Below are 72,089 nucleotides of genomic sequence, written 5' to 3'. Positions count from 1 at the left end.
TTCAGACAGGGAGCAGCGCGAGGAGCATTCACCAGACTCTCCTTCCTTCGTTTGTCCCTTCCGCCTGCAGTCCTGACTCGGGATTGTTTCTTTTGTGTGTGTTTGTTTTTCATCTTAGATGGTTTACCAAATCTCCATTTTCATTTACAAGGAAATGGAGATGTAAAAATTATGTTCCAAGAAAGCTCCCTGTGAGTGGAAGCTGTTGATAAGAATTCTGAGCCAGCGGATCACAAGTCCTGCAGGACTGAACTTTCTGGAGCATCTCGGCTCCGACAGAGATGCTACGGAATCCAGGAAGCATTAGAAGAGGACTATATTTTTCACAGCACTTACCGATTCCCCAGACCATCTCCACCCTGACTGTTGTATGTAAAGCTTAGTCTTTCACTGTTTCCTAATTCCAAACATTTGGCTCAATGTCCATGCTTCTCTGGGGGAGAGTTTCTTCTGTTTTAAAAATAAATTTGATCGGCATCTAAGGATTTGATGGGATCTTTTTCTCCTTCATTGACTGGGGTGTGTTATGCAGGCATATATCCTTAACTGAGATTTAATTTCAAGCTTTTTATAAATTTATCTTGTCACATTCAAAGCCCTGTGTAGAAGTGATGAAGAAATAAAACTTGTATGACAGTTATGCAAAAATAAAATGCTGTACCTACTGTCACCAATAACATTAATGGCAAATGATACAACAACAAATAGCATTAATAGCATTATATGATTATTAAAACAAAACCCAAGTTATGCCATTACTCATTTTATAGGTGTTTACTTAGATATTTTAATGTATTAATCAGAATCAAATCCAGATATTTCCTCTCATGCATTTGGATTTGAGCTACATTGGTCCACTTCAAGTGTTAGAGAAATTCAAATGAATTAGCACTCTAAACACATGTTTGAGAAAATTATTTCTATGGTTAGCAATAAAGAAACTAAATTTGTAACACAGACTTAAATTCTGTCACCGAGTTTCAGCTTCTGGTCTTATTAGCAAAGAAAATCTCCATTCAGAACTTGTATTTATACCAAAATATATTCTTTTACATGGTTTGCATAATTAAGTCACCACATTTTAGCAAGGCAGGAAGAGACACTGCAAACCATACTATTTTGTAACCTGATTGTCATCTCCCTGCATGTACATTGAAATACACGTAGACTCATACTGTACCTGTTAAATCAATCCGGAGAGCTAGCTTTCCTGTTTACTGATATTAAAATTCATGCATGTTAGTACCCTCCATAGTGCTTTTTAAAAAATTTATGAAAAATGATATTTTTCTCACTTGGACAAAGGTTAAGTCCCAAAGCTGTTGCTCCTAACGTCTATTCTTTTTATGTGAAAAATGCAGTGCCTCCTTAGTGGAGAATTAAGTGAAGGAATAGTGTATTTAATAAATCAGTTGGCAGAAAGAACATTTGAAGCAGACATGCACATCAGAGTTATTTCTGGTGAGTCGGTGGTGACACGTCTGAAAACCTCACGAAAGGATGAGGAAGGTTAAGTTTTGAGTTGTAACCATTAGCCCTGGAAAAAGAGCTTGACTGAGCATTGAGAGTCCCTTTCTCAGTAACCTGCTTTCGTGATTTGGATTTTATGATGTTTAGAGTTCAGTTACATTTTACATTAGATTTGCAATGAAAAAAAGCATCTACTCACCCATTGCACGCCCATGTCTTATGCATTAAAATATGAAAACTTCAAAACTTCAAAGGCAAGACTCTCGGTAGTTTCCAAAAATAAAATAATCTGTAAGGCTTTGAGGCAAGGCAGCTTCAATATTTCAGTAAAACACTAGCTATGGACACAGAACATAAGCAGTTTCCCTACAGTAAAAGACGATGAAAATGCTATCGTATTTCCTTGCATACGTTATCTGAACATCTACTGGGCAAAGCATCCTTTAGCACAAGACTTCGTCACCGCCACCATGTATACTGTAGGCAGTATGATGGAAGTGTATGCCTGTCTTCTTAATCCTGGGCTCGAAAGGGATCCATGCTCTCTCCTAAGTAAATTAGCACAGAAAATTGATTACTCCCCTCTCTGTGCTATCTTCTTTCCTCACACATGGCTCGCTTTGCTCATTTTACCTCTCCATGGCCCATATTTCAAATCCTACAAAAAAAGGGACTGGGACCCAAACTCAGCCAGTGATGCAGGCACAGTGTTCAGAATTATATCACTGTCATAATTTAGCGGTTGGTTCACCTCTGGACATAATAACCACTAGGGAACTGCAAGAGTCCAGCTCCACAGGCTTTGCTGAACAGCAACATGCCCCCAAAGCACCAAGCACACTCGATCATATAAAATCAAGCCGTGCCATGCAGGTGAACCAGTCCAGTTGGCAAAAAATGATTCTAATACCAATCATATAAAATTATCTTTGAAATTATTTCTCCAAAGGAAAAATCAACCTCTGTGAGTTGACGTAAAGACCATGATATAAAACCAAGAAAAAAAAGATAGAAAAGGAAACAAGAAAGAACCCTAGGCATTGACAGACGTTCTGTCTGTGGCCTGTCTCCTGAACCCTCCTCGAATCTGCATCGGAAGGCAGCCTGACCTGCAGCCCATCTCCAGCAACATCAGGGATGGGAGATCTCTCCTGCCAAAGATCTCACCCCCGACTCCACAGAAGACCCCCTCAGGCTCTGGAAACTTTTTCTCACAGGACAACTTGAGCGAGTCTATGAGTTCATGCTCAAAGTGAATTTGCTAATTTCCTCTCTGTGCAAAGACCAGGGTATTTATTTCTCTTACGTAATTTCCAGGGAGTCCGTGACATGACCCGACTTCTATTCTGTTGGCCGACTCAGGGACCTTACCATCAAACAGTCACCGTTGGTGAGAACAACCAAGGACTGATATATGACTGCAGGGGAACTTAACAATTCCTGGAAGGAAAAGGGTTAAGAGCCAGTAAAAACAGCATAAATTTACACATAACCTAGTGCGATTACACTTTGATTCTCTTCCTTGCAAGGAACGACAACAATGCAACCTCCATAATTAACGCTTCTGGTCTAAAAAACCTTCTCCCCAAAGGACACATTCCACCCACTGCAGATGGTCTCAACAACCTTCTGGCTAGAAAGGTCCTCTACACAGAGAGATGCACTTGCTGGTGGCTTCCTTTCCAAGGGACCTGAAAGGTTAGTGACAGCATGGGAGAATAATCTCAACTCTTGGGCCGAAGGGAACAGCCGTGTGCGATTGGTTTGTGATGGTTTGATTCCAGCTGACAGGTTCTAGAATTATAACTGCTTTGTCCCAAACTCGCTAAGAAGGGGGATGGCTTGAATTGCCTGAGGATTTGGCTCCAGAAAAAATTATGAGCAGATAAAAGCTAATGCACTGGCTTAAAAGTTACCAAAAAAAAAAAAAAACAAAGAAAAAGAAATAAAGAAATAAAAGAGAACTGGCCCTGATACCATTGCCTCTCGTCAAGTGACTAAGCATCGTGCTTTGCCTTCTTTCTACAAAATACAGGAAAAAGATTGTCTAAGTGAGGGAAAACTAGAGGTTGTGGATTTGTTTTCCTGTAAAAATGACATCAAATGCTCTGAAGGGTGAATGAGGCACATGGCTCAGTCCTCTCTGTCCTCACCTAGCAATGGAGGCCTCCCTCAATAACCAAGCTAGTTGCAAATTGAGCTCTCAGGAGGGGGGTCATTTGGGCCATGACAAAGGGGAAGAATGGCCTAGCAGCTTCTCTCTTCCATGCTCAGATCCCTTCACAGACCCACAGTCCCCCTTTCCATTTTTTCTCTGTTTCCTTTCTCTTCTAGGAATTTTCCATCAGTTGAAGAGCAAGGACATCAGTTGTCACACTGATGGGAGAAACTGCACTTTTGCCCTTGGCCATGGATGCCCTGGGGTGGCTGTGTCTTTGCCTGCAGACCCCACCAGTGCCAGAGGGGCATGCCACAGCTGCTTTGGCAGTGCCCCACCAATGCTGTCCTGTTCTTTTCTTCCCCCAACCTCCCCACAGGTTCCTCAAGGAAAACCTCGTAATGCTTCCTGTCCGTGGAGCTCAAATACCTAGATCACAAGACACCTAAAGGAGCTGGTCCTGGGGCCTTTTGAATACTATTGATTGTATTAGAAGTTCTGATGAAGAACAGAACTAAAACAGAAAAGGCAGCAACCTGGGCGGTGGGGGGAAACAATTAGAGGTGGCATCACTGAGCAATTTTTGTTCAAAAATCAATTCTTAAAAAAACTGACTTCTTTGTGGGAAGAAACTTCCCTGATACCAGATACAGCCAACTCTGAAATGAGTGCTCCCAAATGTACCCCCTCTCCTTTCGTTCATGAAAAACAATAGAGGACTGAGCCTTCGTGATGGGAAAGTATCTGCATGAAGGAAATGACCCAGAACAGAGATAGATGCTTTGTAGGCGAATATCCTTGTCATACAAGACCCATCGGAAAGAAAACCTTCGTCTAAAACCTGGGCCTTTGGGATGTTTTGAGTCAAGGACGTCACATTCCCTATGGCGCTAGGTCTGCAGACTACAGTGAGCTGAGAACATTTTTCCATTTTTAAATGGTAGGATCTAGAGAGGATCGATGAAGAGTAATATTTTGTGACACTGGATCGTTTTACAAAGTTCTAATTTCTGTGTTTATCAATGAGTTGCACCAGATGAGAGTCATGCTCACTTGTTTGCAGATGGTCTCTGACTGTCGTCTGTGCTGCATGACACAGCTGAGTGGGTGGGAAAGGGACCGCCCACAGCCCTCGAAACCTAACACAGGTCCTATCTGGCCCTTCGCTGGAAAAGTTTGCCGACCGCTGGCCCAGAGTCATGCTACGGAACGTGAAGCCAAATTGAATACAAAGGGTGTGAATGCTATTCCTCATCTCTGATTCTAGTAGGGGGCAGACAGCAAATGTGCTTCCAGAGAGAGCACCTAGCCGTTCAGACCATGGGGCAGTCTGTGGGCACATGTTCAGAACTGCCTCTCGGAGTCAATTAAATGGAAACACAAAAGGGTGGGGCATCAAATAGAGAGATGGGTGGGATTTCAAAAATAATAAATGATTGTATTTCATGAAAAGTTCTAGGAAGAAAATCATCAAGCATTTAAAAAGAAATAAATCCAGCTCATTCATTTCGGGGGAATTTTTAGTTTAAGAATCTAATGAAATGAAAAAGGTGATATTAATGACTTCAAACAATATAGGACTTCCCCGAATCCTCTCTATTTAGTATTAAGACTTTTTATTTAAAATTGGACTTTAGTAATCTTTAGGGTTAAATATTCATCAAAAGTCCACGGATGAATTAATTCTCTACTTTTAACCTGTTTTTCATTTTACAAGCGTGGAAGAGAGAATGGAACAAGCTCTTCCTCCAGGTTCCCCCCGCTATTTCCCGTGAGTTCTTTGGCCGAACTAGAATGGCAGTGCTTTACCTGGTTTTATTGGACCTCTCCACAGTCTGATCTACTAGAAATAAAGGCAATATAATCCATTTCAAAACCTCTGCATAGAGGTACGTTCTCTGGGAGTCATGTGATTTAAAGGATTATAATAGAATTGTAGTTTGGTGAGTCATGACCTTAGTCCTCCGTGCCCTGGGTTGGTCTCAGACTACGGCATTTAATGTGACATCATCGTATTCTTTCTTCTGTTTGTTTTGCCTGTTATTTTAATCTGATGATCTCTGAAGGTTGATGTAAAGGTGGTGTTGCTAATTACTACTATTATTATCATTGTAGTTTTCAGTACAGGGAATGCTAACCTGAAGACCACTACTTTCTTCATGGCCAATAATGAATTGCACAAGAATTTAAAAGCAAGGATGTTCTGTCTTTTCAACACAATGTTCTTTTTTGGTGTGGGTTTATCTTTTTTTTAATTTTTATTTGTTGTTCAAGTACAGTTTTCTGTCTTTTAATCCCAGTCCAGCCCACCCCCCCAGTGCTCCCCAATCCCTCCCATTTCCACCCCCTTAGTTGTCGTCCATGTGTCCTTTATACTAGTTCCTATAAACCCTTCTCCTTTTCCCCCTGGAATTCCCTCCCCTCTCCCCTCTGGTCACAATGTTCTCATAGGAGTAGAGTTCCTTCATTTAGGCTCCTGGAAAAATGAAGTATACTGGCAGCTATCCTTGTAAATAATCAGAAAATAAGAAAATAGTGCATTTGATACTTTCAAGAGTGTTCCCTTTGTGAGAATTTGTAAATAAGCACACTGACGAGTTTTTGTCAACTTCTCTCTTGCTTGTTTGTTATAATAGTCAACAAAAATCAGCAATTTACTGTAGCTATCTGATGAATAGCAACTTTATCACAAACTAAATATAAACGTATTTCCTATTCAAATATTACTATTGAATCTACAATTAGAAGCACACCCTATACATTGAATTAGAGCTGGTATGCATCATTATTCATTAGCCAATAAAGCAATGCATAGCCTGATGTACAAGCAAACACAGCTTTCCAAATGTTTCATTTATTCACTGAAAAACCCATTACCAGACTTCAGCCATCAGTCTCTGTCTTTATAACACTTCCGATGAAAATGGAACCTGTTCAGCTTTTATGTTCTGATAGGTTGATTAACTAGCCCTATTAGGTTTTAAAATTACCTACATGCTCGCTAATAGTGTGTTTTTAAAGTACAAAAAGTAAATTTTAAGAAACTTTGTTTTAAAAGGATACCGAAAAACATCCCCCAAACCAAGGCGGCACCAAATTCAGTGAGCTCTGTCCGCTCAGACCAGCGACTGCAGAGTGTGGAGGTGGAGGGTGGGCTGGCGTGGACCAGAGAGACCCATTTTGCCTGACATTGTACATGAATGTGTGTGGGTGGGGGGAATCAAATCCATGAAGAGGAAAAAAAATAATGTAAACTTTCATGAGGGCCAGCGAACGTTTGATTGAGAATTTCGTTTCTCAGTGAACCCACTGTTCTAGAACAATTTCAGTTTAAAACAAACTCATGTTTCTCTAGCTCATAGAACTCGGCACTTAGCCCCTCCCACTGTGCTTTAGTAGGATAGACAAAAAAAAAAAAAAAACTTGACCCATGGGCGAGGATACACCAACACATTGGACACATTTGCCTTCAACAGCTGTAATGTACGACCAGCTAGAGAGAGAGACGAGACGGAGAGCTGGCATATCATAGAATCAGAGGTTCGGTTTGGTTTGGTTTGGTTCTTTCTCTGTGGTATACTTTTGTGATAGGTGTTCTTCTTGAGCCCAAAACGGTGACCTAGCCCTTTGCTTCCAGACCCTCTCGATTAGTGTTTCAACGGCAGGTACATTTAGCTTTTTCGTTTAGTGGATGCGCAAGTGCAGGTGCCACTCACACACAGAAGATGTTGATTTGAAAAGCTGGATTTTTTTTTTGAAACTGACACATTGTTGCGAATTAAACTTCATGACAAATGTCCTAGAGGAAGAAAAGCACAAGCCACGCTGGGAGCTGATGCTGCTTTAAACATGTGATCACAGACTTCGGAGGGGACTTTGGGACCGCCTACCAGCCCGGTTATATTCTCCAAGTCCATTCACTCTCCTGGTCACTGAGATGAGTGTTGGACCTTTCCTACCTCCACTGAAACCTGATACCCTTTACTCTGAGCTGGATCCTCGATTCTCCTTACAGTGGGAAAACAAACGCAGAGAGACCATCTGCAGCCTCAGCAGCCCACCCCCACCCCCAGGCAACCTGGGGCCTCAACATGAAGTCCAAGTCCATGTCTCTACCTGCACGAACTGTCTCTCCTCCAGTACCTGCAGCTACGATGTCACCCCCCTCCCTAGTACACTAGATGCCACATCCCTTCTCAACTATTCCAGGACTATACTTCTTTAATTATCCCCTCTCTCCTACAGCGTCTATTTTTTCCTCTCTATGGGATCATTCCCATCTGTTCACAAGCATGCTCAACTACCTCCCACTTACACAAGAGAAAGAAAAAATACAAAGAAAGAAATAAAATGAAAGGACAGCATCCCTCGACCCCGTATCTCCCTCCGGCTATTATTACTTCCTGTCGCTTCTCGCCTTTCCATCGAAACTTTCCAAAAGCTGCCACTACTTCCCACCTCTCCTTCTCCTTCTGACCTTTCTGGGTCAGCGTTTGCCCCAGGCATTTGTTCCAGAGGCTTTTCTGCGAGTCCCACAGTCAACTGTGTTCTCACCCAGCTCGCAGGGCCTCCAAGCCTCCCTTGAAGGTCAGTGACTTCTTGGATTGCTTCCTTTACTTGGCTGTTGAGGAGCCTCTCTTCTCTGTCTTATCTTATTATACCTTGCAGACAGCTTGCTCCTTCTTGTCCACCTGTAATGAGCTTCCTAATGCTTCAGCCTCACCTTGTGGCAGGGCCCCTGGCTCGGGCACCGTTTTTATGCCTCATTCAGCTCCTGGAAAATTTCGTGCAAACCTGCACCAGTCCAGGCAGCTATACGTACATGGGACTTCCAGACCTGCCCTCAGGTCCAACTTCTCTGGAATTCCAAACTCACAGACACAACTTCCTACTTTCCCTCCCACGTGATTATTCACTAAACATCGGAGAGACACCTTGGAGAACATGGAACTCTTCATTTTTGCTGCTCCCCTAGACCCTCAAAGTCTTCCCTGTTTCAGGGTCTTTGTACTGGCTTAGAACTCTCTGCCCCAGGCAGCCACGTGGTTTACTTACTCTGGTGTAGCTTCAGGGTATTGTCTTCTAACATCCTGTGCAGATGTTCCCTCCAGGGAATGGCCTTCCCTGGCCACCCTGCCTGACACAGCACCCATGGATCTTAGCACGAGTATACTCCCTTTCTCCTTTTTCAGGGAACTTAGCTGTGTCTGTCATTAAATTCGGTGTTTGTCTCCTTGCTTTCTCTCTCTCCTCCTACACTGTAAGTCCAAGAGAGCAAGATTATCTTTTAAAAAATTTAGTTCATTATTGCCTACAGAATGCCTATGACCGACCACACACAAAGTAAGTGCTCGGTATATGAATACATGAATTAATGGATTTTAGAAAAAACGCAACTGAAACTCTTATTTCACTGAATGTATTAATTCTAGTCTTGGCCAACAAACAGCCAGGCAAGGACGGAAGAAAGGACTAGTCAGAAAAATAAAGCCGTGGCTTAGAATGAGATTTACTGTTCATTGCAACAAACTCTGGGTAAAGATGACAAGTGATAGACATGGATTCGTGTATGGGGTCTGCTTTTTAACAACTTGATGATAGGCAAATGGTTTCTGATTCTTAGCATTGTATCGATAAAGTGGTTAGAAGAGGTACATGGGAGATTTTTCTGTTTGAAATTTTATGAGCTTCGTCTTTAACTTATAGTGACATGATTCCTCTCAGTGAGACCATATTGGAACATCTTATGAGAACATCTTATGATAAATATTAAGAATGAATACCTTTCGAAGACAATAAAAATGAAGATGGGTATCACGTATTGGCCACTGACTCTGAGCTAAGTATTATCTTAAGAACTCTCACTTGCAATGTGTCCTTGAATTGTGACGACCTTAGGAGAGAAGCACTTTTACCCCCATTTAACAGATAAGCAAACAGGCTTAGACGTTGGGAGTAGTTGCCCAAGCTGCACCGCGAGACACCCCCAGAGCTAGGGTCCCAGCCTACACCCGTGGGCTGCCTAGATTTCCATCTAAATCAAATTGGAGAGAGAGTCTAATGGAGAGAGACCCAAAGAGAAAGACAGAGGAACGGTTGTTCTACAGAAAATGAGGGTAAGTGATAGAAAGAGACTGAGGGAGACAGAGAAATGGTCAGATACAAAGACAACGAAGCAGAGACCAGGAAACAGATGGAGAGACTCCGAACCAACTGCAGCATGGAAGCACCTTGGTGAGAATTCATTAAATTCTCTCCTTCTCCACGCCCTCCTTATGCGGGGATTGTTGGAACCCCATTTTTCTCCCTAAGATCTTCGTCCCTGGTTAAGACTCCACCCTTGATCAAACAAGCCCCGGTAATACAAAACAGGGGCCATTAACATTCCTGAATGTGTTACCAAATATACTATTTAGTCCCCAGCGGAAGGAACACTGCGGGAAGGTGGCCAATCCTATCTTTCTCTGTTCCTCACATCTGGATGCTGACACAAGTGGAATTTGGAAAACAGAAAAGTCCTTTAGACAAGCCTCGCGACCCTTCGAAACGCATAGGAATTCTGAGATTGCCCTGCACACACTGACCAAGCAAATCTCTGCTTATGATAAAGCCATGCTCATTGAGCTGTGCCTGTAGATGCATTCATGCAATTATTCTAATGCAGTCATTGATGCCTAAACGGATACCTAAACTCTGGCTGCTTTCCCTTGCTATACATAGATTGCTGGATTCTTTATTAGATCTCAATGGACAGGGTCCAGACCACCGTGTCCATATTCGTCGGCAGAGAACGGCCCCCCAAGTGAACTCCGATGTCATCTTCTAAATACATGCTCCACGTGGAGGGCGCAAAGGAGAAGTCTGCTCCACGAAGTCCCCACTTAGACCANTAAACGGATACCTAAACTCTGGCTGCTTTCCCTTGCTATACATAGATTGCTGGATTCTTTATTAGATCTCAATGGACAGGGTCCAGACCACCGTGTCCATATTCGTCGGCAGAGAACGGCCACCCAAGTGAACTCCGATGTCATCTTCTAAATACATGCTCCACGTGGAGGGCGCAAAGGAGAAGTCTGCTCCACGAAGTCCCCACTTAGACCAACGGCACTTGCTGCTGTGCGGTGCGAGCAGTTTTCTGACTTGGGTAGTGCCGATTATATTGCATTCAGAGGCCTTATTGGCAATGTGATTCCCAAACAACATCCCATAGAAGTGGAGGGGAAATGAAAACGTAATGATTTACTTTACATGGGGGAAAAAAAAAAACTTGTGTTCCCTTGTGACCACAAGGTGGCACAATGGTGACCAAGAATCCTCAACCTCCTGATGGAATCACAATTACCAGAGGCTTTTACATAATTGCTACTATTAACAGTTGTTGTTATTATCCTTATGGTATTTCAAAAAGCCAACATATCACCCTGGCCTTTGGTGAAAACGATAAAGTGCTTTCATTTCTTTTTCATCTCTTCCCTCTGCTGGCCAAATCGTTACTATTTTGCTTTCACCCAATTCCCCATCCCAGGAACGACAAGCAGGTGTGCACATTCCTCATTTTACGTATTGTCCGAAGCTGTGAAACAAAGAGTAATAACTTGTATACTGCGTTATATTTCTGGGAAAAGATAGAAACTATACAAAGTATTGTTTGATGGATCTGATGTTGCTCAGATCCACAACAATTTCCTGACTATTCTCACACTTACCCGTAATGTAAGAATAGAAACAGCCACTCTGGGAATTTGGAGTTATAGGAAAGCTTCGGATTTGCCATCTACCGAGTGCTGTCCCCCTGCTGGGCCCCACGGCAGACCTGTTGAGGGGTGGCCCAAACGTCCCAATGTGCTGTCCAGTGATTCATGACTGTTCGGTGTTGAGAACAGACTATGTCTCTCATGCTTGGGGGGCTAGGAGACCACTCGTGTCTGGGAATGTGGGTGCTGCTGTCGTAGTCAGGTATACTTATTTGGAAGGGATAAAAAAGTAGTCACTTCTCCCAAAATGGAAATAAAACACAGGCTGGCCAAGCACACTTGTTCAGGTCACTCACTGCACAAGTCACCCTCCTGAAGATGCACCTTTAATGGTAGAACAAAGGATTGGCACCACCCTTGACTAAAAAACATTTTCCTCCAACTTCCATAGATTGATTATTAATTTCATAATACTTTCTTAATTGTTGCCTGAGGATATTTTTATTGATTTTCGAGAGGGAAGGAGAGAGGAAAAGCACCAATGTAAGAGAGAAACATTGATCAGTTGTCTCCCATACACATCCCACATGGGGTCAAATCTGCAACCCAGGTATGTACCCTGACCAAGAATCGAACCTGCAACATTTTGGTATGTGGGACGATGCTCCAACCAACTGAGCTGGCATTTATAAAATTTAATAGCATATCCGATGTCCTTTGTTAGTTGGTCATAAATTTAGGTCACCCTCATCAGAATTTCAGTGCTCTACTTTAGTTACTACATTTTTCACGCCACCACCTGCTTCCTGCCTTTGTCATTACAAAAGCAGTATTTCATCTTTTTAAAAAATCAGACCTGCGTCACTTTTAATTCTCCTGTTTAAAATTGGCCTGATTTTAGAAAAGGACAGTAACATAGAACTGAAAACTAAGTTGAGCAAATATTATCACTTTAACTGAATGGTCGACTTATTATCATAGAAAGTATAAAATGTACATCGCAGTTAGTTATACATTGAAGAAGAATTTTTTAAGCAGAAAATAACATGAAATTATAACTCACCTGCTAAATTCAGAGAGTACCATAATCATGAGACTAGAAAAGACTGCAGTCCATTACATATGCTAATGAAAATAATATAAAAGGCCAACAAGAAACAAATAAAAAAAGAATCAGGGCTAAAAGTTGAATGAGGGAAAATCATTACATTTTGTGGCTGCAGGGAATCACAGAGCAATTTAAAGCAACATCCACATCATGCCGTATTTTAAACAGTAGGCCAGAGAAGTTGAGTAGCCCCCCAAGTCCCCCAGCTCCTTCATGACAGTGCTGGGGACAGAATCCATGACGCTTGGGAGCAGGAAGAGAATACACTTAGAGAACTAACCTCAGACGTCCAGGGGAAAACATGGGTACTTAGGAAAAAAATAATTTTGTGATAATTAGCAGAGCAATACCGTCCTGCAGCTAATAATGCTTTTGCTTTCAGATTCCTCTGAAACATGCAATGCATGTTTAGTGATACATGTTTAGTGATACATAGAGGAAAAACATGGAATATTTGTTTATCATGCAACTCATATGCACCTGATAGGTATGTGTGTGGAGATATATATATATATATATATATATATATATATATATATATCTCCACACACATACACAGCTTGCCCTCCATATCCACAGCTTCCACTTATGGGGATTCAATCACTCGTGGACCAAAGATACTCAGAAGAAGGTGTGTCGCCCTGCAGCTGATGTGTACTCTGTCGTCAGGCCTCTGGTGGTGGCTGTGTCTGAGCATGTACAGGCTTCTTTCTCATCATTATTTTCTGAACAATACATTGTAACAGCTGCCTACATAGCATTTACATTATATGAGGCATTAGAGGTCATCTAGAGATCATTTAAAGTACATGGGAGGACATGCATAGGTTACATACAAACACTCTACCATTTTCTATCAGGGACGTGAGCGTCCTCAGATTTTGGTGTCCCGGGGGTGGAGGCGGGGGTCCTGGAACCAATCCCTCATGGATACCAATGGAGGATTGTATGCAGACACAAGTGTGGGGTGTGGGTATCTTGGGATAGCCCACAAGGTAAACATTATCGCCATTTATATTCATAAAGCAACTGAGGCTCAGTGACAGTAACAAAATCGCCCAAGTTCACGTAGCTGCCAAAGGGTACGCCTCCATTTGAATTTACTTGTGTCTGATTTGAAGTGCATGATCCCCCTCCTACTGTGCATCATACATCAGAGAGAAAGAATTGTTCCTCTCCCATCCGGATGGGTTTGATACCCTTCTGGGACATGGAGGGGGTAGACCTGAGTCTTCCGGGGGGGTTGCAGGAACACCATAGACCAACAAGCGCACCCAGGCGCAACTACCAGCCAGCTAGCCTGTGTGGGTTGTGATGGGCCACGGTCAGCTAATGAGCCTGCTCCTCCCAGGACCCCTCCAATTTGCCAGAACATGTTCAGAAGGTTACACAGAACGAATGGTGTTATGACATAAAGTAGTTCAGTACTTTCTGAAATAGCTTGAACTGAATGCCCAGTAGGTAGTTGACAAGGGGGGGGGGTCTCCTACATGACATGCAATCTAATTCTGCTTGGTCTGGCATTATTCCCTCAGCCTCCCGTGCATCTGAGTACAGTAGTATTTTTGTCCTCAAAGCACCATTTTGCTGAATCCTGATGCCTTGTGCAACGGAGAGGAAGTGCGCTTTATATCATCCAACGTGCTTCCGGTAAGACAGTGCACAAATCATTTATGTTTGGGTGGTAATCATTTGTATTCCTTCTACTAAATGAGTTCTTTTCAATATGCCCCCTTTTTGGCTTCGGTCAATATTGAAAGTTATGGAATGTAAATTAATGGCCAAAACTCTTCAAAGGGATGCGGACTTCATTGCTGGTGTAACACCTTCCACTTTATCAGGCCTCATGTGTGTCTGGTACTGTTCTGAGCACTTTGCAAATGTCCTCTCACTTAATCCTTCCAACAACATGTGTGTGGAACGGTACTGTTATTCCCCACACTTCACAGGTGAGAAAACTGGAGCACAGAGAGGTTAAGTAAATTGCCCAGAGTCACACAGGAGGAAAAGAGTAGAAATAGGACCCAAGTCTGGGCAGTCTGCTTACTAAGCCTTCTGCTCCCATGATAATGGCCGCATACAACAAGAAAAACCACAGAGGTGGGAACCGAGCATTGGAAACATCAGCGAAGTTACTCCGGGCTGCACAATGAATGAGATGAGCAGCTGTGGTCCACCTGGTCTATGGGACTATCTCAGGTTGGGCTGTTTTCCTTGCAGGTCATGCCCTCAAGAATGGACCACATCCGTCCATGTAGTACAAGGAGAGCCCTGCTCCTCGCGGTGTTTGCTGGTTCCCTGAGGCCGGCCCTGCCACAGGACTACATGTTCCAGCTCCTGAGGTGAGAGGCCGGGCACAGGCCCCACCGTGCCATTAGCACTGCCCTGGAAAAAAGGCGAACCTCTTCCTTCTGAATTCAATACTTTTTGTGTACATTTGAAATGAGACTATCCTCATTGCTCTTAACAACTCTTTTCCACATTTTTTTCCTTGCCTACACTCTAGCCTGTCTAAATAATTAATGATAAATTAACAGTTCAGTTCAAAAACCACTTCTAGAAAATAACAGGCTTTTATTTCATAATGGGTCGTGAAATGAGTGCTTTTTCCCAATTAAAAATTGCAGAATAAAAACATCTCAACCTCAGGCAGCATCAGAATTACTTCTTTTTCATGCAGATTCAAAGCCCTGGGTTCCTCAGCAGTCCTTCCACGGCTGCATCTCTTTGGGCACTTAGCTCCCCTGAGCTGGAGGGATCCTCCTATGTACAATGAACTCTGATTAAATAAGCTACTGTCTGAAAACATCTTTGGTTCTGGAATTGCCTAGCTCTGTTTTGACCTTGGCCCCCAGGGCTAGCTGGCCTCCCCTCACCAGGCCAACTGGTATCAGATAGAATCCACAGGCAGCACAAGAAATAGTTGATCTGAAACATGTGCTTCTAATTCAAATAAAGAGCCTTTACCCATGGTGCACCGCGCATGTGATCCAAGTATTTTAAGTGGAAATTTGAAGGTTTCTGATAACGTTCTGTGAAGAAGTTTTCACAGGGTCTGAACCTCTTGGGGCTCTTTCTGTCTCAAGTTCAAGTTACTTAGATAGTGATTAAAGATGTTTTATAGGCCCCTGTGGTAAATTATAGCATAGAGGAAAAAAAAGAATTCTCTGGCTGTGTGTAGCAAGACTTAATCTATCTGTTTGGGTTTTCATCCTCCTGGCTCGCTGAAAACATTACATGATGAACCTGTTTCTTCGTGGCCCACCGGGGCGCCCGGGTTCCCACGGACAGACGGTCTGACTTCAGTGATTACCCAGCTCAGGTTACCGTGTCCTGTTTACTTAGAAGCCCCTCCATCTCCGTCCAGCTGCTTCTTCTTGGGATGACAGACTGGAGGTCCAACATTCTTTTACTTTGCAGCAGGACCCAATGGGTCCAAATAGCAAAGGGCAATAGTTTATTTACTTTCGCATTTCCCTTGTTAGGTACTCAGCAACTAGGAGACTGATGAACTTGGAAACACGTAGCCATGTCGATTAAGTCTCCGAACGCTACCCTAACGAGCCCCAACATTCCTGAGGAAAGGGGCACCGGGTGACACGAAAGGACAAGATGCCGTTCGTCCCCAGCCAAATGTCATGACCCAACAACAGAGTCATCAGAGGACTGCATGGAGTTGGTTTGTCAGCTGGGCACAGGGCGAGAACTTGAGGATTGACTGGGACTTAACGTCTTTCTTCCTGAAGAAAAGCTGCAAAGCAGTGCGGACCAGGCCTGGTTTCCTGGCAACACTAGGATTTTGCCTCTCCGGGAAAGGGCCCCTGTGGGAGGCCTCGCTTGCTCTCTGCCCACAGATGTGTCTGAACCCGGCCTCCACGACAGGCTTTCGTTTTCAAAGACCTCAAATCCAGGAGAACCTTTGCAGAGAACTTGCCAAGCGCCTCCCCACTGTTTCCCTCTGTGTGTCGGAATGACCCCCACCGACATTCTGTGTGTGGGGGGCCCAAAGTTACTTTCTCCAGCAAATGGGTCATGCTGCTCCTTTAAAAATGAAAGTGAGAGACAGAGGCCACACCAAATTTAGATTTGAGGCAGGGCTCCGTGACTTACAGGGGACCAAGGGTCATCTCTAGAAGTTCACAAGCAAAGTTTATTTAGACGCACAGGCAGGCACACACACACACACACACACACACACAAGGGCTTGCAGAACATTCAGAGCAGAAGGATCAATGCTTATCGTCAGGGGAGCTAACAGCCTGCTTTAAACGGAGAATTTGGTCTCCAATCTTTTAAATAGGTGCAGCCCTGAGAATCTACTCTGCACAAATCCTGGCCAGCTCAGAAGTAATGAAATACAAATATCTCCAGAAAGGATAGATTTCTCGGTAGATGTTTATACAATTGGCCTCCCTGGGGGTGGGAAACACAGTCCCAGCAGAGTTCTGCTTTGTAGCCTGAGTCTCGGTGGATTTCAGGTCCCCAGCCCCAGTGGCAGTCTTATTAAAACCCGGAGTGTCACTCTGGGAAAGGGAAGGAAGGAGCTACAGGGCAGCAGGCCAGGCAGTCCTTTTATCAAGGTCACTCAGCTGGTGCTGCCTGAGAGGGATTTCCAGGCCGAAGTAATTCTTTTGTGTTTGACAGTCATAGTGGCATTTCCTCAACTTCCCAGAAACGATGTGGTTTCCACAGAGACCCCGTCCATCAAATGTCAGGTACGAGTTGGCCCTAATGTGAACATCACCTTTTCCTCGCCGGCCTTTGACCCCCACAGAATTGCCTTTAGTCCCTGCCTCACTGTGTCCAGGAGAAACTGCGTCCACATTCGGGCCCGCAGAAGAAGTCTGGAGCTGCGCAATCTCAGGGGGCACCCTGTTCTCCTTTTCCAGCCTCCCTTGGAAGGCACGTTCTCATTCCCAGTCTCACATGAGTCCCATAGAAGCTGCAACTACCAAGTGTGAAGTTCAAAAGGATGGATGCAGGGAGTAAAGGGCGCATACCACTAAGTCAGCCATTCTGAAAGGTCATGTCCAGAGGTCTCTGCTGACACCTCATGGGCCAGAGCCATGTCACGGAACCGTCAAACACGCCCAACCCCACTGCTGCGAGGAAGACTGAAAAGCATAGTTGACTCTTTTCAACCTGGGCACATTGCAGTCCCAGTTGGGACGTTGTTAGAAGGCACACAGAATGAGATATTTAATGGCCTGAAAATTAAAAATATGCCCCCCACTGTTCTGCCGCGAGGATTAAGGACCCCATAGAGCTGGATGAATAGGGTGGTGGTCTGTGAAACAGCACTTCTTCCTCTCTGCTCCCTCCTGGGGCCTGTGCACAGGCTGCAGCACAGAGAGAAGCCAAAGCCGCGGTGCCACAGTTGGTCTGCCATCAAAGTTCACGGAATAATTTCATCTTCAGGGAGAAATCAAGAAAAACTAGTCGACCTACTTCTCATCACTGACACGGCGTTTGAAGCTAGAAAGGCCATTTTGCACAGCACCTGCTCGCCGTGCTGACAGAGCACTTGATTGCAATTCAGATACAGCTGTTGAACAAGCTGTCCCCGACCCAGGAGGGCGGCTGGTAGTCCTGCCTGCGTCCTCATTCTGTGGGAAAAGGATGTCATCGCCGTGCACTGCACCCGCTGCCAACCTCAGCGGCAGAGCTCACACCACCTGGAACGCAGGCACACGTGCACACTTTCTGTGTTATTTGGGGGATCTTTATTATCGAGTAACTCTTTGGGGTGTCAAAGCATGTTATAAACTCTAAACAGAAAATTTGAGATAAATGATACATGGAATGCCAAGTTCACATTCTGTTCTGGGTGAGAGAATTTGACGACGGAATGTATTTATTGAACATTCATGTCTCTATTGCAATGCTCACACAGCAAGGTCTCGGGGTAGACAGAGTCCAGGAAGCAAAGGAAAGTGAAACAACACTAGTAGATGGTAGTAGGCAAAAGAGTGCATTATTTGTCTCTCCAACATTAAGCTTCAAGACAGTTTTGCAGCTTGTGGCCTGAACAAATCTCTCATCCGTGAAAAAACAGAAATAAAAAAGTTGCACGTGTTCAGTTACAAAGTAACTTTGTTGCTCACAGGCAAAAGAAAGAATGAGGGGAAGGAAGGAAGGGAGGAAGAGAAGAGGAAGGAAAAAAAGGAAAAAAGAGAAAAACATTTCACATACCTATGTATTTACTAGTATTGGTCATCTTGGAGTATGTAATTTAGTTCAATGTACTTGTGTGCTTTAATTTAGACAGAAAGAGAGAGGAAGATTTCAAAAAGCCAGAANACATTAAGCTTCAAGACAGTTTTGCAGCTTGTGGCCTGAACAAATCTCTCATCCGTGAAAAAACAGAAATAAAAAAGTTGCACGTGTTCAGTTACAAAGTAACTTTGTTGCTCACAGGCAAAAGAAAGAATGAGGGGAAGGAAGGAAGGGAGGAAGAGAAGAGGAAGGAAAAAAAGGAAAAAAGAGAAAAACATTTCACATACCTATGTATTTACTAGTATTGGTCATCTTGGAGTATGTAACTTAGTTCAATGTACTTGTGTGCTTTAATTTAGACAGAAAGAGAGAGGAAGATTTCAAAAAGCCTGAACTAGGTGTGTTTATGTATTTAAATAAAATAAATAAAATCTATGGCATATATTGATTGCCAACTCAACAACAATGTTAAAACATACAGATGATTCTGAATGTAGCTAATAACTCCAACTTACAAAGCAAAGTGACTCCTCATCAGAGGTGACTGAATCTACATTTAAAGTACTCATGATTAGCATCTTCTAACATGGAAATGAAATACAGACAGGTGCCCCGTGTCTTCAAATTTAAGCAATTTGATAATTCTCAGCTTCTCCATTTAATAATGTGCATTAAATTCTTCTAATTATATTTTATAAAATCTTCCATTTAAATGATTGTTCTAAATTCCATAGAAAAATTTCTTAAAATCCACAGGTCAAGGTATTTGTGTTTTGTAAAGTGACCAAGACAAGCAGCATCACACCCGCTTCAAGGTGCAAATACATACCTTTCCCCTCGCCTCCCCCGACCCGCTGAGAAAACAAAGGCTCCATCCCTCAGGGAGCCAGTTCAAACTGCTGCACTTTAGGACAGTGCGTGCCTTTCTCCCCGAGGGGGTCCCAGGATGTTCCTGGCTGCTGCCCCCTCCCTGCCCCATCTCCACCATCCTGTTCCCTCACCTTGTCCTTGGGGAAGGCGGGAGGTGGGCATAAAGTGCCCGCTGTCAGAAACCCTACCAAGGGCGGGGGGGCCTTATTTCTGCCCTTCCTGGTTGGGGCTGACCAAGGCCCCTGAGAGAAATCCTGCTCTAAGTAGTACCACCACCTTTTCTTCTGCCTCCTGGGCTGGAGGGAAAACGGCTCCTGGCACTCGCTGACCACGACCTGGGCAAGTGGCTGTGCACAAGCCATCCGAATGGGTGGCACTGTCTATTTCCCACAGTCACTAACTCTTCCTGCTGATGCCAAGGCACCATGAGGGCACACAGAGGGACTCAGACGGAAAAATCGATGTCCCACTTCAACATCTCAACAGCACAACCTACTAAATGCATGCGTTGCATGGATTTGGATGATACCATCTTGGTTAGATGATATGATTTCTTTATAGGAAGCCACTCATTACACTGCCAATTTTGATACATTAAAATTATTGATGCTGATTGCCTATTCTGTTTTTTATGTATTCTAGCATCCTACCTTTCCTCCCCATTATTGAATATTACACCTGCAATTCAAGATGCAGGTCTATGGAATAATAAAAGGAGGTGAAATTCATGAGTCAATCAGACTCTCATGAATCGTACTAGTGGCAACCCTAATACAAAATTTGCCAGCAAAAAAAAAAAAAAAGGAAAGTGTAAATGATGGGTCCTATGTAATTTTTAGATTATCTTTCATCCAGTTTTACCTGTTCTTCTGACTCCCCATCAGCATCAAACAGAACCGCAACATTCTTTTATGGCCCTTTTTATAACTAAAACTTGCCTTAAGGTAATGACTAGATAGTAAGACGATTAAGTGCAATTACAGCGTGTGACTACATTTGGGATTCTACAGAGATTCTGTTCAAAGTCAGGAGAGCTTTCTGATAAGGTGCTTCCTTACACTCATCCATGGCACAAGCGGTGGTCTCCTCTGGGCCCTCACAGCTGTTGACAATGGCAACTGCACTGAATGACCTTCTCCTGACCTTGGATTCGGACACGCCGCCAGACCCTCGGACTGGGGGGGCCTTTTCCATGTCGTGGAGCTGCTGGTCTTTCCAGTCCAGCTGTTTGGCACTGCAAAAGGGCGCGTAGACCTCCGCGCTGCCCTCGAACTGTAAGCAGTTCACTTTGTAGTACTTCCTCTTCACTTCCAGGACGTCGTTGAACCTGTGGCCCCAGAGAATTTCCCGGGGAACGTAGGAACTCCTGGATTGGTGGGAAGTCCCCGTGGAGTCCCCGGTGTAGATAAATGTCACCAAAATCTCGAAGTTATCTCTGGCCACTGCTTTCCGGTCAAGGGCATACAGAGGGCTCTCGTGGTCAATTTCATGAACGATGGTCACGGGCGTGACGAGGATGATCTGGTCGTTGACCAGCTTCAGGTCCTTGAACGCCATGGTCATGCGCCCTTCGCTGTCTTCCGAGTAGCGGAGGAGCTGGGCGCGGACGGTGCCCTCCACCACGTGGTTGGGTCGGAAGTCCCCGATGCGCCACATGAGGCAGAGCTTCCCGTCCCTCATGCCCACGAGCGCGAAGTAGCTGAAGCGGATGGTCTGGGCTCGCTTGCGCGCCGTTGCCATCTTGGCCAGCGCGGCCCCGATGATGAAGGTGTTGATGATGCAGCCGAGGATGGACTGCAGGATCACCATGAGCACGGCCACCGAGCACTCCTCCGTGACGCAGCGGTTCCCGTAGCCGATGGTGGTTTGGGTCTCCAGGGAGAACAGAAAGGCCCCGGTGAAAGAATGGACGTTGTCGACGCAAGGTGTGATGTCTGGATTGTTCAGCAGGTCTCCGTGATGAAAGGCTATGAGCCAAAAGATCGAGCCAAATATCAGCCAGGAGAGAATGTAGGACAAGGAGAATATCACGAACATGTGGCGCCACTTGGTATCCACGAGGGTGGTGAAAATGTCCACCACGTAGCTCCCCCACTCTCCGAAAATGTGCTTGAAGTACACGTTGCAGCTGCCGTCCTTGTGCAACAGGCGTCTGCGCGCTCGCCGCTTCTCCGCGATGAGGTGCTCTGGGGGGTACCCCGGGTATTTGGGGTCCACGTTCACGATCGGGTAGCTGCTGCCGTAGTAGCTCATTCTTGCCTGCGCCCCGCGGGCATCCAGCTGACTCCGGTAACCGAAATAGGTCTCTGCGCCTTGCTGTCTGTTGGTTTGGGTTTCCAGTTAAAACCTGGGGGGGGGGGGGGGGAAGAAAATTAAACTCACTTTAACTCTGGCTTTCATTTCCATATTAATAGCAATTTGCCGATTGTGAAGCAATTTTATGCCATTTGAAATAGCTGACTTCATTGGAATGACAGAGGCTCTGGGTATTGATTACTCATTTCAGCTGAGGGTTCAACGCAGTCATTATGGGAACAAAATATGAATTAGGGAAAATAACATTTTTATAAATGCATGAGGCTTGAGTAAACACTATGATTATCCCAAATGAAGCATCACTACTGTTTCTGAACTGATCTTAAAAAATTACCTTTTTTTTTGTAGACTCTTCTGGCATGAGAGCATTTATAAAACAAACAAAAAATATAATATAAAAAGGCAGAATAGAATTCAGATATTTATCTAGCAGTCTTATAACCTTTCTGTTTAAATAAAATGATTTCCCTTAAAAGAAGGAGGCATTGCAGAGTTTCTGTCCTCGTGTGGAAATGTAACCTACACACGGGGTGCTCTAACGCCTCACCTTTAGCACCTGCCTCTTCCTCTCTCCTCCACGGAAATCCTTCTTCCTTGTGTACGTCCCAGGGCTGAGCAGAGCCGACTGGATCACTATTTCAGATTCAACTCCTTTACCCCAGCTCTACCTTTAGTCTTGAGAGGAAAAAAATCTCTTTCTTAACCCCAGAGGAGTTAAAACCACTCCCAGTTAGGCTCAGTAAGGTGTAAAATTGCTTGTGCCTTTGTCTCATAACATCCATCTTTTCTTTCTTTCTTTTTTTTTTTTTTTTGGCACTGGAAGCTCTTCTCTGTCCTTCTGAATAGAAGCTCCACAATTTGCCAAACTTGCTAATCTTATTGCCCTCTTAAAGGGAGCACACTTCCAATGGACCCCTCCCTCCTGCTTTTCAGTTATGTCCCTGATGTTTCCGCAGCCATCCCAAGGCAAAGCCATCTTTGTCCCTCCAAATTCAGTCTTTAAAAAAAATTAAGGCAGAACACACAGTTCTTAATGCCTTTAGCATTTCATGGTCTAGTCTCAAGTCTGAGAGCAAGTTTTTAAAAATCAGTTCTAAACGATCTTTAGTTACTTCTATGCAAAATTAAGAATTCACTGCAGCCCAGTATTAATGGTTCTGTCATTATTCGAGTATGTTTTCCACACGGTCTACCTGCGCTGGGTGAGGGGAGGGAGTATGAGAAGAACGTGACACTTCAGAGGATCTGCGACTCTGCAGCACTGGACGATGAAATCCAGTAATTACTATTCCTGACCGTTGAGATGCCCCCCGCCCCCCCACTTGAAACTAACCAAGGAAATTGATCACTAAACACTTATCCAGCCTGCCTTCTAGCTGCAAAAGAGAGGAAACAGTTAACTTCCCTCCAGTCAGAGGCATCGTTTTTCCTCCTCTCCAGGGATCAGGCCCACGTTACAATCAACACTTTGTTTGGTGGACCACTGTGTGAGGATGGACACTCGGCCAGAAAATCCCACAGGGCACGGAGGAGTTTCTCTCCAGCTCCCTGCCGGGGCCAGGTCGCCCACCCTCCTCCAGATCTGCTTTTGAGTAGTTGCCCTCTCCTCTGTCAGCCCTTCATCGTGTTTTGGGGTGACAATCATATAAATTCAGGACGTGACCCAAGGCTGAGCAAATGCCTACTGGAATGTTGAGAAGCAGATATTTCCACCAACTTTGTCCACCACATACAGCATCCCCTGTGGGCTCCAGGCTGATTTCCTGTCTCCACTCTCTCACCTGGTCGTTGGGGGCAGGAGAATGGAGCCAATTATAATCAGAGACCCATATGATTTGAAACTCCCAAGCGCATTTGGAGATAGGATTGTTTTCTTACTGAACGCTTCCAACCCGGTTCCTTAAAGGGACCTGCGCTGACCGTGGGAGTGCGAGAACGAGAAAAGCACAGTTCATAAATCAAGAGCTACTGTGTGACTGTGATCTTTCCTGCTGCCAACAGAAAAACGATTTTTATTTGAAATGGCATTTGGTTGGCATCATTTTCAATTCCGGCGGTGCCAACAACTTTTATAAATAAGCCAGTTTAAACACACCTGCATTCGTGTGCTAATTGGCAAATGAATCTGAAGATTAAGACAAGCAACAAGTGAGCAAATTTGAGGATGTGGAAAGTTTCTGAATCACGTAACAACTTCAAGGATACAAGTTTCGGCTGTGAGAATTCTGCCCCAGATGGACCACGTCCGCTGTTGCGGTTCATTCCTGGGGTCGTTCCTCTTCCCTTTCCAGAGAGCAGTTTTGAGATTTTGGTTAGGTGCCTGCACTTTATTCATCTATTCTTAGCTTTTCCAACCATATAAAGGATGCCTTTTCAAAAAGGCTGCCATTTTGAAGCTAAATGGGAGATTAAAAGCAAATAATTTTCATCAGTCTTAACCATTTTTCAGGCTGCCTAAAGAGAGAAGTTGTTTCTGGAGGCCCTTTTGCCAAAATGGCTGGACAAAATGACGATGTACTGATCTGTTTCATATATCACATTCATTAGAACAGGCAGCCAATTGTTTTCCATTAAATAGTAGCAGATAAGACTTGTTGATTGATTGGCAGTCTATAATATTTGTGTTTCTTAGGATTAAAACTGGCTTTCAAAGTTCCTTAAAGCTTCCATAATCACCTTGTCACCATCCATTGCATCATGGTAAAGCGCTTGCGACATTCTCACTGCTCCATTTCTTTTCTGCATTTTGTGCTCCTCGCTCTCCAGAAACAGGGTGGCTGTTGCATTGGTTGTAAAATTCTTTTTAAAAAATGGAAGTTTGATCACTGTGATTTCCAAATTGTGGAGTTTAAAGTTCAAAAGTAAGTGCTAAATCGGGTAAGGCCCCCCTTCTGCACCAGGTTCAAACTGTTTCTCCGGGTGATTAATGGCAAAGGTAGAAAAAGGACTGCAATTTCTTGGCTGTGACATGGAGTTCTTTTCTCCGTGAGGCCGGGGCAAGAGACAGAGCGCAGTCAGGAGGCTGGGGGTTCCTGGAAGGCCACGGAAGCTCAAGATGATTTGCAAAGACACTTAGGAAGCGCTTCAGCAACATGACCTCATTCACTGCTGCCCATGGGGACAGAGGAACTTAAAGGGGACTGTCAAGCCCATCCTGACAGTGACTTTACTCAGAAGTTCTTCCTTCTATTAAGTTCAGACATTTAAAAAAAATCCCTTAATGTACTTTGACTGGTGAGATTGGAAATGTGTCCTCAGTTTCCTAGATCTTTGTATGACTTCAAGGAGAAGCCTTTACTGATTCAGTACATTTCAAATATGCTATACACATGACAGGGGGCATTTTCACCAAAACAGTAACGCCCCATGGATCTGTCTCCGACTCTCGACGCACAAAAGGGCCTCCGTTGCACTCACCAGTTTGAAAGCAATGTCTCTGCCATTTTGCCCCAGTTTCTCAAATTCAGCTACTTACCAAGCAGACTACTTGTGTGGATAATTCTTCAAGCTTAAGCTTTTCATTAGCCTGCTGAGGGCACAACGTAAAAGTTAAGACTCTATCATCCTCTGTCACTTTGATAATAAAATTTGATCTTGTCTCTAGACCTACTTAATATAAATACCATCATAGTAACCACCAAAAATGGCCTCAAGTATCTTTGGTAAATTCATTTTATGAATGCCAACAGCCTTCCAGATTAACCAGTATCTTTTATAATGCAAATGACTTATGTGAAGTCATCACTTGTAGTCAAGTTACTTGCCTGCCGACTATTAGGTCAGATAAATTGTAAGGGGAAGTGAGAGTTGATGGGGTAGAGAGCAGAAAAGATGGCCTAAATCCATGCGCAGGTCACTGTCCTTGAGAACAGGCTGGGTGAAGCTTTGTAGTACGTGGGGAGGGGCACTTGAGGGTCAGAAAGAAGGCATGGCCAGGTGGCATAAAGGGGTGGGCTCTGGTCGCTGAGTGGGGGGAAAAGGGGGTGTTAATGAGATGCAACAGAATCCAAACAAGTTAGGTTATTTTACGCAAAACTGGTCCCACCGCTTGTTGCCTTGGAATTATACTAGAGCCTTATCTCTGGAATCCTCCAGAGACCTTCAGACACACTTGGGTGGAGCCCGCCACTCGGCCGAGAACACCCACCTCACCCCGTGCCTGCTGTCCGGCCTTCTCCGAGTACTCTCAGTCTCCCGAAATGCACGCAGTCTCTCCTTGGCAGAGGAACCCATGGAGTTCTCATGCGTCCTTCCCAGCTACTGTCATCCCCAGAGCAGGCTTGGATTTTACCTTTTTCCTGATACGACCTGATCATTTCTCCTTCTCAGTCAACTTCAGAAAGTTTCATGCCACTTAATGGTAAGGAGGGACGTGTACTACGTTACGAGCGAACAACTGGACTGGCAGCTGGTGCTGGGGAGGGGACGCAGAGGCCCTAAGTTGCTAGGAACTTTATCTGGAGACCCTTTTAGGAGCCAGCTGTTCCTGAAGTAATAGCTCCATCCCAGTCGTGAACCCTGCCTCACCCCAAATGACAACACTGTTTTATAAAGGAGGAGAAATATGGAGGCTGCGCTGATGTTTCTTCATTTTCCAGATGTCGACATAGTACCAAAGTAACGTGAGTTATGACACTAAATTGTTCTCATTCAGACATTAAGTGACCTTAATAAGAAATAGTCTAAAATGAAATGATTTTTTTGTTGTTGTTTTTGTTTTGTACAGAACCCAAGCATTGGGAAGCAGACTCCAGGTCTGGGTGGGTCCTCACGCTCCTGAGCAGCTCCTGTGTCAGGTGGCTTGTCCCTGCTCCTCAGTGCCTTCCTCCATGAAACGGGGATGACACCTACAACGCTGAGGTGCTGGGAGGCTGAAAAAGAAACCCAGTGGGAAGCCATCTCTTGATGTGCTGAGTGTGTAGTCGTTACTCAGTAAATATTCCTCAAATGAGGGTCCCATGAGGACTCAGTTTCCCCCTCTGTAAAATATCACAGCGTCTGTTTAAACCCTCTCAAAGAGCTTTCCACTTGCATGACAGCAAGGCAGAAACTGCGTGGTGTCAAATAGATATTTTTGTTTAAGTTCAGGGGTGGCATCCCTGTTTCCTGCCACTAAGCCACCGGGCTACTTCTCTGTCCTTCCACCCCTTCCCCTAACCCCCAGGGATGGGGCCATTTTCCTTTCCTTTTCACAGTTGTTAACAAGTAAGAGATCCCCTATTCCTTGTTCCCAGCATGCAGGCATGCCCTGCACACACATACGCTTTCAACTTAGTTTGAGAATTTTACTGCAGAAATACTAATAATTGTATTGCTATTTACTCTGAGCACCCAGCCCAAAAGGAGCAAGACTGACACTTGGCAGATTTGAGAAGTTAAAGAAATTCACAAGGTAATTATTGTGGGTGGAAAAATGGACCTATAGAAAGTAACATCACAGGGCCATCTGATCATAAATTCCTAACTGGGCAGGTCATGGTGAGCAGTCATGTGCTGGGCCCAAAATGTTTTGGTAAAAGGTCTATCTTTGCCGTAAGCCAGCCCTGTCTACTGTTCTTGTGCATCTGGGTTAACACACCTGTGCAGTGCCAGAAGTAATGGCCCTGGGAGGGGGTATGAACCCTAAAAAGTGTACGTGATCTTGTTAACTGTTAACCATCCTGTAACCTAATGTCTGCCTTGCTTTCTCCCACTTCCATGTAAATTCCCTCCTTAATTTCAAATGAAGAAAAGAAGCTGCATACTGTTGTTATTCTCTGGAGCGTTTGAATCTGGCTCCCCTGCCTACATCATCAGTTTGGCTCAAATAAACTCATAAAAACGTTTGAACATTTCTTACGTCCACATCATTGTGCTTATTCTTTGTCTTAAAAGCTATGTGCATGTTGTACTAAGATGGCTCTGAAGGTTTCTCTTATCTTGAAAATCAGCCTGCCCATCTGTCTTGGAAGCACGCCAGCCCCAGCTGCCGAGCATTTACCTGGCGCTGAATCTGGGCTGGGGAAGAAGCTAACTGCCATGAGACCTCAGGTCCCTTTAAGAGACCTCAGGTCCCTTTAAGAGACCAGAGCTCAATTTCCCTTTGTTGTGTAAGGAAAGCACTCCCCCTCCCCTCCCTGAAGGCTTCTAAAAATCATCCAGTGGAGAATTTATGACTGATTGTTTACTTGTTTGGTTTTTGTTCATGTTTAAAAATGGAGCTTCTGTTGTGTGCCAGGCCCACCTGTCTTTAGGATTCAGTGAGCAGAGTCCCACCTGGATGGAATTTGCATTGGAGAGTTGGACACCAATCCACATGAAAACACTAAAATGAGATCATGGCTGCTCACAGCAAGGGCCGAGGTTTCTCCTGAATGACGTAGTGATGTGGACAAGGGCCGGAGCGGGGATGAGGGTGCCACCTAACACAGGCGGTCAGGGGAAGTTCGGCCCAGGACCCGAGACCGTCAAGCCCAGCCTCCACTTTTCTTGGCTCCAGCCTTGGGTGAACACTCAGCCCTGGCCTGGTTCTCTGTCCTGTTTGTTTGTGGGAGGCACAGTCACTAGCTGGTTGTTAAGGCGCTCGCTATTTATAGGTGTGATTTGGCTGCTCCGTCCTTTGTTCTAAGCTAATTTTAAGGCCTGGTTCTCCCAAGAACCTATCATTACAGGAACTCATCTGCATTTTATCACTGAATTCAGCCTCTCCTGATCAGGTGAAAACCTGGTTTTCCCTGGTTTACATAGAACAGCCTTCTAACTCCTTTCTTGCCACTTTAATCCAGAGTGATTATTTTAACCTGAAATGTACATAAGCCTCCTACTACCCTGAGGAGCAGGCCAGACCCCACCTGGTCCTATAGTCCCATGATTAAAGGGTCGGAATGCGGAAATCAAAACCTCGGATCTTAGCTGTACAGTATCAGCATCCTAGCAATATCTTTAAGCTTCTCTGTATTTATTTAAAACATAGGGGCAATAGTTGACATCTTAGAAGCTTTCTGTGAGGAATAAATGAATAATATAAAAGAGTACAAAGGCTGGCACCCCGAGAGCTCTCATTATGCGTAGTCTTCCTTTAAGTCTCAATTTGAATAAATGCTTCTGTTCTGTTTCTGCCTAGTCTGGGAGAGATGGATGTCCGAGCCACAGCCTGTAAGACTGATAGGACTTAATTAAATAAGAAGGAAAAGGTTTCCCAGGCAGGGGAACAGCGCTTGCAAAGGCTCTGTGACTCACAGAGGCAGAGAATGTTTTCCAAAGATCTGAAACTGAGGCAGAGGGTGGGCGTGGGGGAGCCAAACCTGGAAAAGGAGATAAAGGCAGAACGCAAAGGACCTACAGGAAGAGTTACAGACTTGGGTCTCTCTCCCAAGAACAGGGAAAGCAATGGGAGGATCCTAACCAAGGGCACAGCATGATATGCTTTGCATTTTTAAAAGATCACTCCGACTGTCCAGTGGGAAGTTGGCTGGAGAAATTTAAAGCAGGCTTGGTAGAGATAGATAATCCAGGAAGGTATTTCAGTGACCAGGTAAGAGGTGATAATGGCTGGGATTAGGATGATGCCAGTGGAGGTGGCAGAAGCCTCCTGTAACTACAGTGTTTCTTCACCCTGCATCTGGAGCAGGGTCACGTGAGCTTAGAGTGGCCAATAAGAACTTCAGAAACAAGGCTTTGCCTCTTGAGGACGTGGCACTGAGTTCTGGACCCTATCATTCCATGCACCTACAAGGACTCAAGAGGCCAGTGGTGCAGTGGTACAGCTAAGTCTCCCCCAAGAAGGATACAAGTTACAGCTCCTAGAGAGACAGTCCTTAGATAAAATTTTGCTTTGCCTCTTATCTGTGCTCAAATCAGGTTCTTTCTCTTCATACTTCCTTTGAGGCTATAAGCTACCTGGTATCTTTTCAATAATATTTTCTTCTGCGTGTGTTAACAAAGGCTAGTGGTTTGTTTTTTGGTGGTTTTTTTTTGCTTGAAACAGAGAAAATGAAGTTAAAGTTCAGTTTAATATGGATGAGTATGGTCTCATCATTCTCCTTTACTCCTATCGCGAGAACTCGGAGCAAGCCCTGGTGGTTGAGCTTCATTCCCATCAGGCATCATCACAGTTAGAACCCCCACGGCTTCAGTGGACCAGGTCTTCAAAGGACCATGGCTTCCCGAAAGAGCTCTTTCTGCCCCTGCTGTACTTGAATCTATTGTTTTAAAAAATAAAATCAAACTACGTTGCTCCCCTGCTTAAAACACCCAGTATCTTCCCACTGCAGTTAGAGTGAATTGCATGATCTATATTTTATACAGATCGCATGCATCTGACCTCTGCCCATCTCTGGAAGTCATCTCCTGCTATTTTCACTGTTCACTGTATCTGCCTTTTCCACCAACACAGGGGTCAGAAAACTATAGCCCAAGGGCCAAATCTGGCCGGCTGTTTTTGTAAGTAAATGTCATTGGAACACACGCAGACCACTGTGTATCTACTGCCTACGGCCACTCACTGTCCAGCTACACTGCAGACTTGAGGAACTGCACAGAGACTATGGGATCCACAAAGCCCAGCACGTTCACTATCTGCATCTTGAGAGAGAGAGTTTGCTACATTCCACTCTAACATATAAGGAGGTTCTTGCCCCAGGTCCTTTGCATTTTCTATCTGCAAAGCTTCTTATTATCACTGAAGTACTTTCTTTCATGTCATCTTTTAAAAGAGGGCATGACTGATGAGGATGTAAACTAAAACCTTGCACGCCATAGTTTTAGGTCTCATTAACATGTTTTATTCATTTTTTAGAAGATTTTATTTCTTTTTTTTTTTAGAGAGATGGAAGGGGAGAGAGAAAGAAAGAAACGTCAATGTGTAGAAGAAACATTGTTCAGTTACCTCTCACACGTGCCCCAACCAGGCAGCTGGCCTGCAACCCAGGCATGTGCCCTGACCGGGAATCAAACCAGCAACCTTTCCCTTCCCGGAACGATGCCCAACCCGCTGAGCCACACTGGTTAGGGCAACGTGCTTTATTCATTTTAAAACACTTACCACTACCGACTGAATTGCTTATTTTTTGGCTGGATTGCCCATGGACCAGATTGTAAGCTCCATGACACAAAGTCCCCTGGTCTTATTTACCTCTGTGTCCCCACCAGCTATAGACGTGTGTGGCAGGTAGGCACTCGTTGATTATACTTCAAAGGAACGAATGAATGAGTCATCAGACAATACAGACGGAGCAGTTCAATACTTTCAGGGGACTTCAGTCCTACTAAGAGCATGAGCACTGCTGGAACTGTCAAAACACCTGTGCTTTGTCAAACACAGTCATTCAAACACCAGTTCCCAGTCCTTCCAGTTACCGCACCTCGCCCTGTCCAAGCAGCCCGTTCATATGTAGCTTTTATTCATTTATTTATTACAGAAAACTGCTTGTAACTCTGCTGCAGAACTCTCTGGAAATCTGAAAAAAAGTGCTTAGCACTAAAAAGTGTTTCATAAAATTTGTTAAAGCAGTGATTAAATTATGGGAAATGGGGTTCTCCTTATACTACTGCAGGTTGTCATACTTTTATTTTAAAGATTCAGTCAACTACGATACACATCAATTTAATTTGAACTACTTCTGGAGGTGAGTTGGTTCTTTGTGAAAACGGTCCATGAATTGGGTACAGCCTCGGATCCACCACTTCTTGTCTGTGCAATTCGCCCTGAGGAAATGGTCACAGATGAGCACGGAGCCATGGCTAATTTGTAGGGCTATTTGTAGTAGCAAATACTGGCTGTGGCCTAGCTATCAATACATGTGCAATTGTTTCATGTCACTACTCAGTACTTTTAATGAAGTCACTAAAAGCAATAAAGTAAAAAAATGACAGGAAAAACAAAAACGCTGTTCGATGGAAAAACAAAATGGGACTATATAACAGCATGCACAATATACATTTTTAAGTTTTAATATGTTTAAGCATGGAGAAAAGACACAGTGACATAGAAAATGTCAATTGTGGCCTTCTCTCTTTGGCCTGATCATTTTTCTCCTCCTTTTATTTTCTGTTTGCCTATTTATGTTTTCTGAAATTTTACAATGAACATGCATTACTTTTCCAAAAAAGAAAAAACAGGTATTTTCAGCCACGGCTGTTGAAGCGGACTGATTCTCTGGCTGCATAAAGGAAAAGCAACCCAATAGCCATCGAAGAGCATTTATTAGAGCATTTAAAAGGCAACTATAAATAGCCCAGAGAGGCAGACAGTCTTACAGACGTTTCAAGTCAGACATGGATGCTGTAATTTTTGCTGGAACAATTCACAGAAACAAATATAGTGACATTTAATTCATCTAAGTAAAACCAGATCTCATTTAAAACAAGGAAGGGGGGTTAGAGGGAGCAGGGTCAGATGTGGCCACTGGAGACCAATTGGAGAAATCACGAAAGCAGCTGGGAACAGATCGGAGCCCACAGAGCAGGGTTAAAATTAACCAGGCATCACATGCAGCTCTCCCCCCTCAGCGCCCCCTCCTCCCTTCCCTGTCCCAAACACATTAAACTGTTAATACCGTCCTTTCTTGACTTGGTACACCAAAGTCTGTTTTAGGAATCTTTTTTTTATCTTAATATTTTTTGATAACTTTGGGAAGAAAATGTTTTAAATTGTGTTATTTTGCAACATTGATGCTGTAAGGTCTATGTTAATAGATTTTAATTTTTTTAAGAATATGTTTGCTGATTTTAGTGGAAGAAGAAGGGAAAGAGAGAGAGAGAGAGATGTAAGAGAGAAACATCGATCAGTTGCCTCCCATACGCACCCCAACTGGGACTGAACCCACAACCCTGACATGTGCCTTAACGGGGAATCACCCCTCAGTCCTCTGGTGTACAGAATGATGCTCCAACCAACCGAGCCACACTGACCAGGGGGTTAATAGACTTTCAAGACCCAAGGAAATGGTTCTTTGAAATGGATACATTTGAGGAGGGCAATTAGATATTCATGATGTACACTTGCCTAAGTAGCTGGCCCTAGCCAGTTCTTAATAAGTCATAGTCATGAGCTTCAAAACTTTATTTGGATACCCCTATAAGCAGTATAGTATGTTAGTGTTTTTCAGAGCGCAATCTACTAACAGCCTGCTTCTGAAATCTTGGGGTGGGGGGTATGTTACACCTGCAGATCCTTGGATGTCACCCCAAGCATTCTGACTGCCTGCCCCAACCCAGTCGATTCTTATATATCATGAAGGTCTTCTGCTTTAAAGTTTCCAGAATCGAGACACTGGGTCAGACAGACATGAGCCTAAATTGAGATGCTTGCTTGATTACTAGTAAGACTAACTGCACGTCTGCATAAATTAATCTCTCTGAGCCTCCAATTGCCCATCTGAAAAATGCGGACCCTAGGATTGCATGGGAGGGTTAAATGAAGCTGTGTTTCCAAACCCCCTCTCATCCTATCTTGTGTTTAATACACATGCAATTGCTATGCTCGTAGCTATGACGACAGTTCATTCAAATGTAGATCCAAGCGAGGGAAGAGGGAGAGAGAGAGAGAGAATCTGCCAGTTTTCTTCACCACGAATTACTGATTGCCAATTTCCCAGACCCTTCTAGCCCTGGTTGTCATGACATTACCTTCAGGGAGACACCACAGAGCTGCCCAGGAAAACCACAGGGACCATGAAGAACAGAGTCATTTTGTACTAGTCACGCACTTCGCTCTCTAGAGCGGTCGGTTGCCTATGACCGACCTCTAGTAGCTCCCATATAGTTTGATTCGAATCAAACTGTCCATTCCAAAATCACTGTAATGTATGGCAAGCATATGTGGTGTGGCTTTTGACCTTCTCCAAGTTCGGTATTTATGATATTCCAACAGCAAACTAAGCCCTATCTTGCGACTTTTCCATTTCGTGAGAACTACCTGCAAACTGTCCTCTCTGACAGTTTGCAGAGAGTCTATTTATTAGTCTGTTCAATCCACTGGGAATCACTGAACTCACAGATGTGATTTGCTAGTAGACCAGGAACCCCCTGCACAGTGTCTACAACTTCTTTAACCTTTAAATGATTGAGTTTCTGTGTGAGCTGTCAAAACAAAAACTCGGGACAGCTCTATTACAGAGGAAAATAAGGCAACTGTTCTTGGCTGTTATCTTATTTCTCCTTTTCCCTTGGGGATACAGATAAATTGAGAAGGCCTCAAAATACAGGACAAAAGATCTCCCTAGGAAGATCCAGACAGACAGCCCACGGAGACAATACCTTAAGCAGGGCACTGCTTATCAGGTGAGATCAGCTTTCTATTAGCCTGCGCCGGTCCAAGGGCACTTGGCACTAAACCATTGCCTTTGACTGCAGACTATAACTGGATGGGACTTGTGCGTTTAATACTCAGGAGTTTCCATACATTTCATTTCCTATACTTGCTCGACCACCCGCACTTGTGCTTCCATTACAGTGCTCTGCAGGAGGAATGAGTCATCATACCTGAGCTGCAGGGTTTCACTGCATCACCTATGAATGCCTATATAAGCAGAGGTGGCCCAAGTTAGTGAAACTCCTCTTTAAAATAGAAGGGACACTGTTCTTGGCATTTCTTGGGCTGGACTGGTCATTGGGATAGACACTGGGGAGTTCAGTGTGGGGCAGATGACACTTTGCCCTTAAACCTGGTGGTATGGTGTTTACACCTTCACTGTGAGACAGTCTATCACTTAGCTAAATATGCCAATGCCTGTAAAAGAGCATGGAAACAGCTTTTGTGCACTCTTCAATTCAGCCCACATTTAAATACACCCGAGGCACCGCGTGGACCATTACTGAGGATTATGAGGACTACCGTTGCTCTCAGGGAGCTCAGTCTTGCCAAGAATACTACAGACATTCTATCGAGACAGCCTGCCAAGAGCACACACGTGCTCCATGGCAGAATAACGTCAAAGTGGCATGATGTTGTAGGTCCCAAAGGAAGGGGGTTATGTTTGAGATCCTTCTTGGCACTGACGGTGCTGTCGGGGTTCAGAACAAATCACCCCAAGGCATGCCTCTGCAGTATGCAGTTTGTTTTGAGCTGAAGGCAACTTGAGCCACAGGCTCAAGACAAACTTCTGTCCTTCCCTGAACTACACAGAAGAACTTAAATTGGGGGCCTTGCCTGTAACAAGAGATGATCAGAGATAACCTCTGCTGACCTACTGGAAGGGCGGGACAAACTTATCATCCTGCAGTGACCCTTTGGAGGCCCCAAGCCACCTGGCCTCACCCCTAGCTGAGGATGTCGTGTTCCCTTTCTGCCTCTGAACAACACCTGCAGGTGGGGTCTCTGACTCTCCTGTCCACAGGCCTCCTGTACCTACGTATGTGTTAACTTTGATTCTCTTTTGCTAACCTGTCTCCTGTCTGTTTGATTATTAGGCCTTGAGGGTAGTTTGTTCCTCCCCCACAGTGCAAAGGTGCTCCTCCAGCTCTGCTTTTGTGGTTAATTCTTGAGCTTCTAGGCTAATGTGGAAGACGGTGCCACAGACAAACCACAGAGGGAAGCAGTCAGAAATCGATTTGCATTTGGCTTGGAGTAAATCGTTTGCTTTGGAAAGAATGCCCCATTTCCGTGCATTGCAGGCTATTGAAATGATTTTCTGTTCCCTGAATTCAAGCTGTCAGACAGGCAGGATGTAATCAAGGGGAACATTCTGGGTAGTTGAGCAAAAGGCAGTTTAGGGGTTTTTATTTTTAATCCCATGGGCTAATTCATCCAGCAGATAATCTGTGTATGGAAATGTGGTGCTTGGCTTGAACAAATAGATTCCCCATATTCAAATCAAAATTCATTCCTGGCCAAGAACATAGCAATATGGAGAAAGCTTTCTAATATATTTTTAAAATTCAACATTTTTTAGCCACTGATTTTAGTACAAGCAATTCCTAACCATTATAAATGCAGCCAGCCTGGCCTTCTTTTATCTGAGACTGACTGGAGAAGGGGATGCAGAGAAAAGACAATAAAGTTACCTTTTGTTTCAACTTAATCAAAATGCCACTTTGCCCCCATATGGGGAAGATAACATTTATGAAAAATTCATTTAACAGATGAGCCTTGGCAACACTGCAGAAATTTTAAATCTTAACGGAAAGAATATGCTGTGAACTAAAATAGCTTTTTCCATTCTTCGAGCTTCAGACCAGAGGAAGAAATATTGGCTTTTTAGCTAAGAAATGTAAATATTATTGGCATTTGAATTCCTACATCTCATGTAACTTCCTTGTAGAAAGATAAATGGGTGGCTTCATTGAAAAAAACTAGAAATGAATCCTCAGATCAGATTTTCAACAGTTTGTGAATCTCCAATGCAAGTTCTTCTATATCCACAAACACATAAGAGAGGAGATGTAATGATCATTCATATTCATATTTGGCTAAATGGCACCCAAACCCTGTGAAAACCAAAATGCAAGACTCCACTCCTCACTCCCCCGCACCACCAACCCAGAGCTTCCGCTCAGATTCGTCCTGGGTTTGGCGAGGCATGAAAACACAGTGCCTGAGCCTGTGCATCAAGCAAAGCCGGTCTCCACTGCCTCTCCCCAGCAGGGCCGCTCATGACCTTCAGCCTTGTCATTCAACTCAAAGAACACTCTGTGCAGAAGCACTGCCACACGGGGGGTTGTGATCTTGCCCAACTGGGGGCATATTTCTGCAGGCCCTTCACCCAAGGAGATGCAGTCAGTGCAACAGAACGCACTATCGGAATCTCAACGATCTTAACAGGGATGGCCGGGCAGTCGAAAAGGGTCAGCAGCAGTTCAGTGTGGTGCAGCCGTGAGGTCCAGCTCACAGGCGATTCGTGATGCTCATCAAGGTTTCTCTGTGTGCCCCCAGCTTCCACTTTCAGTGGTGTCTGCCCCTCGGTCCGGCAGGACCTCTTCTTTCAGAGCCTCGGGGCTGTGTCACTCACCGCTAATCCAAACAACACTCCTGAAAAGTAGGTTTTAGTGTATCTTTCACGTCCTGTACATTCACAAACTAAGTTTTAGGGAAATGAAGTCTTCACTGTATGTCGTCAAGTTGGAAAGTGAAAACTAGGATTGTATTCCACATCTCTATGACTAGATTTTAAATGGTGCATAAAGGTTAATGTCATGTTCTTGGATGTGCACATTTTTTTTGTAGATAAGGCTCCAACCAGATTCTAGAATTAAAACTACAGACTCTTCCTGTAACTCCAAATGCCAGGATTGCAGGGCCATATTTTGGCATCTGTGGTTGTTGTCACGCCTCATCGAGATAGGACTTCCCAGTCTACTGACAAGACCAGCTCCTGAAGTGCACACCAGTGCGCACAAGCACAGCTGACCGTCCACCAGCCAAAGCCCACCTGATTGAACCATTAAGAATCTAAAAAAGTGTCAGCAAGGAAATAGGCTAAAGGAACTTTCAAAAAGAGCTGATTGGGTGATGCCTTTTCAGGGAGAAGAATGTTTCCTATTGTAAGATTACACAGCCAATGGGTGGCCTGGAGGGAAGGCTTGTTGCCTTTGGACACTTTTTGGAATTGAGCCAAAGTGTCTAAACACAAAGGGAAAAACAATGTAGTGTGGATGATGTCACAGAGCATCCTGAGGAAATCAGCAAGGATAAAGCTTCCTACTGTTTGGATCCAAAGTACACACTTACTTTGGCATTAATTCCTTCTGCAGCCAGAAACCTGACTCTTATGGAGGATTAGTCTTAATCATAAAGGCTCAGCCCTGGAGAGGAGGGCGGGTGTGCGTGTGTGTAATCTGGTTGCTGATAGGGGAATTACAGAATCCACATCTCCCCCACACATGTGGCAGGTTGTTTAGAAAATCAGTGCAACTAGGCAAAGACCATTTCTACTGAGGGCAATAGAAAACTGGCTTGCTCTCCTCAAGGACACTGGCCAACCGTGATCAGAAATCTGCCTTCTCCTACAATAGTAATGGTGGTTCTGGTCGCTCCTCTGGCTGGGGAGAGACTGCCCAGTGTTGTTCTAAGAGGGCTGGCCAGTTCTTAGACACAGCAAAGGACCTCGCCTGGAGCATGCTTTTCCTGTACAGAGCCTTACCTCCTCTGTCTGGCCTGGGTATCTAAGGAGGCTATATTCTTCTGCCTTAGTCATCTCAGGGCCAGGTACCAAGCAACTAGGGACCACTCCCAGAGCTCGAAGCCTGCCAAGGTTATTCACACTAGCCAATTATAAACTATAGGCCCTGTCCTGTCTTCCCTTTTCTGAGGAAACCCGGACAGAGGCCGTGACTTAGACCTTCCCCTCATTCCTGCCACCTGCCTCCTGGCCACCCCGGTGTCTTCCCATGTGGTCTTCTATGGCCTGCTGCGTCTCCTGTCTCGAAAACCTATGAGTATAATCAACCTTGTTTTTTCCTCAGCCTTGACGCCATCTCCGCTCATGGCCACACCTGATCGACTCTCTCATGAAAGAATACAAAACAACAAAGGTTGGGATAGGAAAAAAAACCCACATTTCCCTCTTCATTTAAAAGAAACTGCACATGAGTAAAAACTACACTAACCCGAGAGTCTAGAATTTGCTTAAGTGGTAACACTGCCAATGGAGGGCAGCTGGCGTTGTGAGTGTTTCCGCCTCCGGACACTGGAGATCAGTGCCGAGGCCGGTCCAGCGGCTGGTTGTGGAGTACACCACCTGTAGCTTTTCACTCTGTGGCCTGTGGGCCCGGGGGCCTGAGAGAGTCACCCCAATGGCCTAGAGCACAAGAAGACAGTAATGCCTTTCTAATAATCAGATCTAATATTTGTGGCTTAACAGGCAATATACCCGCCAGGGTCCTAAGGCCAAAGGCCAAGAACTTAGGATTGACCGGGCACGGGGCATCTGCTGTGTGCAGAGGCAGCTGCAGGTATGACTGTGGAGGGCAGAAGTTCGGTTAAGCTATAGGAGGAGAGTGAAGGGTGAAAAGGTGATAGGGCTTTAGGTAATCAGCTCACCAGCCACCGAGTGAGAGGCCACGGAACAGGAAGGAAGGGAAACAGAGCTGGGAGCTTGACAGAAGGGAGAGCAGGCTGCATGCAGCTAGCTGTTCAGGCAGGCAAGCATTCCACACCAAAGACACGTGACCAAAATCGTCAGGCCCTGGGTGTGGGCTCTAGACTGAGAGAGAATAAGGGTCAGATGCAATCTCAGCCTAGTTGTCACTCACTTGACATACATGGACGTGTTTAATTTTACCCCAAATACCGAGACCCCAGTATTAACATCATCCTCATTTTAAGGAGGAGGAACCGGAGCTTCACTAGTTTGGTAGATTTTTCCGGGGTTACGCAAGTAGTGAAAGTTGGGGGGAAAGGACAACAAGAGGATCATCTCATGGTTCGAGGCCTTGATGAGAAGAAGAGCTGGTGCAACCAGAACCAGGGTGAGGTGGGTCTTGCAAATTGATCTCAGGACAAAGAGGAAACCCAGTCCGTAGGACTGGGGCCTGAGTTCAGAGAAGAACTAGCTGCAAGAGATGCTGGCTGAGCCCCTGAGATACTTTAGAGCCACCTGGGTGCTCTATGCATTGACCCATCTCAAAACCAGGAGCAGAGGGACCTGCATGTGGAGTTGGACGCCCTTCGCTCCACTTACGGGAGAAGTCCGCAGCAGGGAAGCTGAGGCAATTTATTCGACTACAAACGGAGCAGTGTCAGGCCCAGAAGACCAGCAAAGATGAGCGGCGAGAATGGGAGGAGCAGCAAGTGAGCTTAAAAGTATAACTGTCCCAGGCAGCCCAGGCAAAGTTTCCACAAAAGCAGTTTTTCATCCACTGGACTTTGAGGGCAAGTGGTAAAAGTTTGTTTAATCGTGGATATTTCCTATCTAAAGTATAACGTTCAACTCTGGATGACCTGCTTTTTAAGAGAATTCACTATAATGGTGAAGTGGAACTAAAGATGGCCTAGGAAAAAGAACTGAAGGAGAAAATACTAAAGAAAATATACATTTATGCATTTGAAGCTCAATATAGCCTCCTGAGCAGTGGCTATCTTTCTGGTGCTGTGATCTGGACAGGCCGTGAGCTGAGTAAAACATGACACCGCTCCAGGTCGATCACTACTCTCAACTGTATCCTCCTGCAGTCGAGAAAGGGGTCCGTCCAGCTGTGTGAGGACGGAGGGTGCAACCAGCAAATGTGGATGGGATTTATGGAGAGGGAGATTTATTTAACAAAAAGATACCATTGACTAAGGGACATACACAGAAAACAAAATTCACGGTGCTCTAAAATTGTGTGAGACGTACAAATCATTTCTTTTTCAATCAACATTCTAATAGCCGAGACGTTTTAGTGGCAAATTACGGCCACTGCCCCTTCCTCTCCTGTTCACAATTATAATACAGGTCCACTCATCACAGAAACCCAGGGCCTTTAGATGACGGTCTTTTGATTCTGCCTCTGAGTCACCGTCCTCAGGCTGAGGAATCCGCATTCTGTCATCTTTGTGGTCTGGAGGCTGCGCTCCAGCCCAGGGACCTTACAGGGTTCGTTTAATATCTGTATCCAGAAGAACGACTTTATTATTAGCATCTCTAACGATCCAGTGAAAACTGGGACTCTCTGCTCAGAATTTGGATGGTCAACTTGAAGAATACAGGGAGGAATTTCCTGAGTATTTAGGTGGCCGACCCAGACGCCTTTGAAGGTCTCCTTTCACATGAAGATACAAAGGGTTAGGTTACGTTGTTTGTCATTAACTAATAAATAGCATTAACCCCAATCTTCTGAGAGGAGAAGTGGTGAAAGAATATCCAAGGAGATTAAAAATAAACAGTGCCAGAAAGACCTCATCTTCTCATCAAAATAAAAAACACTTGAGTCTTTTCCTATTTTTTAAAAATAATTATGAGCCATATTGTCATGCCAACAGAAAGATCACACTGACCCATGTTTTTGTATGATCCATGCCTTTGTTCAATTTTAGCTCATCTGTTTTCATTTTAACTTTGTACCTCTGTATACATCCGAAACTTAAAAAAAAATAAACTTCTCACACTGAATTGTGAATTTTCTTGGTGAAAAATTAGGGAAATCCCAGAACAATGGCTGACAGGGAAGTTTTCAAGGTCAGGGAGAGGGTTCTAGATCAGGGTAGCCCCGATTCCCAAGTTTGGACAGACCATCTCTTGAAGGTGAACCAAATTTAGGCTTTGATGACCTGGGTCCCAGGAAGGACTCATCAGGTTCTTATTACAACCAGTCATCACAGAGGTAATATGTATGTAATACAAATGAAATAAGCATTTACTTTTATCACTTAGATTTGATTTTCACAGTTAGACCGATTTCCGTTTGAATCTCATCCCTACCACTTAATGCGAATTCAGACCAGTTATTTTACGTCTTGGATCCCCACCCCTTTGAAAAGAGTAATGATGAGAATTGACTCAGGTAACCCTGTATAATAAAGAGGAGGTGCCCTGTGAATGTCAGTGGTTTTCTCGGGAAGCTTATCGCTGGGACAAAACAGCAGCTTTGCCCCAGCTGATCTGAAATAGCCACAATGCTGATGAGAGAGGCAGATGTTTTGATTTGAAAAGATCACAATGTGAAATGACTGACTTCTCTGTATAAACTATGTATACAGAAAAGAATGTCCCTGGCCCTAACTCTCTCCTTGAACCTCATTACCCCTCAGGCCAGCCCATCCCAACATATCTTCCCTGACCCTGGTGGCATCACTGGCCTGCAGGGACTGGGCTCATCAGAGGGGCGAGACCAGGATGGAATGCGGAGGTCTGAGAGCAGAAAGCTGAACACCACTGGTCCCCAAAACCACATCAGAAGCAGGTCAGAGCTGGTATGCCTGGCCAGAACTACCTTTGATATTGTAACAGTATCCCACCTTCCTCATTACAAAATTGCAATTGCTTGGTGTTTTCACAAACCTGAGAACAAGAGGTACGTTTCTTGGATTTGAGTCATCTGAGATAGTATTCCGAACTTAGCTGTTAACCCACATCCCTGTCGACAGCAGTTTCCCTCCTCTTTGGAACAGAGCTAACTATTACTGTTCCCACTTAGTTTCCTCTTTCTATGCTCCAGGTGCCCTATCAAATGAGATTCAATAATCCCTGAGAGTTGGCGCTCACTAGAGGCTTCTGAAAAGGAGGCAGAGAGATGTTGAGAAACTTGGGAAGGCCCCACTGCTAACAAGGAGCCAATCTGGGCTCTACAGGGTTACAGGCTTTCAGATCCTCTAGAAATACGGCCCCTTAGCTCCTTCTGAATTTCTCAGAATTATTTCAAGCTTCATAAGAAAGTAAAAGAAGGGGATTTCTTGTATTTTTAAAAAAGGCGTAGAGAGTTTTATAAATAAAACATAGTTACGGCCAAACCCATGGCCAAGCAGCCACGCAGCCCTCGAACTTCTGAGTGGATGGGCTGCGGTATTTCGGCCTCCGCTCCTTCCGCTGGTGACCCAGGGACCTGAAGGCCTGGTACACACTGGGTGTTATTTGCTCCATAACAACTGCCCCGAGTGCAAATCGAAGGGCAACGGCAAGGGAAAGGAAAACATTAAACATGAGAAAACCCAGTGCCTTTACGCCTAATCAGACTTCAGCACTTGAGGAGTTCACTATGTATTGAAGTTACCTTTCAGCAGGGTTTTTTTTCTAATGAGTCATTACAGCATTTCCATCTATATTTTCAGTTGCAATTAATTATACACTAATGACAGCATATTTTATCACACAGTTTCAAATTCTTAATGCCACTTCGTTGTCCCCTTGGAACAGTGGAAGAGTGACAAGGACATAAAAAGAGCCGGTTGTAGGAGTGATTGTTTCCACAGGAAATTGAAGACTCACCCTTCCCCACATCGCCCCACGTCGGTGAGTCGTGTTCGGCTGGCTAATTCATCACGCTCCGAGTCTCCTTCTACCTAAATGTTACTTCCCTTGACTGATCTACAAATGGCATGCACATTCTTAATCTGTTTGGTTCAGCAGTCCCCAGAGATTATATGAGAGAAAGACAGACTATTCCTCGCCACAGCCGGTGGAGCAATAAAGCATGCCTACTGAGCCAAAAGAAGCCTCAGGCAGGTGCCTGTGTACAGGCATTCTACAAAAAAGAACGAGCTTGAGTGAGCAGGTGAGCAATTGGCTCCACTCGGATCACTCTGTAACCCACTAAACGGTCTTACCTTAGTAACTGATAATGAAGTTCAGGTCCAAACCCTGTATCCTTTTCATCTTGCAAGAGCACTGCAGCTAGACACCTCAGGGGTCTTTGCTCTCTGCTCCTTCGCGCTCTCTCTCAGGCTGCCAGCACCGACCGCCATGGAGACGAGAAAGCCCACGGGAGAATCTCACTTTCCTTTGCCTTTCCGGACACATTCACACACACAAAGGCTGCTGAGTTCTCAGCTTCTCTCTGGAACTGACACTTTCTTTAACTGGTTCCCATGCCTACACGTAGTAGACAGTTGCCAGTGGTAGCGTACAGAAAGCAAGACTCAAGGAGAAATAGCCATCCCCCCTGCCCATCTACATCTCTTTCGGTCAAACCCTTGTGAGCTTGCTCCGTCCGTAACAAGGGTCTCCCCAAATCACAAGATGGCCCCTGAGCTTGTTACTCTCCGGGAAACCTGGACTTTCTCTTATGAGTACCTCCAGCACTTACACAACTTTTTCCGAGTGCCTTTCTTAAATGTAGGTGCCCTAGTACTGTCATTATAAAGATTTTTCTGTGTCAACACACACCCTGACTATGTAATCCTACACCCATGGCAAACGGCTTCTTGCCCAATGTCATTTCACTTGGGTTCTGAGGAAGGGTGTGCTTCTAGGGGACCAGTGATGACCTCAGCCGCAGTTTCAAGTATAGGGTTTAGATGTTTTTTTCTGAGAAGTTGGTTTTGTTTTATGGCTTGTTTGTTTGCCTCTTCTAAGTTCGGGATAAGGGAGGGCCTAAGCTTCTTACTCAATGTCCATTTCTCAGCTATAAGGAGGTTTTATAATTTGGGCGACGTTGTCATGGAAATGTGGGCATTTATAAGAAACTGAGTGAACACTGTGTCATTTACTGAGATGGCAGACCTGGGAAAGAAGGGAGTTGGAAGAGGGGTCTCCATAGCCGAGGTCTGGTTGTGGTCATTGGATATGCGCTCTGGCAACGAAATAAAAATGTCATGTACATCATCCAGTATTTGGGAGTTGAAAGGTGAGATGCAGAATGGAGGTGTAAGAGGGAGAACTATCCGCATACACAGTAACTGAAACCCTGAACAGGGATGGGACCCCACAAAGTGAAAACAGTTAGAAGGGAGGCCCCAGTGACCAAGCTCTGGGGCAGCCCATCTGCGGTCGGGAAGATGAAAGGAGCCAACAAAGAGAATTGCTCGAAATGGAAGGAAAACCATGATGCGTGGTGTGAAGTGAGGAAAGTGTGACAAGAAAAAGGAACTGATCGTCTGCCAGAGATGAGCGATAGGTCAAGATGAGGACTGAGAACTGACCATTGGATGTGGTGATGTGATGTCACCGGTGACTCTGATGAAAGACACCCCAGCAGGGTTAGGAAGGCAAATGCCTGATTGGACCAGAACAAGGGGGAACAGGGTGAGCAGAATTTGTCGGGAGTTCTGCTGACAAATGGAGTAGAAAAACACAATGATAGATGGAAAGAAATAAGGGGGTCAAGAGGGTACTTTTTTCATGAAGAGAGCTTTTTATTTTGTATTATTTTAGTGTGAGATGTTACAATTCATCAGCTGAAATGTTGCTACATTATTAATTTAGTAAATGTCCCTCAATTACTCTTGTGTGTCATTTCTTCTAAAAAATAAGTATTTTTGGTGGGCTTGAGGAAGGTGTCCTGTTTGATCTCATAGTTTCACTACAGAATCCACATGATAAACAAACGGAGTGAATACAGTAACTTTAAATAGAGAAAAACAGTACTTACTGTATAGGCACAATATAGATACTAGGTATTGGACGGAGCTGTTTATTGTAACCAGACTTTCCATACCCAAGGAAGAACTTTAAGTGGTTTCACACGGCCTCAGCCACTGCTGACACCAGGCCTCCAGAGAGACCCGAACCAGCTTTGCAGGCCCATTGCTGCAGGCCAGCGGGCTTCCTATCATTCGGACTGCCGGGCTACCCCAGGATGTGGAGGAAGTGACCAAAGTCCTTACTACTAAACAATGTGTTCTTTCTCCACTATTTATAAAACTCTCTCCCATTACTTGTGATTCTAAAGTTATTTGAAACTCACTGACTTATTTTCTTCTCTTGGGCCAAACTGCACTACCATGGAATAGATTACCATGCTAGATTTCAAAATCTGGAATCAGTAGTAAGTTGGTTAGCGTGTACTTCCTCTCAAAGTACTTCATTTTAAAATTGAACAGTGAGGATTAATAAGACTGTCTGTTTGGATCTTTTTTCTTTCCTTCTTCCGAATTTAAATGGTTTCTGGCTGGTGGTACCGACTCCCACTCACATGACCAAGCAACAACTCTGTGGGAACTGCCAAAAGGTCTGATTCGGGCACTGTCAAGGGAAGGTTCCACGCAAAACGTGGATCCTCAGAAGAGTACTGACACATAACGAGAATGCATTGCCTGGGGCCCTCAACAATATCCCCCCAGCAGGCCCGCGGGCTCTGCCTCAGCATTTTCACTGACAAGGGTCTCACTGACCACCACCACCCCCCCCGCCATGTGCTCTGTTCCTACTTGAGGACGACTCCACTCTACCAGGGAGGAAATCCTTCCTCAATCTCAGATAAAAATACGTCTCCCTGTAGCATTCACAACACTTTCCTGTCCTCAGGCTGTGCCTCTGCAAAACGTGTCTGGTACTGCTTTAAACGGCCAGTGCTTCAGAAAAAAAAAAAAAAAGGTAAGAATCTTATGGTCGCTTCTTCCTAACTTACCTCCTGAGTCTCTACTTCTTCCAGTGAAAATTTTATGAAGCATCCTACTATTCCTGGTGTGCCTGGTGATTATTTGATGGGTCACTTTTGAGAGTGAAGAGGATATGAGCAAATGCTAAAATGGTGAGTTATTAAGGCAACAGGAGTCAACCAGGGCTGCTTGGGGCATTTGGTCAACTGACTTTATAAGCAGTGGTGTGCTGGAAAATTTTAACGGCAGGCTCACTGCGGGGGGAAAAGGGGCTGATGGGTAGAGTTCGCGAATTTCTGTGGTGCAGATACTCCATGCATGGCTGATTTCGAGTTATTGGTGTGATGTCCCAGAACATCGGTGGTAAGAGGTATGCACAGTTGGCCAGTGGGAGCCGACATGAGTCTGCTCAGCACGGCCCTGCGTGACGAGCCCTGGTTTAGGTCTCGTTCGCTCAGTGGCCTGGTTGTTCTCCTCCATGTGCCTCGTTTTTATGTGCAGCCCATCATCAGTCTAGATTCCACTTAAAATGCCACTTCAAAGGCCTAATCCCATCAAAACTCAGTTTGAAAGCGTCTATGAATGGGGCTAGCATATAGAGAGAAAGCCTCTTGTTTCTAATGTTTGGATCAGGAAAAAATTGGTCTTTAGTTGATATATTAGGGTATATTCTCATCAAATTATATACACCACTATGCCTTATTAAAGTTGTCATTTGTTCAATGGAATGAAAAAGAAACGAGTTTAAAACTGCTGGCTTCTTAGGAGGGATACTGCGAAAAATGATTTAGACTTTTAAATGTTCCCATATAATTTAGTAAGCACTTAAATCCTTATCAGATATTAAGGAAACTATAAATATTCAGCTTAAAGCTCTACTGATGAATAAACTTATTTTCACATTTAGCCTTTTTCACTCTTGGATAGGTTCCTACCCTCTTAGAAACCATGGATGTGTTTGTTTTTGGTCTTCAGGGAATCCATTCTGCAGTAGTTACTCATGAGTCACATTTCCCAAAAGGTGTAATTTATAACTTTATTCTGTTCATACTGAATGCAACTGGTTAGGACAAACCATGTTAGCCCCGAACTGGGGTTAGCAAAAGTGTGAGATAGATAGGAATTGGAGCAGCTGGATTGCTCTAAGGAGGGATTAGAGGGCTTCCACCCAGGGAGTCTGATTAGCATTTAAAAGAATGCATTCTGGCAGTGGTGGTGAGAATAAATCCGCCGGACAACGGATGGGGGGTGCAGTAAAAGGGATGTTGTGTAACTTAGGGGACTAAAGCACAGGAAAGAGACTCAAGAGTTATCTGGAAGTCTGAATCCGCCATCATCAGAAATCTCTCAGGGAGGGAGGGGGGGAAGGAGGAGGGATGAAGAACCGTCCAGGATGACCCCAAGGAAAGAACCTGGACAGCTGCAATCAGGCCTACAGGTCGGGTGGCAAGAAATGGTGGTTTCATTTCCCTATTAAATAAAAGGATGGAGAGTAGAAGAGACAGGAACAGCAACTTCAAGGGAATGGAAAACATTTGAAATACTCACTGTCGGGAAGTTGCAGAATATGTCATTGAGGCTGCATTCAAGGCCTATTCTTAGGAACATTTCTCAGGCCTCTAATTGAATAGTGTCTCTGAAAAAGTGTTCCAGGTGCTCCCGATGATAGGTCTTCCCACTTCCCTCTAATGACCCGATCCTCTCATTTCTAATGAAACCCACCAAACAAAACAAATACCTTTTGATTGAAGAATTTTAACAAGACAACTTGTTCCGTCCTTGGTTTCCAGATTGACCACTAAATAGCTTTTACTGAAAAGAACAGTGAAATTCCCACAAAATATTTGTTTGGAAAACATTCGCTAGAGACACCCCCTCCTTCCCAACACGTCCCTGACATCAGGGAGGAGACGAAGCTCACAGGCAGTGTAGTCGACGCTGTCCTGGGGTGGAACGCCGAAACTTAGTCAAGGGACGAACCCCAGTGAGGTCATGTCTCATTCGGGATTAAATAGCTAACTCTGATTCTGTGATCATATTAAGAAAAATGCACATAAAATGCCTGGGAATTTTTCCTTTGTCTGATTCGGAAATTAAACTTACACACGTCGTGTCTGCGAAACGAGCATCTCACCATGTTAGATACAAAGGAAAATAGGGGACATGCTACCTTCTTCGGTGGGCTGGGTCATGGACCTTACAGCGCTTCTGCAGGTATGTACGTACAAAAGCAGATTTGTCTGCACTCTAAGAAGTAAAGTTAATGTCCACCAACCCCAATCAAGTTACTAGGTATGACCTGCTCAGCCAGCAGAGGCCACTGAGGTCACTACTTATTCCTACCCGCCTGACACCAGATCATCCCAGTTCTGCGAGGCTTGGTCTTCAGTACAGCAGGTGTTCGGCACCTGAATTCTAAAGACAGTTGCCTTCCTTCTCCATATGACATGATGCACATATCTGATACCTCAGTCTACAAACTAGCAAGTCATCTGCAATTTCTAAATCTTGGCTCCAAATGTTCCATGTTGTCACCTCAGATGTAAAAAGACTGTCCATTTGGAAAGAGGAGCACCTGTTTTCTTGTAATAACTATAGTTATTATTTACTGAATACATATTCTATATTAGGACTTTAGTAACTGTTTTGCAGAAATTACCTGTTTTAAATCTTAGGCAACCTGTAAGATATGAACTAATGTTACTAGCAATTTTTAAATAAGCCTGAAATATGCCGACAGACTCCCCAAATCTTCTTATGAATAGAAGTTACCATCAGGATTAGAAATAATACCCCCTAATATGAAAGGCCACACATTTCTCAGTTAATACAGGCAAAAATAGACCCCCATAAAGAAATAGAACCCATGTGGGCCCATCACTGAGGGACACCCTGTGACGCCCAAGCAGCCCCACAAGGAAAACCACTCTCCACAGGAGGCCGCGCAGGAGACGCACGAGCAGTGAGACCCTGGCAGTGACGAACTGGAAGGAGAACTGAGTGATACAAACGCCAAATTATCACAGATTTAGCAACGGGATGTTGACCCCAGTTTGAACCAGCTGTAACAATGTTTCTGGCTTTCAAAACGATGGGCACCACTACCCAGGGGCCCTAAATGATTTCTAAACTCGGGCAGGTTCATCTTGCCACTTAAAGGTTTCTATATAGAACTTACAGTGAACATTGTAGAAATAAACAAAGACCACCCAAACTAGAACAGAGGTGGACGTCCTTCAGAGTTTGCTACAGCAAGGGAGCCAGCTATCGTCACTTGTCACCTGTGTTTAGCGGGCGACTCGGAGGGAGGCAGACAGGAAGGTTCCCAGTGAGAAAGGAGGGTGCCGAGTCTGCCCTCCTCGGGCTGCAGGCACGAGAAGCTGGACTCAGGTTAACTAGAAGCGGGCATCCTATGTATGTGCTGTGCAGAAGCATAGTTTTGCTTTCTCTCATTGGTTCTGAGTTAGACGCGGGGGCAAAAATTAGGAGAGTTGGAAGTCAATGACCAAGTCTGGACCCCTTTGGGCCCATTGTGGTGAATGTTTTGGTTTGTCTTCTGAGCAATTTGCTATAGAGGTTGGGGGTCAGAGTTATTTTGTCATATATTGTCTTGGCCATCATCTTTTGTTTGTACGTTCAGCCTCTCAACATAAACAACACAATACGGTGGTAAATAAAATGTGGAAAAGCAAGCTTACGTGACTATAATTCTTCAACCTAGAGCTTCCACACCAATACTAATGAATGAGTTATTCACGAATAAACCCCCAAATAAATTATTCAGAGTTTTCTGTGATATGAGTGAAAAATAAATGTAATCATTCATTTTTTAGGGCAGCTTAGTTTTCATAGAAACCTAATTATCTATGAGCCAATATATTAAAACTGGATTGATAAAACTGTAATTGAATCTTTCTGATCTTAATGAAAATGATAGCAGGTAATTCTCAGTGATATGGTTTTTCTGGGTAGAAATTGTACAGCCTTCCAGTAGAGGGTCTTGCGAACAAAAGTCCCTACCATGTCTCAGGACTGGTACACTCAGCACCTGGGATGCACCGTGTTCTCGGAAACATGGCGTTGTGCCCACTGTGCATTTGCTCTCAAGTGTGACTCTGTTTTCACCGTCCAAATTATTTTAAACCTACGGGTGATAGTGCATAATACCTTTTGTCTTGGTCGAATCTACTCATTCAAATACGTCTCGGTCACAAAAAGTGAGGTAAATGTATTTTACCATTCCCCCCACCTCTTCTGCTGGCTCTATTTCTCTGGCTTATTATCTCCTTGGCTAATAAAGCACCGTGGATGGATGTGGCAATTTCAATATTTTGTCAGCCTGTCCTTTCAGTCTAGATAGTGTCTGTGTATCAGCTAATTGTTACCAGCTCAAGTTCTTTTGGCTTCAGCAGGTTTCTCAAATTTGCAAAGGCAACACCAACTAATCAACCGTCTTTTCAGCACTGAGATGTTTTTGCTCACGGACAGAGTCACTCGATGCGCCCACCTTTCCACCCTCCTTGCACACGTCGCTACCACCGCCATGAAAATGAGGACCAAGAGACAGCCTCGGCCAAACCGGTTGACTCAGTTCTTCCCGGCAGCCGCTCCTTGAAGATTACTATTATTGTCGCTTTGATTTTTTTCTAAGCCTTAAGTAAATGCAAATGTCACTATTGTTATTTCTCTTTAGGCTAGGAAGTCTGGAAAATATAGTGGAAGCTTCAGAACACATGGTTGTCTGGGGCGCAAGAAAAGTTATGGAAGAACATCTGAGTCATGAGCTCCTGCGTCAGTACCCACATCTCTATTTTCTCCGTGTTTATAGGATAACCGTTTCTGAAAATACTTCACGTCCTTCACCTTTCCTCAACCCAAAGTGAATTGACCCTTTTCTTCCCCGCTTTTATTTGTACTCTCTCCTCTGTGTGGAACACGTTCTCCTATTTGGTTTATTATCAGCATTAAGGTTGCCTGCTTACTCACAGCTCGTCAAATTCAAGTAGTCATGGCCAATTACAAAAGAACAAGTCTGGCCATGCCTCTGCAAAGGGATGAAAGATTCAAAGCAGTAAGTAGAAAAATAAATGTTTACATCTCGTATCATCTTACCATTTCATAATGGCCAAATAAAAACACAAGAATAATCACTAAGAAAAGGAAAGGAAGTATTTTTTAATATATTTTATTGTGTTTCTTTATTATTTTGTAAGGAAAGTATAGAGTTTCCCATCTCTTTGCCATTATCACCTGTTGTGGGTTGAGCTGTGTTCTTCCCCAAATGATATGTTGAAGCCCTAATCTCTGGTATCCATGAATGTGACTTTAGAAATAGGGTCTTGGCAGATGTCACTGAGTTAAGATGACATCATTAGGGTAGGTCCTAATCCAATATGACACACACATACTCACACACATGAGAGAGGGACAGAGAGAGGGGGGGGGGGAGAGAAAGAAGAAGAAAGAAGAAGAAGATGACGACGACAACGGCCATGAGAAGATGAAGGCAGGGACTGGAGTGACGTGGCCATAAGCCAAAAAACACCCGGGGCCCCCAGAAGCTGGAAGAAGGAAGGGAGGGACCTCCTCTATGGGCTTTGAGGGGAGTGTCACCTTGACTTCAGACTCCCATTCTCTGGAACTGTTGTTTCTAAGACACCCTATTAAGGCAGCCAGAGGAAACACACACAAACACCCATACTTGCCTCCGAAAGGTTGTTTTATATCTTTTAGAATTTTCTTCTATTTCTTCATCTCTGAGGAATCTTTTACTACCTTTCAACTTTTGAAAATTTATGGGCTAGTGAGTAGATCAATTATTTCCACCTAGGAAGGTAGCTGACGAAAGTCAGGTTCTGAATTTGTTTTCCCAAAAATGCCCTTCTAGGAGCTAAGCTTACTCTTATATTGGAATATATCGCATTATCAAGATGTGATGAAAATCTTAAAAGCTGTGCTTCAACTTTTCATGGTAACTACAGATCACTAGATGTGTATTTCCAAGGTGTAAATGAGAGCTTATTCCATAATTCTGAACATACCAGCTGAAGGGGGCAAGCACATCTTTAGAAGATGTTGTTTAAAGTTATTTTGATCCTATGTGGAAACTGAGACTCATAAACCAGTTAAAACTAAATTGAAAAAATTAAAAACCCACTATGGTTCACTCAAATGTGCTTTTACATAGATATTTTAGCATTCTGTTATTTTGGGTGCAGACCAAATTTCAGACTATTTGGTGTTGTCTAGTGCCTGTTCGCTTGGCCTATGAATGGGGCTCCGCTTAAACAGTGCACGTAACCACCCCACCCCCACCAAGGACATCACAGTGTTCGACAAACCGACATTATTTCACTGCATAGGCCCATGCACTCAAGAGTCTCCGAGGAAATGTGAATATTGTGTGAAAGGGTAAAATAGGGGAGAAGAGACTGTGGACTGGCAGATCAGGATAAGCTACAATCAAGCCAAGGAGCCCCCAAGTGTCTCATTAAAGTTTACCTGGGTAAGAGCGGAAAACTGAAGACCCGCCCAGGACCACGGCGAAGAACCAGACCTGCAGCCTGTGGCACAGATGCAATAAAAACATCAGAAGGGGAGTAGGAACACGCTAAATGCCCCCAGTGAACTGGCAACTCAGTCTGTAAGTAAGGCTATTTGGCTAAATGAGGTCCCTGATTCAGCCCTGGGAAAATAAAGTCCAAGTGTTTCCATTGACCTCAATTAACCAGATCATATGTGCCATTTTATCCAGCCAAAGTGTAACAGAGATAATCTGTTTTCAACAAATGAAGGGTCTGTGAGAAGAAACAGTGTTTTCAGGTAGCTTTTCCCTTTATCTGAGAGCTTTCAGGGCTGTCGAATTTTTTTCAAGGGAAAAACAAAAAAGCCTGGGACAATGACCCCATTCAATGATAAAATCCCTGTGATCAGCCCTTCTTCTACGCTGACCCCTGGGACAGAAGCAGAAAGAGCAGGTCCTGCCCAGATCGAGTTGCCCTGTTGAACCAGCACAAATACTTTCACAGGAAGATAAGTCAGTGATTAAATCGGACGCGGAGCCTAAAAAAATAAATGCTGGAGCAAACGACTGAACAGTTCTCTTGCGGCGCGGTGAGACAGCGGAGGCTGGAAGGAAGCAGGCAACACCAGTTCTCACCAGTCACGGCCCCCTTCCCAAAGCAGGGAAGTACCAGGGCTGGGCCCAGGGCGGTGAAGGGCCAGCATGTCGTACTCTGCCTGTATCTGGAGGGTGATGTAACTAGAGATTCTAAACAGAGTTAGTCAGAGCCTTGTGTTCTATGTCAACACTGGAGTAATCAGCTTTTAACTTTTTTATGTACAGATAAATTTGGTAAACAGAGATATGGTAACCTTTCAAAAACATGCTACATGAGGTCGGAAGTCTAGTTTATAGCTAAATATTTCCCTCTCTTCCTGGCGAGTGAAGGTGATTTTATCGGAGTGCCCTCTGGTTACAGATGTCCACAATTACGGAAACTCCATCCTTTTGCACTTAAGTACCATGAGGTATTGTTTTTGTCTCCCTGCCTCCTCCCAGGTCAGGAATCCCACCTTTGGGAACTACTGAAATAAACAACAAAGGAAATGGCTTTCGCCTCTTGTTTCTCTTTAAACTTCGGAACCTGGGGATGTTGAATGTTTATTAAAAGCAAGTATAACATTGCCATCCTTCCTGGTAGTTAAAATTTGTGTACAGGTTATGCAAGAATCTTCATTCAATCTAGAAGCAAAAACTTAAGTGGCTAAGTGATGTGGCTTAAATCTCCCAATTTTGTTACAAAACACCTCCTGACCTCCCCCTCAATAAATCCAAATAAATGACAAGGTGGCCCCACCCTGCACACAGCGTAGCACCTGGCATGTGGTATTTAGCGAGTGGTCTCTGTGTTCGTAGGTCCAGACAGAAGGTAAGCAAGCAATCAGAAGCGGAAACCGGCATGGTTTGCTTGCTCACACCCCTCTATTCCACAAAGCTACTGAACACCAGCCTTCATATGTTTTGATGAACACAGGTTGTAAATTTTTTTCAATGAGTTTTTAAATAGAATTGACAGATTTTTCTAACCTAAGGACTTTCAAATTACTGAGCCATATTTAGATACACAAATTGAAAGCAATTCAAACTATGGAACTGAATGTGGTCATTGGGCACAGCTCTTGCGACCCCACTGCCAGAATCACTGAACAAAGAGCAGCGGTGACGAAGATGGAGGTCACGCCCCCGCCCTGATTTCTTTTGAGTTCCCGGGTGGAAAAGTGTCACTTGGCTTCATTTAATTTCTTTTCCATGACAGCCACTAACTACTCTGAGAAGCACCAAAGTGCATCGTCCGGTTGACCCGCAAGTTAGAAATTGTCATCTCTCTGCATTCAGAAATAGTGTTGTATCCAAGAGAGGTGACCATTTCTGCTCTCCCAGAGACCAGCACTTCTTGAAGGAATTGGGACGAATGCCTGCGATAAAATTCCATCCCCCGGGGATGGCAGCATTTCCGAGGTGTCCACCTGCTACGTGTTAGTTGTTTCACATTCATTGACCCAGTCCTCAAACTCTGTGTCACAGCTGTCACTGACCGAAATGGAAGAGATGTGGACCTTCTACCATGGGAAGTGCCTTGGCCTGGTCCACTGGTTTCAAATCTTCACGTTCATCAGAATCAGCTGGAGAGTCTGTCAGAAACAGAGCTGCTGGGCTCCATCCCGAGATGCTCATTTGATAGGTCTGAAGTGGAGCCTGGGAATTTGCATTTTTCCTACAAGTTCCCAGGTGACTCTGCTGCTGCTGGCCCCAGGCCACACTTGGAGAAGCACTAGCCTAAATCACATGAGTCCTAAGTGTCCAAGCCCAGATTAAAACCCAGGTCTGTCTGATTCCAAAACGTACACCACTGCCATTCAGAGAAGGTACCTGTTATCCTCTTAAGGTTTCTCTGCAGCAGAGATGGAGAGAAACTGCTGTGCCTGCAAAGGGGGATGAATCTGGAGTCAAGAACTTGGAATGTAAGCCCTCCCTTCCACCATGTACCAGCAAGACACTCAACTGTCCTGATCCTTGATATTTTTGGCACTGAAGGCAGGATTCTACCACTGTCGCTCTCGCTCCCCACGCTGAGCTGTCCGGAGGTAAAAGCTGACATGAGCACTGTGAAAGAACTGGCTAAGCCTGGATGTACTGCCACACGTGCTGCTCATGATTTTTATTAGGAACCAAGTCAGAAGGAGAGTAAAGATGAACAAAACAACAAAAATATGTCAGGGAACGATCTGGTCTTTAGTTTAAGAGCTGAGACTACGTAAAAGGAAATGCCAGACACAACAAAGAAGCCTGTGGGAGCTTCATTCACTCCTCCCAGAGGTGAGGGCCCAGTGCTCTTCAGAGGACAGCCACCGACATGTTTTCCCAACAGGTTTCTTTTTTCAACTTAAAAAAGTAAACATCCTCTTTCTTTAAGAGACATTCTTCTCATGAATATTGGAAAATGATTACTCAATACGTATTCTGATGTAGTTTTTTTTTAAAGATTTTATTTATTTATCTTTAGAGGGAAAGGGAAAGAGAGAGGGAGAGAAATATCAATGTGTGGTTGCCTCTGGTGTGTCCCCTGCTGGGAACTGGCCTGCAACCCAGGCATGTGCCGTGACTGGGATCGAACCACGATCGTATGGTTTGCAGGCCCGCACTCAATCCACTGAGCTACACCAGCCAGGGCTGATGTAGTTATTTTTTGAATAGTAAAAGTTGAAAAGTTAAAAAAAATAGGGAAAACTAAGACTTCTTCCTCCATGAAAATTTCCATTCTAAATACCTGCATTATCAAACAGAAATTTCTAACTAGCAAAGTTAATATTCACTGGCACAAAGAGAGGGAGCTATTTTATATCAGATTAATCAAGAAGAGACTTTTTACTGAACTAAGAAACCTATCAAGACCATGGGGCTCCACTGTCACCTAGAAATGGCTTACTCAGTATTAGTTCAATAGTTGGTATTGAAGCCAACAGACTTCCCCACGTGGTTAGGACCATACAGAGTGAGTGCGTGCTCTCCATTCATGAACTACTACTTTCCTTGGATTGGAGATGATACTTGCTCGGTGAAGTGACGTATGTATTGATTTACAGTTTTAAAGTTCTGTCCATGCTTATGAGCCTTTGATAAAAATGACAAATCTCTGCTGGTGCAGCTGGGGTTCCGCCTGTTACACAAGCTGCATAAACCGTCTTTTCTCCTTCTGATCTGCTAGAGTTTACTCCTCACATGTTTTCATAGAGAAAGTACAGTTTCATGCTTGGCACACAAAATAGAATACTACACAGCAATCAATAATCAGATTTCAGAGAGCAGGGTTCAGTGGTTGGGTTCTATCTTATCATTTCGATGACTGAACATTTCTCAGCCTTTCACTCTGAGTTGCATACACAGGTTTCTTGACTGGTGGGTATATCATCCAAATTATATGTTCATGGAACTTAGGATCTCTAATAATAAAGCAAATATGAATTTATGGGGAATGGCGGTTCTTTAGAAAGCATAGATTAGTGGTTAAAAACACATATTATAGAGAAAGACTGCCTGGTCCCAAATTAGCAATGCCACTTTCCAGCTGTGTGACCTTGGAAATACAACATGCCCTCTCTGTTTTCTTAAAACCTTCATGGGGATGAAGAATCGATATGTACAAAGCACCCTGAATGAGGCACAGAGGGTAGCGAGTGCCTCGTGCTTGTTAAATGAGTATCAGTCAGTGCACTGAAAATGTTTCTGCTCTGGAATGACACTTGTGTCACTGACAGAGGAATGTTTTCCTAAGTTTCTCCCTATAGCCTCATGGAAGTCATGGAATAATCACCAAAAATATCCTCTTTTCTTGACTTTGGCAACAGAATATTTGAGATGTGAAGATAAATCCTTCAGTGAAACGAGGAGGCTGCTTATCACTCTGACACTATCTTCCTGATAAGGAGAAAACGTGAAGTCTCTGAAATACACCAAATCTGCCCTGTTAGACAGCATCGGCAGAAAGCAAAACCAAGGCAGAAGATTAAGGTGAGAGAGTCAAACATAAACTTATAAAGAAATGGCAGGGAAACCTATGCAAGGCAATGCAGGCACACAAGCAGTTTTCATAGTACAGCTTTGGCATAATATTCTGAGGCTATTTCCTATCTTTGACGCTTTTAAAAAAAATAGTGGATGACTTCCAGCCGAGATGGAAGCATAGGTAGACACTGTGCCTCCTCCCACAATCAAAGTAAGGACAACATCAATTTAGAAACAAAATAACAACCACAACTGACAGAAAATTGACTTGTATGGAAGTCTGACAACCAAGGAGTTAAAATAGACACATTCATCCAGACCAATAGGAGGGGAGGAGTTGGAGCCCAGCAGCTGGGTGGAGAGGCGGGGCAGCAAAAAGAGTGGTGGCCCGGGGTGCACAAGGCAGCAGCTGACAAACCCTGGGCACGCAAGACAGCGGGCAGACCCTGGGCATGCAGGCGGCGGCTGGTACATCCCAGGTGCAGGGTGGCAACGGACACACCCAGTGCGACGGTGATTGCGAAGCAGGGCACAGTGCACAAGGCAGCTGGCAGACCCGGCAGTCCCACATTCATGCACAGATAAAGCAGGTGAAACTGGGGAGCGAGACAGACCGCACAACCCAGGGTCCCAGTGCCAGGAAATAAAGCCTCAAAACACTGATTGAAAACACCTGTGGGGGTTGAGGTGCCAGAAGAGACTCCCAGCCTCACAGGAGAGTTTGTTGGAGAGACCCACAGGGTCCTACAACATACACAAGCCCACTGACATAAGAGTCAGTACCACAAAGGCCCAGTTTGCTTGGGGGAAGTGGCAGAAAGGACTAAAATCCAACAAAGAGCAGAGCAAATGCCATTTTTCCCTTTCAGACCCCCACCCCCACATACAGCATCACAACCCAACAACTGGGTTGCCCTGCCCTGCTGAACACCTAAGGCTCCGCCCCTCACTACTAACAGGCTCACCTAGACAAAAAAGAAAAGGGGGGGGTCAAACAGAAGAATAGATCAAAGCTCCAGAGCCAATACAACTAAGAGATGAAGAGATACCAACCTATCAGATGCACAGTTCAAAGCACTGGTGATCAGGATGCTCACAGAATTGGTTAAATTTGGTTGCAAATTAGATGAAAAAATGAAAGCTATGCTAAGTGAAATGAAGGAAAATACACAGGGAACCAATAGTGATGGGAAGAAAACTGGGACTCAAATCAATTGAGTGGACCAGAAGGAAGAAAGAAACAACCAATCAGAAAAGAATGAAGAAACAAGAATTCTAAAAAAAAAAAATGAGGAGAGGCTTAGGAACCTCCAGGACATCTTTAAACATTCCAACATCTGAATTATAGGGGTACCAGAAGGGGAAGAGGAAGGGAAACAAGTGGAACACTTATTTGAGCAAATAATAAAGGAGAACTTCCCCAGTTTGGCAAAGGAAATAGACTTCCAGGAAATCCAGGAAGCTCAGAGTGTCCCAAAGACGTTGGACCCAAGGAGGAACACACCAAGGCACCTCATAATTACATTAGCCAAGACTAAAATGAAGGAGAGAATCTTAGAAGCAACAAGAGATAAGGGGACAGTCACCTACAAAGGGGTTCCCATCAGACTGCCAGCTGATTTCTCAAAAGAGACCTTACAGGCAAGAAGGGGCTGGAAAAAAGTATTCCAAGTCATGAAATCCAAAGACCTGAATGCAAGATTGCTCTATCCAGCAAAGCTTTCATTTAGAATGGAAGGGCAGATAAAATGCTTCTCAGATAAGGTCGAGTTCAAGGAGTTCATTATCACCAAGCCTTTAATATGAAATGTTAAAAGGACTTATCTAAGAAAAAGAAGATAAAAAATATGAACAGTAAAAGGGTAGCAAACTCACAGTTATTAACAACCACAGCTAAAACAAAAGCAAACTAAGTGGACAACTAGATCAGGAGTGGAGCCACAGAAATGGAGATCACATGGAGGGTTAGCAACAGGGGAGTGGGAGGAGGAGAAGGGGGAGAAGGTGCAGAGAATAAGTAGCATAGACAGTGGGGAGAAAATAGATGGGGGGAGGGCAAGGATAGTATGGGAAATGTAGAAGCTAAAGAACTATGGCACATGGACATGAACTAAAGTGAGGGGAACGTGAGTGGGAGAGGGTGTGCAGGGGGGAGGGGAATGAAGGGGGGAATGGGACAAGTGTAGTGGCATAATCAATAAAATATATTTAAAAAATACTGGATGAGGAATTTTGCTCCCATCAGTGTATGTGTTACTTTTCTCAGCTTAAAAGAGGAGTCCGTTATGCTTCAGCAGGACAAACACCGCCTCTGGACGAATGGCTGGCGGCAGGTGCACAGGCGTGGTCACAGGGACAAAAGGACCGGGGGTGGTGTGGGTGTTTGGTTGCTATCCATTCAGCACCACCGCACTCCCGAGTGACCTATGACAAAGACCAAGGGATCTTGGGGAATCTAAGCTTTTCAAAATATCTAGAGTGAACTTATTTCCCAGTGTTTACTTTTAAAAACAGAGGTTATCCAGTGTCAAGTAGCCAGGATGAAACTGAAAAACTATTACAACTTTAACACTTCCAAAGCTTGTTCATGTGCATTCATCTTGCAAACGTGGCAAAGCAGTTCTACCAATAATGTATATCAAGGTGAATCAAGGCTCTTTCCCACTGCACAGGTAGCTATTTGGAGGCAGGAACTATGTCTCAATCATTTGTTTCATATTCTGAATGGCAGGTGTCAAAGGTGATAGATTTGGATTGTTTTATTTTAGCTCAACTAGGACTGCACATCCCAGAATTCCATTCCCTTCAAAGTTCCAGGTTAGCCTTAGCCATGGAGACATTTTGCACGATATAAGGTAGAAGTGACCTAACAGGTGACCACATTCTTTTTACATCAGAAGGTCAGTGAAGGGCAAGAGGCAGCGTGTGGCTGCTCAGGCAGGTTGTCGCTGACTGCTGGATCACGCTGTTGGCCCAGGACAGCAAGTGAGTGAGTCACAGTCCCTGCTGGGTCTCCTCCTTCAGTTCCTGTGACTGCGGGTCACATGATGGAGGGCACTGGCTTCCCCTGCTGGCCACCCCCGTTATCTAATTGGAGGTTCAAGGATTTAAACGGGCCCCATTTCACCCTGGTGGCTCTGGCCAATCTTCCCTGGTTCCCAGTTGTTGCCTCTTTCCACTTCACATCCATCTGTTCCTCCAACTACCTGCCTCAAGCTTCAGGTTCAGCATCAGACACAGAAGCAACAGCTTTACATACACTGTGTGGCCATTATACAAGGTCAAACTTTATCATAATCCTATGATGAATATATATTAATAGGGCTAATCACTGGGGCTTCATTAGCAAGGCAGAACCAATAGGAAATGTCGCGTTCATTATATAGATGCAAAAATTGACTATAGACAGTTATTACTGTCAAATAACAGTAAATGTATAATGACAGTAAGACTAAAGACTTCTGACATTGGGTCCAATGTCCTTTCTACCACACTGGGATGTGTCTTTTGGTCTATCCATTTACCCCTCGGTATATAGAGGAACTGAGAGCCTTTGTAGGCAAATTCCCAAGACCATCTTAAGTACTCCATTCACGTATGAAAAGATATTCTGAGCATCTATTCCATAACAGAGTGGCACCAAGTTAACAGTAATGCAGTTTGGGACAATAAAACACAGGGAATGAATGACTTCAGAAGAAAATAGAGCCCTGATAAGCAATGACCAAGTTCTTTGTGTTGGAAACAGTTGTAGTTATCGGAAGAATGTACCTTGCATTGGAACCAAAATGTCCTCTATAAAGTAGGAAAACATCACTGGTTCACTTCTTTGATCTCTTCTCTACTCTCCAAATTTCCTATTGAGTTTATTTCCTTTGCCAGAATCTGTCCCAGGTAATGGGGAACTAGCTCAGCTTTAGAACTACGGTCCTGAGTGATTTGGGGGTGTACGGGTGAACACTATAAGGATCCTTCCGTGTAAGCTACTACCTAGGTCACACTCACTGCTTTACTCCACTTATTACCACTCTGCCTTCACCTTCACACCAAGAACCCTGCATGCCAGCCCCATGGAACTTCTTACATCTTCCCAAACACATCATGTTTTTTATAAACCAGACAGACATCTCTCCTTTCTTCTAAAATACAACTGTGACTTCCGTTGTAAGATCTCCCTCAATTCCCCCCGCATGGCTAGATTTTCTGCTCATGTCCTCCCTTGCTAGGCATCGACTTGCTAGGCAAGACACTTATGGCTTGGTCTTAAATATCTAGTGCCAAGTGGAAGGAGTATTGCACACCTACTTAGAAGAAAGGATCTGCCATTTGTTCAGGTCACCAACACTCAGTCTACTGGATGTTAGTAGGGTCACTGAAGGCTATTATTTTGATGCCCTAAAATAACCAGGTCTACAACAAGGCAATAATGGTATAGCAATTCTCAAGGTATTACTTGGTTCATAATTAAGAGTCATTTACTTTCCACACAAAAGGAAGCACGAGCATTCTAAATAGCTAATGTCTACAGGACATATTTTGGACCTCTTCTCACCTCCTGGCTTTGCTCACTCTATATTCCTGTGCTTCTGTTGCACAAGCTGCTCCAAGAGATCACAAATTCCATGCACAACTAGAGAAATGGTGTCCACTCTTCACACCAGGAAGACAGACTTGTACGGGAAAAGCATGCAAAACATTTTCTTCTTACAACAGTATAATGCAGGGAAATACTGTCCTGATTTCTATTGTACTTCATTCCCATGAGTATAAATCACAGCATGGTTTGCTTCTGTTTGGTTTGTGATTTTGCCTTGTTCAGTTTTATTTCTCATAATATTTCTCTAGCTTTTAAACTCCTAAGGCCACTGGTGTAATCTTATCATCAGCTCAATATTGTTATCTAATACAGTTAAATAAAACTTTAGTCATAAGGAAATGAAACAACCTCCTATTCCCACAAAGCCTAAATTTAAATATGTGTAACTCATAAGTCTGAGATAATTTGTTCAAATTAGTCATACAACTTTCCCCTTGAGTGTTCTCTAACCACCCACAAAGTTAGTTCAATTCTGACCCTAACAAAAGGCAAGTAAACACGCAGAGGAGCAAGCTTCTTGATGTGCCAAGCCTGGTGTCTAATTACAGCCCCTAATGTTCTGGCACCTTCTCAAATGCTAGTTGCATGGCTGGAGAAGGATTTACAGTGCCATCTATAAATAGAACCCAATAGCACATCATGAGAATGCTGTAAGATGGTTGAGTATGACTTACACACAAGTGCTGGTTGGTGAGAGCTATTATGCTCTTTTTCAGCTGACTCAATGTTCTTCTGGCTTCTGTACAGGAACACCTTAAATCAGAGATTGACTGAACAATTTACGTGGTCCAGCCATTATGCCAGATGCCTTGTTTTGTGAACTTACCTTGGAATTCTTATCCCAATGCAGAGACAGAACATGCTGAATTATTAATTGCTTGAAACAGTCTTACACGTGATAGGAAGAATACAGATTTTTGAAAAGTTTGGCCATATTTGTGAGTGAGTAGATGTTTTTCTGGGGCACAGTCAACTAACTAAACAAGAAGTAATCTAACCCAAGAATTTAGTCTCACAAAAATCATCCTTTGATAGAGCTTCTCAAAATTTTCCGTAAAAAGACTTCCAGCCAAGATGGAGACATGGGTGGAAACACTGTGCCTCCTCCCATAACCAAGTTTAAAGACAACAGAGTTTTAGTAACAAAAACACAACCAAAACACAGAAAATTGAACTGTATGGAAGTCCGACAACAACGAACCATTTAGCCAGACCAGTAAGAGGGGTGGAGTCAGCGGCTGGTGGGGCGGGGGTTGTGCAGGAAAAAGTGGCCAGACCAACTAGACATGCAGGTGGTGGTTGGCAGATCCCAGGTGCAGGGTGGCAACAGGCAGACCCAGTGAGGGCACAAGGTGGCTGGCTGACCGTGGTCACACATTTGCACACAGATAAACCAGGCAAAGGAGTGAGCAGTGAGACAGACCATGCAACCCAGGGCCCCAGTGCTGGGAAATAAAGCCTAAAAGCACCAATTGGAAAAACTTTCGGGGGTTGAGGTGCCGGGTGAGGCTCCCAGGCTCACAGAGAGTTCGTCGGAAAGACCCATAGGGCCCTGGAGGGTGCACAAGCCCACATACCCAGGAACCAGCACCAGAAGGGCCCAATTTGCTTGCGGGAAGCAGCAGAGGGGACTGAAATCTGAGAGGGAGGGGAACAAACTCCATTGCCCCGCTCTGACCCTGCCCCCACATATAGCGTCACAACCCAGCAACTGGGTTGCCCAACCCTGCTGAACACCTAAGGCTCCATCCCTCATATGTAACAGGCATGAACAGACCAAAACATTATGGCTCAAGAAGAAGAACAGCTCAAAGCCCCAGAGCCAATACTTCTAAGCAGCGAAGAGATAGCCAACCTATCAGATGCACAGTTTGAAACACTGGTGATCAGGATGCTCACAGAACTGGTTGATTTTAGTCACAAATTAGATGAACAAATGAAGGCTAAACTAAGTGAAATGAAAGAAAATGCACAGGGAACCAATAGTGATGGGAAGAAAACTGGGACTCAAATCAATTGAGTGGACCAGAAGGAAGAAAGAAACAACCAATCAGAAAAGAATGAAGAAAGAAGAATTCAAAAAAAAATGAGGAGAGGCTTAGGGACCTCCAGGACATCTTTAAACATTCCAACATCTGAATTATAGGGGTACCAGAAGGGGAAAAGGAAGGGAAACAGTGGAACACTTATTTGAGCAAATAATAAAGGAGAACTTCCCCAGTTTGGCAAAGGAAATAGACTTCCAGGAAATCCAGGAAGCTCAGAGGGTCCCAAAGACATTGGACCTAAGGAGGAACACACCAAGGCACATCATAATTACATTAGCCAAGACTAAAATTAAGGAGAGAATCCTAGAAGCAACAAGAGATAAGGGGACAGTCACCTACAACGGGGTCCCCATCAGACTGTCAGCTGATTTCTCAAAAGAGACCTTACAGGCAAGAAGGGGCTGGAAAGAAGTACTCCAAGTCATGAAATCCAAAGACCTGAATGCAAGATTGCTCTATCCAGCAAAGCTTTCATTTAGAATGGAAGGACAGATAAAATGCTTCTCAGATAAGGTCAAATTTAAGGAGTTCATCATCACCAAGCCCTTATTATATGAAATGTTAAAGGGACTTATCTAAGAAAAAGAAGATAAAAACATGAACAGTGAAAGGACAGCAAACTCATGGTTATTAACAACCACAGCTAAAACAAAAGCAAACTAAGAGGACAGCTAGATCAGGAGTGGAACCATAGAAATGGAGATCACATGGAGGGTTAGCAACAGGGGAGTGGGAGGAGGAGAAGGGGAGAGAAGGTACAGAGAATAAGTAGCATAGACGGTAGGTACAAAATAGACAGGGGTGGGGGCAAGAATAGTATGGGAAATATAGAATCTAAAGAACTTGTGACACATGGACATAAACTAAAGGGGGGGTATGGTGGGGGAGGGGTGTTCAGGGTGGATGGGAATGAAGGGGGGGAAGTGGGACAACTGTAATGGCATAATCTATAAAATATATTTTTTAAAAAAGCAGCTAAAGTGAACAAAAATTTCCATAAAAAAGTGAGAAAACAAGAGAAATAAGCCTATAATCTGTATCTCTACCCTAAATCCTGGGAGATAAAGAATAGAAGACAAAGAACTGTGCCCCAATTTCAAAATATTCCAGTCTTAGAGTTTTTCCCTCACAATATATGCTAATTTTGAATTCTGACATTATATATGTATATATACATATACATATATACAGGTATATATCAGAATATATATGTGTATATATACACATGTATACCTATATGTATGTGTGTATATATATCAGAATACCTTCATTACAAAAATAATTATTGAAACTGCTTATCAGTTAAATTATTGAATTCCTCTTCTCCACCCAAATTGTTGAGTTAAGTAAATGCTTCTGAAAGGCACATCACGTGCGTCTCATGGCTTCTCATAGCTCCTGGCGAATTGCTGCTATTGTGAATATGATTAATTGGAGGCTGGACTCATGCACATAAAAAATACACGACATAAAAATACCGGAGAGACTACATAAGAGCCCAAACACATGGCAGAGAAAGCAAAGCCAGTGGAAGAGGAGACAAAGCCACGAGAGGCTGCACCATGGGAGCCCTTCCCAGTCACCTGCTCTTTGCCTCCGTGAAAAGAAACCACTTCCCCGTTGACCAAACTGCATTTAGAATTCAGACAAGACTGAGTTTGAATCTTAGAGTGGAAGAAGTTACACGGCTTTCCCAAGATTAATCAGCCAGAAAGTGGAAAGTCTAAGCTTGCTTTATAAAATGAATGTAATAGCTCTTCTCAAAGCTGAGAAGACAATCCAGTGAACGTAGTATTTAAGCATCCAGAACATAATAGGCACAAAAATGTTTATCTATCCACCTCACCACACAAATAGTTATAATCTATCTGATGGCTAAAGTCATGAAATTTTCCATCCTGTATTCCTAAAGGTAGGGTTGAGGCCACTTTGCCTGGACCAAGGAAGGAACAGAATAATACTCAAGGATAAATTCATATGAGACAAAAGGTGAACAGTTTGTTCAAATTGTGGGTTTTTCAGATTCAAAAAAGAGAAGGTTCCACTAACTATGTGGGTTGTTTTGGTACCAAATATTTACTCTGAATACCCTTTTATATATCTATTGTTTTCCACACAACTGCACTTTTTGCCAAGTCCTAATTTTCAACTAATATATATCCAAACCTTAACTTGGACTCACCATTAGCATGTATAATAATGAAAGAAACATTTTTTCAAACTCCTTGAAAACTTGTCCTCTTGCAAGCCCAAACATACTAATGTAGGAAAATGCATTAAAATACCTTGCCGAGTGTCCCACCCACTACATTCTTTTCCTCCAGTGTCAAATGTTGTCATGGTCTTGTTTCGTATGAGACTAATGTCTCAGATTCACCACGATTCTCATTTTCTCCTGTTCTAAAAATAAAGTCAAGCAGGAATTCCATCAGTGACTCTAGTTCTCTTGCCGTCCGTCTGTCTCTGCCTCTCTGTTCCCCTGTCTCTCACGTCTCCCGATTTGTATTGAATTGAACTCTGGACCATGTCCACTCTGAAACTTCTTTCTGGCTTCATTTTAGAACTCCTTACACGGCATTCTACGAAACAGCTACGGTGCAGACACAACACTCCATGTCACTTTACTGCATAAAACCTGACATAGAGAATGGTTTGTTTACATTCCCCAAAGATACATCAATGCGTTCTCTCTTCTCAAGGGTCTGACTCTTACAGCTATAAGGCTAATATTCAGCAGAAAAACCCCAGTCCCTTTTTCACGAAGCTCTTTCTGTCCACATGACTACATAAGAGAGTAATGCACATGATCAAAATCACCTGATTTACAGTAAAATTCTTTCTTACCACCAGCACCCAACACCAAGGGGCACAGCTCAGTTATGCACATCACAGAATTCACAGTTCTCAGGGAGGAGGGATCGAAAGATCTATACTTCCCAGAATAAATACCCAGAGACAGAAGTTCTACAATTTCAATGGACACGAAAAAAAAAAAAAGCTGTAGAAAGGAAAGTGATTACAACAGAAGAGAATCCTTTACTTCTTAATTTATGTTAAAATCAATCTAGAAAGTGGCTGTTTTTATTCTCTCTCATATCATTATATACAATTCCCAGAAAAATTAATCTAGTTTTCCTTAAGTTTTTAGGTGGTATTTAGATGCATATTTCAATGCTTGAAGCTCTATATTCATAAGACAGGATGTAATCATTTGCTTCTGAAAGGAATTACAGAATACTCCATCTGGTATTGAATATGGAATATGATGAAATCACTTTTACACATTTACACAAAGAATGACACAAAGAGTGTTTAATAAATTCTATAAAGACTAATTTGAAACTACTTTTGACCAAATCTTCAAAGGAACTTGAGGGATGATACCCTGACTCCTACCTGAAGCACTTGGGTAGGAAACTAAATTACCTTTACTGCATTTAACTCGACATTGATATTTACTCTGCTGGATACACAGCACTGCTGCTCCCTAAAAAGAATCCAGCATGAGCAAAACGTAGGCTGCACGACCCTGTATGATAACAAAAACAGAACAAAGCTTACCTTTATTCACTCTCCCCACAGAAGATCTGTGAGCTGGGTGCTCACGGCTGAGCACTGGGAAAAAACATTCTTTGGTTAATAATAAAGGAAAGAAAAGGTCCAGACACTGAGAACCTGGGTTAACCATTGACATTGTTTGTTCCTACAGTTCCACCCTGGGAATCTACATAGGTAGCCCTTGGCATCTTATAAAGCGGGTGATAGCCGGTCAGCTGAGACTGAGGTTACCTCCCCACCTCTGTCCCTCTGGAGAAGGTACAGCATGAAGGTCATTCAAGCAAACCCTGACTAAGTTTTCACTCAGTCAGGCATATAAAGGAGAAAGATTTTCTTGGGCCAGAAATATGCTCAACTATGCCAGTAAGTGACTCAAATATTTACAAACAGGGGTGCTGGTGCTAACCTATGGAACTCTTCCTGCCGGCTTTCAGACTTGGAGCAATGCAAAGAAACCCTTCCTAACCAGAACTCTTTGTCTGCACCATAGCAGGTGAGAGTTGAGATTACATGCCAATGAAAACTGAGACAAGACAACCAGAAATAGCTAAGCAACCATCCCTGCCTTTATTCAACATGCCTTTAATGATTATTCACCAAGTGCCGCCCAGTTCCAGAGAAGCCCTGAGAAATAGAAGACAGAGATCAGGCTGGAGGGTCCCCCCCTCCCAAGCCCAGAATCCCAGCTCGAGACAGAGAAGATAAACACAAGACTGGCTGTGGGCCACAGCAGAACGTGCAGTCTGCATGCAGACGGCTCTTCCAAACCAGCCCCAGGTCCTCAGGGGTGAAAAGGAATGTGGCGGGGATCGCGCAGGTGAGGTGGCCGACTAGAAGTCAGAAAATTGAATGGGTAAGTGTAGAGCTGGTTTTAAAATGGGAGCGTCAAGAGAGAGTTCCTAAAAATGTGAAAGGCACCCACGAGAAACTAAATAACAATTCTAAGCAACTCCAACCCTGGGAGAGCTGTTACCAGGAGCTCAAAAGCCGTATTGTGCTGGGTGAGGAGTTAGTATTTTTTCTTTTCTCCTAAGAGCACCAGTAAACAGGGGATCTGGTAGCCCCATCCAGTTTGGCTGACCCTCCAAACTGAAGGGGCCATTTCGAGGTGCAGACCATAGTTGCTGTTTGGGGGTTGTTTGCTTTGTGTTTCCATTTTTAAAAATATGAACACTCAAGGAAGCATGATTAGATTTCAAGGTTGGTGTTATTTATTAGTTTCGTGACTTCGGGAGCTGCTTAACCCGTGTGCACCTCAATTTCTTCTCCTGTAAAATGGGGCTGATAATGACAACGACAACAACAACAACAACAACCATACAAACACCAAACTAAGGCAAATCTTTCGTGCTCCAAACCTGTTAGCTGTTTACAGGTTCAGGTGTTTACATTCTGGTGGGACATACAAAATGCAACCTGTTCATAACAGGGAGGAGAATTTGAACCCTCCAAGGGACCAATCTTGTCAATCACCCATAAATGTCAGTGAAGTACTGGACCCCGAGGTTAACTTTTCTGCAAAGAAATTTGAACACTAGAGAGATGTCTACATTTTCATACTAATTACAGCAACTTTCCTTAGGGCTTATCCATAATAAGCCTGACTTGATACTTTAGTATGATCAATTACTCTGTTTAATTACTGGCCCACTGGAAAGCTGAGCTCCCTTCCTCAGCGTTCCATCCAAAAGGACATTTAACAGAGCAAGTGATGCACGTCACTCCCCCTGCTCTGCAAGGTCAGCTTCAGGGAAGGTGGCTGTGGTTGGGTGAGTGTTTGGGCTGATCCGAGATGAGGCATCTGAACTGCACAGCATGAAAAAGACCACAGAGGAGGCAGCGCAGGAAGCAAGACGGGGAAACTGGATGTCTTCCCGGCTCCAACTGAGTCATGTCATCACAGTGTGGCTTCACTCCTTTCTTTGAAGTAAATTCCCAGAACATCTGACACACCCATACACACATGTAAGTGGAAAAACAGAGACCTTCAGAGTCTCGACAGAGTCCATGTGGCCCTGAAGGCCTAAGATATCTACTGTGTGGCCCTTTACAGAAAACCACTCGCCAATGCCCGAGCTTTGTAAATCAGACAATTCACTGTTCTTCAAAGACCGTGTTCCTCCTTTCTGATTACTGATGATCACATGGGGAATTTAAGTCAACCGAATTTCTATCATTTAAAAACCTATCTTTCTACGTACCATCCAGCAATCATGCTCCTTGGTCTTCACCCAAAAGAGTTAAAAGTTTATGTCCACACAAATATCTGCACATGGATGTGTATAGTGGCTTTATTCATAATTCCCAAAACTAAAAGTCTTTCCTCAGCTGGTGAATAAACTGTGGTATATCCAGAAAATGGAATATTACTCAGTGCTAAAGAAGACATGAGCTATCGAGCCTGGAAAAAAACATGGAGAAATAGGTACAGGGTGGGGCAAAAGTAGGTTTATAGTTGTTTTATGGAAAAATACAATAATTAATAAATAATAATAATAATACAAGAATATATTTCGTGTCTCCCACTTACAACTGTGAACCTCCTCTTGTCCCACCCTGTATTGCTCGATGACACTCTGGAAAAGGTGAACTTATAGAGACAAGGAAAAGACCAGGGGGTGGAGAGGGCTGATAGAGGCAGTGATGAACAGGCAGAGCACAGGGGATTTGGAGAGCAGTGCAAAGGCTCTGTGTGGTGTTAAAATGATGAACACATGCTCCTACAGATTTGTCCAAACCCAAGGGTGAAGCTTAAGGAACACTATGGGCTTTGGGTGATGATGAGGTGTCCAGGCAGGCTCAGCCTTGCTAAAAAATGTATCATTCTGGTGAGTGATGTTGGTGATGAAGGAGGTTGTCCATGTGTGGGAGCAGGGGTGCATGGGGCATCTCTATACCTTCCCTCAATTTCACGGAAAATCTAAAACTGCTCTAAAAATAACCTCTTAAAAGGTCCTATCTTTCCTTCAAGTTTCCTTTAACTCCTTCCTTCCTTGCCTTCTCTAACAATTCATAGTCACTTTAAAAATAATTTTCAAAGAAACAAACTTCTAAGGGCACTCTCCCTTTCTACCTATGCAGTGCGGCTCCTTGGGGCAGGTGCCGCTTCCTTCACGGAACTTTGAGGACTGGTGGTGAGAAATGACTGAAGCGTATTCATCTCTGAATCCAAAGAGATGCCTAGCAGAAAGCTGTAGTACAGGAGATACTAAGAAATAAACACTTTTCTTCATTAAGCAAGTATACAAAACACTTATTATTTTTTACTCTCCCGACCCTTTCCCCCAGGTCACAGTCTTAATGAGCTTCCTATATTCTTTGTCCACCTCTCACCTCCGAAAGCCCACAGCCCTCTTGCTGCCCAGAGACTCCACACCCCATCAGAGTTTTTCCTCTATTACCCCAGCTCTCAAATTCTCCTTCATTGGGTTTCATTTCCCCTTGAACAACTCTGCGTTTTACAGTGTTCCAAGCCCTTTAGAACCTACATGATACAAAGAAAAAACAAAGTTAACTAGAATTTACCTCCTCAAGGAGCAATCCAGTCTAGCATTTCCATAAGCCGAAGCACAATATTTCAGCAAATTACCTAAATAAAAATGATCAAACCGGTGGTGCCATTCGAAAGAGCTTGATCCATTCATTAAATGAACCATGCTAACAGTAGAGAGCTGCATTATTCTTCCCGGGGCTGGGGGTGAATGGGAAGAATACCTTTAAAAATCCCTCCCAGATAATAAGGTTACAGGCGTTTACTGTAGAAAATCTGAGTAAGAGTACACAAGAGTACAAAAACTAATTACAAGCCTCGATTTCCTTCAGCAAACTTTTCTCCAGTCTTTTCCTCTGTTGTATGAAGACAGAATTAAGATGCACTTATGTGTGTCATTGTGAATCTCACTTCTTAACCTTTGTCAAGAAGCGCTCATGTCAGTGCAAAAGAATGCAGTCGTGGCCATGGAACTGCCAACCTCCAAGACATTCCAGCCACTGTGCTGGCTTCTGAGTCCCCCCACCAGCTCACCCCCATTGACCGCTGTGAGTCACAGATGTGGGCATGACCCAAAATCGTGCCTTAAGAGAGCTCTACAAACTGTCAAGCATGCAGCAGGTGTGATAAGACAGTTAAAGGTGTGCCTAAACATTCGGGAAATCCCAGTCCTCTGTAAGAAGTGCTTGTAAATTGAAAAGTCACCACCCTCCTGAAGGAAGTATTTTTTCCAGGGAATGGGAGAGGCACTGAAGGTGGCTGGCTGGATTTCAGAAGCCGGCCTCGGACTGACCGACTTCACTGGGCACAGTACCCTCCAGGTCCATCCACACAGTCACAAATGCTAAGATGTCCTATTTTTATGGCCAAGTGATACATCAGTAGGAGAAAGACGAACACCACATGATTTCACTTATTTGTGGAATCTAAAGAACAAAGTAGATGAACAAACAAAACAGGAACAGACTCATAGACACAGAGAACAGACTGACAGCTGTTAGAGGGGAGGGGCATTGGGGGCCTGGACAAAAGGACGAAGGGACTGAGAAGTGCAGACTGGGAGTTACAGAGCAGTCATGGGGAGGTAAAGTACAGCACAGGGAGTAGAGTAATAACTATGTACAGTGCCACGTGGGTCCTGGAAATGTCTGGGGGTTACTTTGGAAAGGATATAACTGTCTAACCAGTCTGCTGTACACCTGAAACTAATATAAAATAATACTGAATGCAAACAGTAATTGAAATACTTTTGAAAAATATAAAAGGTACCCTCATTTGAAAGACTATTTTACTTTTAATTCTATATTTACCTCAATAGGTCAAGCCCCAAACCCCTAACTTACTCCATGACCACGTTGAAGACTTCATGAGAAAACGCTTGAAGGAGATTAATTTTCCTGCATAAGGTTTTCAATTCTTCTTCAATGTTCACATGGAAGCATGCTCCTCTCCTCCTTCTGCCCCTCTTGGACTCTTTCAAACTACAGGGATAGATGGTAAAAAGGGAGGCCCTGGTTGCCCCCTCTCTGCCAAGACATTTTTTTTCTCTAACACTTTCCTTTCCCCCACCCCAATAAGAATTAAAAGTGATATTTCTTTTGACAGCTGGTAACTAATCCCACCTTAG

General features: G+C 44.0%; 1 protein-coding gene across 2 annotated transcripts; it reads right to left on the bottom strand.

Annotated features, from left to right (window-relative positions):
- Positions 1-18,734: 18,734 nt before the first annotated feature.
- Positions 18,735-67,150, bottom strand: KCNJ16 (potassium inwardly rectifying channel subfamily J member 16). 2 transcript variants are annotated; one of them, XM_037070078.1, is made up of 2 exons: positions 66,976-67,150; positions 18,735-21,866 (listed from the first exon to the last, which is right to left on the bottom strand). In XM_037070078.1, the coding sequence occupies exon 2, from the start codon at positions 21,770-21,772 to the stop codon at positions 20,510-20,512; it is 1,263 nt and encodes a 420-aa protein (XP_036925973.1). In that variant the 5' UTR covers positions 21,773-21,866; positions 66,976-67,150; the 3' UTR covers positions 18,735-20,509. The 2 variants fall into 2 exon arrangements, with proteins under 2 accessions (XP_036925973.1, XP_036925974.1); XM_037070079.1 differs by lacking the exon at positions 66,976-67,150 and adding an exon at positions 42,993-43,471.
- Between the last annotated feature and the right edge of the window lie 4,939 nt (positions 67,151-72,089).

This window comes from Sturnira hondurensis, unplaced genomic scaffold (assembly GCF_014824575.4).
Source record: "Sturnira hondurensis isolate 20B ecotype Veracruz unplaced genomic scaffold, ASM1482457v3 Scaffold0018728, whole genome shotgun sequence".
Taxonomy (NCBI): Eukaryota; Metazoa; Chordata; class Mammalia; order Chiroptera; family Phyllostomidae; genus Sturnira; species Sturnira hondurensis.
This window is presented reverse-complemented; position numbering and strand designations above follow the sequence as displayed.

Bases quoted from the DNA above. Each gene is read 5' to 3' on its own strand.
- KCNJ16 (XM_037070078.1), bottom strand. From the start codon at position 21,772: ATGAGCTACTACGGCAGCAGCTACCCGATCGTGAACGTGGACCCCAAA.